This window comes from Numida meleagris, chromosome Z, assembly GCF_002078875.1.
Source record: "Numida meleagris isolate 19003 breed g44 Domestic line chromosome Z, NumMel1.0, whole genome shotgun sequence".
In the NCBI taxonomy this organism is placed as follows: Eukaryota; Metazoa; Chordata; class Aves; order Galliformes; family Numididae; genus Numida; species Numida meleagris.
The window spans coordinates 51,701,661-51,773,749 of record NC_034438.1 but is presented as its reverse complement, the minus strand read 5'-3'; the positions used below and the strand labels follow the sequence as shown (position 1 = coordinate 51,773,749).

At 42.7% G+C, this 72,089-nt stretch overlaps 1 long non-coding RNA gene and 1 pseudogene across 2 annotated transcripts; one reads left to right on the top strand and one right to left on the bottom strand.

Annotated features, from left to right (window-relative positions):
* On the bottom strand, positions 14,578 to 48,635 carry LOC110390228. 2 transcript variants are annotated; one of them, XR_002433644.1, is made up of 6 exons: positions 48,500 to 48,635; positions 45,943 to 46,096; positions 28,391 to 28,469; positions 27,416 to 27,519; positions 23,914 to 26,279; positions 14,578 to 20,338 (listed from the first exon to the last, which is right to left on the bottom strand). It is a non-coding gene; the product is annotated as an uncharacterized LOC110390228 (long non-coding RNA). The 2 variants fall into 2 exon arrangements; XR_002433643.1 differs by lacking the exons at positions 45,943 to 46,096; positions 48,500 to 48,635 and adding an exon at positions 28,689 to 29,237 and having other exon boundaries at positions 28,391 to 28,584.
* Positions 54,682 to 56,967, top strand: LOC110390270 (annotated as a pseudogene).

The window sequence follows — 72,089 nt, the reverse complement described above, 5'->3', positions numbered from 1 at the left end:
TTCACTGTTAACCACAGTCTTTAATTGCATGGAAGGAAATCAGGCCCAGCATACAAATCTCTCAAAGAGAGGATACCAGCAAGGCTGTGACAGTGTGCAGTAGAAATAAGCCTAGTACTTCCTCAGTTCTGACCCAGCCCACCTTTACCTTTGTAATGCCCTGTCAGGACAAGCCAGGCCTTTTGAGTAATGCTACTTTTTTGTTTAGTAACAGCCTCTGCCCATCTGGCAGAAGGCCTGCTCACCTTCATAAAAAAGATTTGAGACAGCTATTCATCCAAGACGGAAGAACTGAAATTTCCTCATTTTCTTGTGAACAAGGAAGGAAAACAGAGTTGAAGAAGGGGCATACCACTGTGTCATGGAAAACATTAGAGAAGAGGCAGGCTCTTTTATGATTGACTCCTCACTTCCCTCCTCCAGATGGTGGGATGTCTCCAGTGACGACTGGCAGGGACAAGGCTGTGGCGGTAGTCTGGCAACAAGGTGCTTCCCACCCAAGCAAAAAGCAGATTTACGCTGAAGCAGGCCAGCCTTGCCTCAATTATAAGTATGTGGCCCATGGTCAAAGAGAAGTGGACTTTCGAAGACCTCCGAGGAATAAGACATGTAACTGGCCAGCAACTTTCATCAGCTTCCAACTACTGGCTTCTTTGCCTGAGATTACTAAAACATGAGAAAGCTAGGGCATTCCTAAATCCTAAATTATGTATCTAATCAACTGTGTAGCTGAGTGACTGCCCCTGAGAGGAAAGCTGTGATTGTGTCCAAGTCAAACAGCAAGGATTAGAGCTCTTACCCCTAAGAGTGCAAAACTTTTTAAAAGAAGATTTGTGTGTATTATAAACACAGGAAAACTGATTCATTTTCTTTTTCTCATAGTCTTTAATAATATAAACAGATGTATATGTATCTATGTCTATATGGGCAAACGTCAAGCTTATTAAAAGCTCAGCCCCATAGAGAGATATTGCACAATTTAGGTGTATTAGTATAGTGGGATTCATACAGGATCACATTGCTCACTGCTGTCTCCACCTGCCATTGCAGTATTAAGTATTCGCATCCTTGACATTTTCTTGACAGAAGATCTTCTTTACTGGAAGTACTTGTTTCTCCACACCACAGGTCAAATTTTATCCTCAGAAAGCCCCTTTCAGAGAATTTAGGCTATAAATGAGAAAACAGATGCTACTGAGGTCAGAGCAGCCCGTACTTCACACGTCAAACCAGGACAGTTTAAAAGCATTCCAAACTTATTTCACAACACTGGCTAGCTGTTCAGAGGAGTCTAATGGCTGGCACAGTTCTCATAGAAGACAGTTCGTGGGAAAGGGTTATTCTAGAAATGCATGTTAAATAAATTCCCCTTGCAGACAACCTTAGAGGGAAATCAGCTCTAGGAACAGTTGTTAAATAATTTAATTGCTCATTTATAAAGCAGAAGGAAAAAAAAATCCTAAACTTTTACCCATTGGGTGGTTTGTGGTGTTAAAGTACATTATGGATTCCACATGAGTGCCATTAAGATGGAGTTAAAGGGCAGAATACATATTGGTAAATTAAATTGCACAGATGGTGCAATTCCCCAGGAATAAGCATCAGAAACACAGAGAAGTTAGTGTTGTGCTGAAAATGAAATCTTAATATATAAAAATGCACAGCCAGATCACTCAAAGAGTCTTAACTCTGCCTTATAGTGACACTATGAGGGAGAAAAGGGAAAGGGAAAAAAAACCCACTAAATTAAATGTGACTTTAATAGCACTTGCAGAATCTACAGCTTACCGCTTTTAATTTCCACTAGTTCACAGATCTGACTCTTTCTGTACTTTGGTGTAAAGCTTATGAGATCTTATAAGGTCTTACCCAAAGGATTAGCTACTCTCCCTGATGATGAGCCTCTACTCTTGGCTAATGGGCATTCAGCAGGGAGACATCTGTATTTCTAAATGTCATCATGCTACTTTTATGAGTCACGTGATTTGCACCAAGCACAGGGATTGACAGAAAACCAGCTGCTACTGTCCCTGAAGAGAGTAAAAATCCTGCTACCTGAGGCAAAGAAGCTGCTTGGGAATGTAAGCATACCATAAGGAAGGCACAGTCACAATCAGCTCTCTCTCAGGTTTCTAGCATAGGTTACTGTTTGAGATATTCCAGAATCATACAGTGGAAGGTCTGTGATCAAAGAGCAGCATCAGCTCTGCAGACTGTTAATGGCTAAGTTGTTCTTTTGAAAGACAGTGACTTGTGATACCTATCTGAATCAGTGGAGAAGAGACTTAGGTTTTTCCTGAATCATTCAAAACTACCAAAAGCAGCCAGCAGGAGAAGGCAGACAAAACAATAATTCTTGGTACTTGGAAGAAGAGGAAGGATATGTGCCTTGCTAAATATTGTCAGTACTTGGATATCTATGGATGTTGCATTCAGAAATTACACGTTTTGTTTCACATCTGCCTGCAAACCAGGCTTCCTCACATAGAATAATATCCTAGAATCATAGAATGGCCTGGGTTGATAAAAAAGGACCTTGAAGTTCATCTAGTTTCAATCCCTTCCTGAGTGCAGAGTCGCCAACCACTAGACCAGGCTGCCCAGAGCCACATCCAGCCTGGCCTTGAGTGCCTCCAGGGATGGGGCATCCACAACCTCCTTGGGCAACCTGTTCCAGTGCGTCACCACCCTCTGAGCGAAAAACTTCCTCCTAGTATCTAACCTAAGTCTTCCCTGTCTCAGTTTAAAACCATTTCCCCTTGTCCTATCCACACTCGTAAACAATTGTTCCCCCTCCTGTTTATATGCTCAAGTATTGGAAGGCCATGATGAGGTCTCCCCGGAGCATTCTCTTCTCCGAACTAAACAAGTCCAGTTCCCTTCATAGGGGAGGTGCTCCAGCCCTCTGATCATCTTGGTCACCCTCCTCTGAACTCATTCCAAGAGCTCTGCGTCTTTCTGGTACTGAGGGCCCCAGGCCTGGACACAGTACTCCAGATGGGGCCTCACAAGAGCTGAGCAGAGGGGGACAATCACCTCCCTCTCCCTGCTGGCCACTCCTTTTTTAATGCAGCCCAGAACATAGTTGGCCTTCCGGGCTGCCAGCACACACTGCTGGCTCATGTCCAGCTTCTCATCCACCAGGACCTCCAAGTCCTTCTCCGCAGTGCTGCTATCAAGGAGTTCTTCCCAAAGTCTGTGTAAATACCTGGGATTGCCCCGGCCCAAATGCAGCACCTTGTACCTGGCCTTGTTGAACCTCATTAGGTTCACATGAGCCCACTTGTCCAGCCTGTCCAGGTCCCTCTGGATGGCTTCCCTTCCCTCCAATGTGTTGACTGCACCGCTCAGCTTGGCGTCATCTGCAATCTTGCTGAGGGTCCACTCAATTCCATTGTCCATGTCATTGATAAAGATGTTGAAGAGCACCAGTCACAAGACTGAGCCTTGGGGACACCACTTGTGACCAGCCTCCATCCTAACGTAGAACCATTGATCACAACCCTTTGGCTGCGACCAGCCAACCAGTTCTTAATCCATTGAATAGTCCATTCTTCAAAACCACACCTCTCCAATTTGGAGAGAAGGATGTGGTGAGGGACCCTGTCAAAGGCTTTGCAGAAGTCCAGGTAGATATCATCTGTCACCCTCCCCTGTCCACCAATGCCATCACTCCATCCTAGAAGGCCACCAGATTAGTCAGACAAGATCTGCCCTTGGTGAAGCCGTGCTGGCTGTCTTGGACCACCTCTTTGTCTCATATGTGCCTTAACATGTCTTCTAGGAGGATCTGCCCCATGGTCTTCCCAGGCACAGAAGTGAGGCTCACCAACCTGTAGTTCCCCAGGTCATCCTTTCTCCCTTTCTTAAAAATGGGAGCAATGTTTCCCTTTCTTCAGTCACCGGGGACTTCACCGGACAGCCATGATTTTTCAAATATGGTGGAGAGCGGCTCAGCAAACATCCTTACTTATGAAGAACTTCTAGACATCTAATAGTATAAAAGAATTACAGTGGATTATCTTTTCCTGCAAGACAAATCATGTACAAAGAATAGTTGCAAAGACAGAAATCCACAACCACAAGTGGTCTACCACCAATCAGCCCTCCAAGTGTGATTTTGTATGATAAATGGCAGGTTGATTGGAGAGAAGAGAAAGATGCCTTCCAAGTTCATCACCTTCTAAGGCCCCACTGCCCTTTCAAGGATAAATATTAGCAGGGTGGCAGTGTTCCAAGATACTCTGAGTCTTTCCATAAATAATGATTTAACAAGTTTCATCTCCCTTAGGATGCAACCAGCTACCATCTCTCTAACAACAAGGCTTTCCAACATGGTGAGGCCCATCCTGTTTTTGTGAGATGAAACCAGCTGTTGGGAAATGAGTTATGAGAACAGAAATGCCAGCCAGTAGACCTTCAGAGCCACAGACACACTTTTATTGCCACCGTGAGTCTTAAGTCAATTTCTGCTTACCTGATTTACACGATAGCTAGTGTATTCAATTTTCAGTTGTCCCAAAGGTACTTCTTATCCATACCAGCCAAAAGAGCTGAACATTCAGGTTCATTTCCTTCCATTTGTGAACCATCCCTTGTTCCAGTGTCTTATCACTGAGATACTTTCAAAAGAAGGTAATAGGCTGTGCTTCTAGAAAATATAATCAGCTAAGTTTCCCACAGAGATACAAGACCAAGACACACTTCCTTGTAATTTCTTGCTAATGTGGGCATCTTCCAGTTCAGGAGGCTAGCTGTTCTGTGTGTCATAGTATCATAGGGGTTGGAAGGGACCTCAAGGATCATCAGACTACAACCCCCCTGCCACAGGCAGGTCCACCAACCTCCGTATCCTAGACCAGGCTGCCCAAGGCCCCATCCAACCAGGTCTTGAACATCCACAGCCTCTCTAGGCATCCTGTTCCAACACCTCACCCCCCCCCGTAAAGATCTTCCCCCTGCCATCCAATCTAAACCTTCCCTTCTTCAACTTAAAACCCTTCCCCCTTGTCCTATCATTATCTACCCGAGTAAAAAGTTGATTCTCCTCTTTTTTATAACCCCCCTTTAAATACTGGAAGGCTGCAGTGAGGTCTCCTCGCAACTTTCTCTTCTCCAGGCTGAACAAGCCCAGTTCCCTCAGCCTGTCTTTGTAGGGGAGGTGCTCCAGCCCTCTAATCATCTTTGTGGCCCTCCTCTGGACACTCTCCAACAGCTCCACATCTTTCCTATACTGGGGGACCCAGACTTGGATGCAGTACTGCAAATGGGGCCTCGTGAGGGCAGAGTAGAGAGGCACAATCACCTCTCTGTCCCTGCTGGCCACCCCTCTTCTGATGGAGCCCAGGACACCACTGACCTTCCAAGCTGCAAGAGTACACTGCTGGCTCGTGTCAAGTTTTTCATCCACCAGGTCCTTCTCCGCAGGGCTGCTCTCAAGGAGTTTCTTCTCCCAGTCTGTATACTGGGATTACTATGACCCAAATGCAAAACCTTGCACTTTGCTATGTTGACCCTCATTAAGTTCACCTGGCCCCAACTTTCAAGTCTGTTGAGGTCCCTCTGAATGGCACCCCTTCCTTCCATTGTGTCAACCACACCACTCAGCTTGGTGTCATCAGTGATTTTCCTGAGGGTGCACTCAATTCCATCACTGATGTCGTTGATAAAGATATTGAAGAGCACCGGACCTGAGACAGTCCCCTGGGGGTCACTGCTCATTACCAGCCTCCACTTGGACGTAGAACCATTGATCACCACCCTTTATCTGCGACCAGCCAACCAATTCCTTATCCACGGGGTTGTCTGCCATCAAATCTACATCTCTCCAATTTGGAGATAAGGATGTGGTGGGGGACCATGTCAAAGGCCTTGCACAAGTCCATGTGGATGACATCAGTCACCTTGCCTTTGTCCAACAATGTCTGATGTTGTCACTCCATCACAGAAGGTCACCAGATTGGTCAGGCAGGACCTTCCCTTGGTAAAGCCATGCTAGCTGTCTCAGATAACGTGTTCAACCCTCATGTGCCTTAACATGTCTTTAGGAGGGTTGGTTCCATGATCTTTCCACTCTTTGAAATAAACAACATAGCTGCAACCCATTCAAGCAATGTTCAAGTAATTCTGAATGCCAAGATCTGATTACTTGAATTCCTTCCTTCTAAATGCCTTAGAAATTGGCCTTGTTTCTAAACCTTAGTTCTCACCCACAGATGGAGTTAGTAGCAGTCATTTTTTTGATGACGAATAAATTCATTTGACTGAGGAAGTAAATGTGCTGGAACAGACCAGTTAAAACCCTTCCTATAATGAAATGCACAAAGCATGTGCAACAACTTTGACCCCCTAGTATTTAAGCGGCAGTCCCACAAGGAAATACAAGAAGCATCACTGATGAAAGGATGAGTGCACATTTTGTTTAACAGCACTACTCTCTTTATTCATTTTGGCAGAGAAAAGAACTAATGACAATGAAAGCTCAGTTTTAAGGGAGGAGAAAGGAAAAGAAAACTCCACTTTGCAGCTGCCAAGACTACGCATTTCTTTGAATACTAAATGTGAAGACTTTTCATGTGCATTCATTGACCTTATCAAACTGACTAGATGAAAGGGGGGGAATATGATGATTAGTTAGTGAATATTCTGAAGTCAGGGTGAGAGTGAATTGTGTGTGATCTTAAATAGATTTTTGACATTTTGAGTTTCTAATTTCATTTTCATTTAACACATCAGAAAGATGATTTGTCCGGCAAGCTGTGGTTTCAGTAATATCAATTAAACAGCCTCAGGGCATGTGTTATTAAGAGATGGCCGTAACCTTTGGAAGATGGGAATGGTTTTGTATGCTTCTTGCATCTCTTCTATGATATAATCATCTCTCTACAAGAAGATCTTCTGCTATTAGTGTTATTTATTAGTATTTTTGCAGAATTCAGCAGAAGGAGTTCATGTAGAGTAAGACACAGCCACAGGCACAAATCAATTTAAGCAACAATAAAATATTGATTTTATTATTAACACCTCAACAAAGTAAAATAAATTGTGCATTAGAGGTCACACAAAAAAAACCCTACATCTCTGCTTAAGAAAAGGAATTTGGCTATTACCAGTGCAGTCACCAAGATTGCTGATTTCTTCAGCAATCAGAATTTACACCTGAGCCATCACAGAAAGAGCTTCCTTCTTCTCCAGTGGTGGAAGGCTCCCACAAGACTTAGACCATTCTCAGTACAGTGGCCATTACTGGAAAAGGAAGAGGAGAACTGTCTTCAGTTCATGCTACATGTTTTGTGGGAAGAATGGAAGTCTTACCACAAGACAAGATTTCAGATATACACACCCTTCCTCAGGTCTGAAGCAGAAGGTTGGAAGCAGTACCACCATCTGATCTCCTCAGTGGGAAGCACATTTTTTTTTTTTTGCAAGTATCTTTGCTCCCGAAACTCATCTCAAAAAACCCCCCTCAGAAAGCAAGCCTACTATCAAAAATCCTGAAATTATCTGGCGACAGAAGTCTGCATGCTCCACAAGGTTCAGGCTTTTTATTCCTTTTCTGCTTTGGTTGAAACTCTCTGCGTTTGACAGACTTTTCCATAAGAACTGTCCTTTGACTTTCTTCTGTCTTAGCTTTAGTTCATAGCAAGGACCAAACTCATTTGAATTTCTTCCTTCATACCTGGTGCTAACCATACCATTTGTTGGTGCTGACTGTTGCATGGGTTGAGGTGATGATTTTTCTCCACTACTAGTTAGATGTCTTCATGTCTTCCATAACTGGCAAGTACTTCATTCTCTAGAAACGCTGTCCAATACATTGAGAGATCCAAAGACTGCACTGGAAACATGAGTGCTTCTTGGGGAAAAAAAGGAACTTGTCAATATCTGAAAAGACTGACTTCCCATCCATCTCAGGTGTCAATGTGGGACTCTAGCAACCCACTTCTATGTGTGGCCTGTTCCTTGGCAGAAGGTTGCATGTGATGACCTTCTTCCTGATCTTCTAAAGAAATTAATCCTTGCTACTTTTCTTGAAGAAGACTCTGAAGCCGTGCAACAAAAGAAAATAGACTGTGATAATACCACAAAACCAGGATGCTATATACACCCTGAGAGCAGGGCTTTTATTCAGTTTTAAGTCGCTTCAAGTATGCCTGGAAAACTACCTCAGAAACAGGCAACACCTACCTACAGAGTGCTACTCTAGATAGATAAACTCTCTATTAATGAGTAACTGACTTCTGAAGTCCAAGCGGAACTTCCATGTTTTTGCACAAATTAGTGCCATGACTCTCCTTCAAGTGTTTGCATTTCCCATAGCTACTAGTTTGCTTACTAGGGAGCATGAGTTGAACAGTGTGTGTGTTGTGCAATTGCTGTCCTTATGCAGACATTGAATTAAGATAGATCTCAACAAAACATGATGTGTCATGAAAACTCCAAATATGGGGAAGGGGAAGGCGGGGGGCTATAACACAAATGTTCATCTGAAATCCCAAGGTCAGACTGGTACTATCAACTTTTCTGGAGAAAAGAGACAAGATTTGTTAGCTAAGACCTAGAGTTAATTCCTATTTGCCTTTCTTCCCTGAGCCTCGCAAACCCACCAAAAAGGTAGTGCTTTCTCACATTCAGTCTTTTCTGCACAAAAATGAATTTGCAGCTGGTAATAGGAAAGCTGAAAATGCACAAATCCATTAGTCAAAGGCATTAAACAAAAATGTACCCATGTTATGTGAAGTCTGATTGCTGAGTATTGATAACAGATGTGTTAGGCCACTCAGCATTCCAAGACTTCAAGCTGCAAAGTTAATTCCTTGTCTCACCTAACTTAAAGAAGGTTTAGACTTCAAGGGTTTAGACTTGTTACATCTAAATCTCTGTGGATTCACAGTAATCTCCTCTGTCAGGGCGAATCCCACTTAGGACTGGAAAACTAATGTGAGAGAATAAATCTGTATTATCGTGAATGGTGTTGTTTGTTGCGGTTTTTTTTCCTTAATTTTCAAGAAAAGTTAGAAGAAAGGGTAATCATTCTGATTACCACATCTCTCAGATGAGAAAAAAACATTTTCCACAATCCACTGGGAGATAAGGACACAAGAAGGAATCAATATGAAACATTTCACCTAATTAATGTCTTTGTGTAGTATGTGGCTAGTCAGCACAAATATGCCTAATTTCCAAGATGTGAAAGGCCTAGCATGCATTGCAGAATACCGAATCATAAACACAAATATGATCTCAGGGTTCGTAAGCTTGTACTTATGTTCAGAGATACCACATCTAACACTAATGCTGAGTCAGAGAAAGTGAACAAGGACACAAATATGGTCTAACAACTGTGATCTAGTATGGTAACAATAGAAAGCTTTCTCATAATCCTAAAAGCTGTATAAACAGAAAAGAGGTTGCACAATTAAATTAATTTCACAGAGAAATAAAGATTCAACAAAAAATTCACCTCCCATCAGAAAATCAAAACCAGCACAAGATTCATTGTGTGTGAAAATATGCAAATACAAATCCTTTTCATGCCTCCCAGTTTCCTAGCTGGGTTTAAGTAGTCAATAAAATTCAGGTACCAGAGGCACAGATGGGTTTCTCCGGTATGGGAATCTTGGGGCAGGGTTCCTCTTGCTTGCCAAGAGGCTGTTCCTAAGGGTTGATGTGCTTCATCACAACCAAAACTAAGGGTGATGATTTAAAAGATTTCAAACATTTTTGATGCTATTTTTGCTCTCTTCCCTTCACTTTCAAGATTCCTCTTGATAGAAATGTTTTTAGAGTGTTAAAAGATTACTCTTGAGAGAGATAAGATGAAAGGAAATAGTTTTCAATGACAGAACTGAAAAGCCTGAAAAAAAGAGTAGCTGTGAAATCTAAGTACCAAACATAAAGGCCCAATGTAAGAGCTGCTAAGTCAGTGGGAATCCCACTAGCAGGAACCTATTTATACAAGGTTAACAGCATTGAGTTGGAATTAAAGTACTTGCTTTAAGGTACAATAAGAAAATGGAACATGCTTTTTATGGCATAATAATCCTTCATAGGACCAATAAAAAGAAAAGCACACATTTCCAAAATACAGTCATATTGGTTCATAAACAAAGTTCTTCTGGGTCATTGTTGTGACTGATTAGACTAGAGACACTAGACTGTTACAGACTGCCAACACGGTGAAGGTTTGATTTTTCCAAGAGAATGACCATTTTTGCTAAGCTCCAAACTCCTTTTTTCCTGACAGAAAAAGGTCAATATTCATTTTGGGCAGCTGAAAAACTGCTCCTTGTGCCACTGTATTTTAAGAAGTTTCAGGATGTACACTACCATACCTACAGCAACCTTGCTAAGCAGAACAACCATGATGGTAGACATTCCTCTGTACTTAATGTCAGACCCTTGTGGCAATGCTGACCTAATTTTTTTATCACAATTATTAAAAAAAGTCAAAGCAAATTCCTGGTATCTACCTAGAAATGAAAGGGTACCTAGAAATGAAATGAAAATACATTGCCTGTCATTACATCAACTCACTAGAGACAGAGTAAATTCCCATTACCTCGAGTAGTGCCTCCAAAATACTGCTTTGCTATGCCTGTTTGGCAGTTCTGATAGCAGCTGTTGCTGGTAGCTGGCTTGGTCTGGAGGCACAGCACATAACACAGAAAAAAATAAATAAACCTTTGTTTCTCAGAAAAAAAAATGAAAGAATGCATGTGTTGAGCTCTGCCCTTAAGACAGCTTTGGTTTCTATTTTGCTCTTTGAAGAGAACCACTTGTGAATGTCCTAAGGATAAAGGTGGTTTTCAAGGATCCCCAGTAGCATGAAAGGCTGCCGAACATGCAAAGATGGATTGCATTAGTTGCTCACCACACTCAGATAGCTTGGAGAGATAGCTTATTTCTAGAACCCATTACCTGAATTTATTCTGAATTATTCTGGAAGTTCAGATGACTGACCACAACCATGGCCACATTGTTAAATCCATGGAGACATTGCCTTTGATGGCATCTGACTACTTGATTTTTGATACCAGCAAGAGGCTGATAAAATGTGTCCAATGATTCACACACATCAGCACAGGTTCTTATTCCCTGTTGTCCCCTTAGAGATGGTTAGTTACGGTATGCCACCTCCATGCAATAGAAAGCAATGCATGTTGTTTTGAACTAAGCTGGCATGTCTGTGTGGTGCAGTGTAGAGATACTATCTGGAGTCTTGAAAGGAGCAACACACTGCCAACAGATCTGGAGCTGGTCAGACCACAGATCTACCGCATGTCATATTTTGGTTATCTCTGGAGAGACATACACCTAAGTCAGTCTTTGGACTTAAGCTAGAAAAAGAGCTGCTCCCTTAAAGGTACTATTAATATTCCACTTACTATTGTTGTTTGACTTAACTAAAAGGTCCCAAGTAATAATAGGCTGAGAATGAAGGCAAATGTGTTTTTAACATTGATGCACAAAAATGGCAAGAAATATCTGTTGGAAAGCACGCTGCAAACATCATTCACTTGTTTTTTAGTGATCAAGCCTGCCCTTAGTGCCTCAGACATAATAGCGGAAGACTTGTGGCTCAGCAGGATAGCACTGACTGACACATAATTTGGGTAGGGACAGGTTTTGTTAGTTACAGTTGTGCAGCTTCCCATTCAGTGTGGTCCAAACTAGATTTTCTGTATTGTTACTGACATTACTGCTAGATTCTGGGCCCTGTGCTCTGTTGCTGTCTGATATGACTGATAGGCCTTACACTGAGCTGTGATTCTGGTCACCAGAATGCCAGTACACCAGCTGTAGTTGTCTCTGAAAAAAATTATTTTCTAATCAGGTCAGCACAGTTACTTCCACATTCCTACAGTCTGCTTTCTCCTACAGCATGTCTGGGTGAGTTCATACAGTGTAACAGGAGCAAAATGCTACTAATCATTTAGACAGGGGCAGTAATTCATCAATAGACCTACATAAGAGTAACATTGTTTCCATTGCTGTTGCTCATCCTTCAGGATTCCTTCTGGCAAGCATTTGCCCGGTGGAAATACATACGGTTGAGTCAAGATCTTGAAAATAAGCTTTTGCAGGGGAAATGCTGACAGAATTGTAACTCATGTTGTGGTAGGAATCGCTGCAATATTATTTCAAATCAAATTGACTATCAAAACATTCAGTTATCACAGTTTCTTGTTGTCCCTATCCAAGTAGCTAGTACTCCTAGGCTGATTTTCAGTGCAGTCATCACATAAGGATTATGAACACTGCTCTCAGTAAATATCCATTTAGAAAAGCCCTGAGAACTTGCTGTCATGTGGTCAAACAAAAATAAATAAAATTCCATGAGTACTACAGTTTTTTTCCTTTGAAAATTACTTAGCATCCCTGTTTACCTGTATACTTTTCAGCATCACAGATATCAGCCTTCTCACATGCAGCAACTCACCTCTTCGTGCCTCCTCCAAACTGTGGTTTTCCTCTGAAAAACCTGTGCTTTTCCTCTGAAAGGCATGTAGTCAGCATATTGGTGAACAAGATTTTCATCATCATTTCACCTCTCCATGGCAGTGTTCCAATATCACAGAATGGTTTGGGTTGGAAGGGACCTCAAGGCCTGCCCAGCTGCAATCCCGTGCCATGGGGGGGTGGGGGGGGGGCTGCCACCCACTAGATCAGGCTGCTCAGGGCCCCATCCAACAGGGCCAGCAAAGCATAATCCTTGGTGTAGAATGCTGTTCCCATGTCCAGGCTTCTCTTCTGTAATCTGAAGGTATTCTTCATAATTTTAAATATATTAAATTCCTACCTGTAGTTTTGGACAAACTCCCTTTGCTAAATCCAGTTATCAAGGGAAGACTTAGGCTCTAAGACTATTCAGTTATTCCATTTGAACTGGGACATGCTTAACGGAGCTGAAGAATTGGGATCAGGAAGCAGGATATGATGATGCAAATAAGCATCAACCCTATTTTACATTTATAATGGTTGTCGGCTTCTGAAACATTTGCCTCTTTTTTTTTTTTTCCTAGCAATTTTAATTTAATAATTGTCGGTAATCAGAAAGCTTTGCCAATTACATAACACATACATTTGGAGTCATAATTTTATTTAGTTCAAATGCATCATACATCATTTTCTTAACATGAATTAGTTTTCTAGCTATGCCATTATGTCAAGTTATGTTTGAACAGAAATTGAAATTAATTAGGTCTGCAAAACAGCCTTTGAAAACTGCTTTTATTTATATTATCTGCCTTACATCTGCCGAATGTAAAAAGAGAAAAATGTTAATCAAAACATGTTTTGCACTCTGAAAAAGTTTTTTTAAACAAAAGAAACACAACCAATTAACAAATGGATTTAATTGCCCAGTTACAAACACCACACTTTCATGATCTCAAATTCAAGACTCCTAATGTGTTATCACAGAAAAAAAAAAAACACCGTATTTTCCTGCTCCTTCTCCCAGCTTCAGCTGGCTTCCTCTACTCCCACTGAAGCAGTCACTGAAATAATTTTGATGAAGGAAATTCTTGCTATAACAAACTACATGTCTGTCAGGCTGAGGTTGCCTTTCCACAGTAATATTTCTAGATCCTTCACAAAAGGAAGGAAGCCTTTCAAAAATCAGATTTTGTCCCTGAAAACACACAGCAGAAGTAAATGGCTAGCACAAATGGTAGTAATTGTAGATACTTCCAGAGTTTATTAAGAAATCAAATTTACTTTCAGCGAGCATGCTTTCCCAATTACCAATCAGTATTTTCCCTTAAATTTCTAATAAAAATCGCACAACTGGGGCCAAAAAGCTGTACCTGAGGAACACAGCAAAGACATCTTCTCTTCAGGCAGGCAGCAGTACCTGTCTTTCTCTCCATATGTAGAGGTTACTTGCCATTTGCATGTAGATAAGATAACCAACAGTGGCCATACAGCAATAGACCACATTTCCGGCAGCTTTATTCTTACATTTGTAGTTGTTTTTATCATGAGGTCACAATTCCTTTATGGCAAGCCTTGGAACTATCAGAATCTGCAGAGCTGCTAAAAAAAATTCCCGTCTTGGCTCACGTGTTCTCCTGTGGCCATTTTCCAGTGGAATCTCTTCTAATTCCACTAACACCAGCTGCATGTCTCTTTTGGGATCTCTGTGTTTAGCTGAAAGCACAGCTGCTCTCAGTTTGCAAATGACTTTGTAAGAACCATTAGCTAGCCAAGCAAGAGAGAAGAGAGCATCTGAACAGCCTTAGGGTTTCTTGACAGAGAAGGCCAAAAATAGAAACACTTCTAAATATTTACACTTCCAGACTTGTTAACATGACTACGTATTTCAAGAAAAAGGCACCTTCAGCTAGAGAACTCCTCTATATCCTGCTTTCCTTTAGCAATTCAGAGAGAAGCTCCAGACAGGTGCACCACCACACCGTTCTCACAGTCTCCGTCCTCAGAAACACAGGGGGAGAAAATGCAATGAAAAAAATCTTGTGGGTTGAAAAAAAGGACAGGGAGAATACTCACCAATTATAATCAGAAGCAAAATAGACTCAGCATGAGGAAATCAATGTAATTTATTGCTTATTACTAATGGACTAGTGCAGAGAGCACTGAAAACAAACTAAAACCACCTTTCCCCTTCCCACCCTTTCATACCTCCCCCCAAGCAGCACATGGGAATGTGCAAAGGGTGCTGCGCTCAGTCCATAGCGCTCCGTCTCTGCCACTCATCCCCAGTCCCTCTGCTCCAACACGGCACTGTAGCACGGGGCCCTGCTGGAACAATGCTGCTCACAGAGGCTGCCCTGCACTCCCACTGCCAAAACATTGCCACATAAACTCAGTACGAACACCAGCCATTGATATGAATCCTGTTTCTCCACAGACAAGAATGGAACTGTTGTCCACCTATGCAAGGTTTCCTAGGTTTGTTAATTTGCAAGATTGTATGTAGCAGCCCATCCAAAGCAGGATGTGCCATGATGCCTCACGGCTTTCGGCTCTGGTAGTAGCACTCAGAGCAAGTTCAAGTTCACTGGGCTCTTTAACCCTGTTTCGCACCTTTATGTATCCTCTTTCGGAAGGTTTCAGAAGGTACAACAGTTGGACTGGATGATCTTGTAGGTCTTTTCCAACCTAGCTAATTCTATGATTCTATGAGACGGTAGTCAGCCTCCTGAGAAAAAAAAACCTTTCTTCTATGTGCTTCTTTCTCCTCAACCTCAAAATGCTCAAGAAGAACAAAAGATATAAACTGTAGAGAAGTCAGAAGGTGTTATTCCTGCCCACTCTATATGTAGGTCATGCTAAGGCCCTTGCCTAATCAGCAATGCTCCCTCAAGCCCTCTTCTTCCATTGAACAGCCAATGCAGAACTTTCAGCTCACACTTCATCATCATGTTGGGTGATGCCCCCAGGCATAAAAAATTGTTCTGCACACAAAGCCAGACTCAAATGCAGGTATTCAAATGTAAAAGATTGTATAGCAGAATAACCCATGGGCATGTTGCAACGTGGTCAGTTTGTAGTCAAGGCTTCCTAACACTTAGGTTACAACTGTATCCTAAATCCAGTATCTGTACTTGATGTTGTAGAGACCTTCAAGACAAGAAAACTCGCAGGCAGCATCTGAAGAGACAGGAAGTCAGAGTGTATCCTGGCAACAGAAATTGGTGTCCCAAGTCAAGTCTGTTCTTTGGTTTCTGCTCAACAGCGCAGTGTACAGGCATATGAATACACACGCTTGTGTAGTTAAAGATAACAGGCTTAGATGACAGTAAAGCTGAAAATGAAGATAGTTGACAGGTAGATAGACAGACAAATAGATAGGGATAGATATAAAGATAGATACAAAGTTACAAATGTCAGCACATAAATTGCTGCCCCTTTGTCAAAGACGTCACCTGAAAATCTGAACCTCCATGAAGGTTCTCTTTTGCTGCTGTTCTTTTATATTATGACATCTAGAAATGTTAGGGGTTGTTGTTTTTTTTTTTTTTCCTCATATTTGGGGTATGAAGATTCCTGTTTTAGCTGAAGTTTTCACCCTTATGAATATGATACTGTTGGTATTTACAAGGTCTCTCCATACCAAAGAATTGCACTGAGCTTTCCTTTGCAGTTCTCTTGGGTTCCAGGTGTGCAGGGTTTTCTCTTCTCACAGCAGGCTGGAAGAGAAAGAGTACCACATCATCCTTAGGGAGTCAAAACAACTCTCCCAAATGGAGAATGGATGTAGTTCAGCATATGCTTCAGAAAATTATTTTTCTCCTAACAGAAACACTTAAGGATTGATACATTAAAACAAAAGGGAACTGAAATTATTTCTGTGCAACTCTGAATTCTCCTAGACTGTAAACACCTCCCCCAAACCCTTCTCCCCTCCAACTCCCAGTAATAAAAGAAGCATCAGCATACTGAACTAGAAAATAATAAAGGTTTGTTCTGATGTGAGTCTGAGGTTTTGCGTAGCAGTAACATTCACCATAAATGGAAAATTCCAGTTCCAAGCTATTAGTGGCAAAATTGCAGCACATTCAAACAATCAGAAAAAGCTGGTCATAGCAAGTGTGTTGAATTTCTTGTGAATTTCTGAAACAAGCTCCAGCTCCCTGTGGTACGGTAAGTACTTGGCATACCAGAGATTGACCTTACAGTTAAAGAGATAGAATGAAGAATCTTAAAGCCATTTCTTAACTGCAAGCAAACCCTTCAATACAGAGATGATAAATAAATGAGAGCTTTTTCAGATAAAACAAGCACTTGTCAGAAGAAATTGATTTTAGTGAAGTTCCTTTTTTTTACAGATTTCAGAAAGGCAAAGTGATGTTTCCTTCTTTGATTTTGGTCATAGAAGTGTCAGATTTTGACTTTCGAATCCTAAAGAACAATTTTCAATGCATTTAGGAGGAATGAACTCCTAGCAGTTTGCATTTAGCTTGTCATCCAGCTCTGATAGGGGGTTTCTTTGCACTTTGTACTCATCACTAGCTTACAGTTATGTCAAGTAACCATTTACAAGGTCTTTCAGTTCTGTGAAAAATTCAACATTAATGAATGCTTTTAAAAAGTTTGAAGGGACTATTTCTTTACTTTTTAACTTTAGAAATATGGTGAGCTTTTCTGTGTTGATGAGTCTATCCTGACACTATGTCACAAATCTCTTCTGGAGGCATTAAAGATGATCACTAGGCTGAAAGCGCTCCACATCTGATATATTATGTGCTGTTTATGATCTTTGATTTTTCTTTTCTTTAGTTGTAATGCGTTTGAGCTGTTAAACCCAAAGATGTATACATTACCCAGACTTTTCCTATCACAGTGAGAAAAAAAAGAACACAGAATAATAATTCAGAAGACATTATATTTTACTATCAAAATACAGCTGTCTCCTCCTCCCCCTCCAAAAGAAAAAAAAAGTTTTCTTTCAGTAGGAGGGCTGCAGGCAACAAGCAAATATTCCAGCTTGATTCAGACAGTAAAAATCATAGAACCATGGAATTGCTTGGATGGGAAGGGACCTTAAAGCCCACCCAGCCCCAATCCCCCCTGCTGTGGGCAGGGCTGCCCCGCGCCAGCTCAGGCTGCACAGGGCCCCATCCAACCTGGCCTTGAGTGCCTTCAGGGATGGGCACCCACAGCTTCTCTGGAAGCCTGTTTGTATGTTCTGGTCTGAGACACTGCTATTTACTGCATATGTTTAAGTACGGAAACTCCTCTTCAAACACTCCTTTGACCATCCCCTGACACAGCTCCATGCCATTGCTTTGGGTCCTGTCACTGTCACCAGAGAGCAGAACTCAGCACTACCCCTCCACCTCCCTCATGACTGTAAAGTGAGGGATATTTTTTTCCTCTATGATAGGACATATCAAAGTTTAGCAAGGAGACATACATGATCAAATTTTTGGTTGAATCTGATTGCAACTCTATACATTTTATCTGGGAATTGGCAGATAATGTATTTATGTTGACTGAAAATGGAGTCACAAATACACAAAAAAAATTTTTTTTTTCAACAACCTTGAAACTTATTTAAATTCCTTTATCAAAACCAAAAGCACAGCTGCATATTTTTCACAGTTCACAGGACTCTGTTTAGCCAGTGTACTAAAATGCATACAACTATTTGCCATAACTTGAGACAGCACTGCACTGAGCCCTCCCTGTTCCCGGGTTTCTGGGCAAATGGTGGCAATTGCACACTGATGTTTGGTTGTTGTGAACGAGGACAAGCCACTATCATGATGGTGCAGGGCAGGGAACAGCAGCAGGGTGGGCTGGGCCAGGCTGTATGTGGCCTGTGAGCAGTGGGCTGGACATGTCCGCATTAGATATTAATAAGCATTGATAAAATCTCCACTCAGTCTTCTCTTCTCCAGGCTAAACAGCCCCAAGTCTCCCAGCCTTTCCTCATACAGGAGATGCTCCAGGCCACTCATCCTTTTCGTGGCCCTCCACTGGACTCTCTCCAGATGTTCCTTGTCTTTCTTGAACTGGGGAGCCTTGTCAGGCATGATTTCTCCTCAGTGAATCCATGTTTACTACTCCTGATAACATCCTTTTCTTCCACTTGCTTGGAGATGATATCTATAATGAACTGCTCGATCACCTTCCCAGGGATGGAGGTGAGGTTGACTAGCCTGGATTTTCCTGGCTCCTACTTGCTCTTTTGAAGACTGGAGTGACACTGGCTTTCCTCCAGTACTCAGGCACCTGTCCATGTTGCATAGACATTCTTCCATTTGAGTTTTTCCACAAGCTCCTTGCCTATTCTTGCAGTCTTCCTACCACCTTTTCAGGATTTCTTACTCTCAAGGATGCGCTGATCTTGAGCTTCATTCTCTTGCCCCCCTTACCTCCCAATGCTCTAATCAATGGGATACCTCCAAGCTAGTCCTCAAAAAGGTCAAAGCTGGCTGTCCTGAAGTCCGGGGTTGCAATCCTATTTATTGCCTTGCTTTATGCATGCAAGATCCTGAACTTCACTAGCTCATGATCACTACATCCCAGGCTGCTCCCAACCTTCGCATAACCAACCAGCCCTTCCTTGTTAGTAAGAACAAGGTCCAGCAACACACCTCTCCTCATTGGCCCCTCCACCATCTGCCACAAAAAGTTATCTTCATCTCATTGCAGAAACCTCCTGGACTGCATGTCCTTGGCAGTGTTGCTTTTCCAGCAACAATCAGAGTGCTTGAAGACCCCCATTAGAATCAGCACCTGTGATTGTGAGACTACTTTCAGCTGTTATCAGAAGGCCTCATCAACTTCCTCCTCCTGATCAAGGGGTTTGTAGTAAAAATCCACAAAGGTGTCACCTATATTAGCCATGTCTCCATCATGACAATGAAATCATGGCCTTGTAACCTCACACAGATCTCTATCTGCTCCTGTTTATGCACTGTTATACAGACACTTTAGAGAAGAAAAGGGATCAGAGGGTACAGGTATCCCTAGAGGGATTCAAGAGGATCCCCTGTAGCTATACACAGCCTTGAGGCAGCTTAGCCTTCTGGCTCCTGCCATGGGATGCAGCTAAGGAACATTTGGCATTGTTCTGGTTGGCCTGGCTCATTCCCTGCACAATTATAATGGCATGAGCATTGCAATTTTCAACCTCAACCCCCAAGTCCTTCAGCTGAATGTCTCCCTCACTAGGTTTCCCAGCCTGCTGCCAATGATTGCCCTGCCTTATCTAGACAGGTAGATCCCATCCCTTCGTAACAGGTTATAATCTTCATAGACAGTCCCAGTGTCATAAAAATCAAAACCCTCACATCAGCACTAGCCATGTAGACAGGAATTCACACACATTATATGTCTATTTCTGGCTCTTCTCTTCCCTTCAACTGGCAAAATTGAGAAGATAACTTGGGCACCAGTTGTTTTTAATTGTTCTCCAGGGGCTTCATAGTCTTTTTTTATTCTGCCCATGTTCTGGTTTCTTCTGTCATTCATGCCCCAAGAAAGAGCAATAGTGGGCAGCTGTCCATGCTGTATACAAGGTGCAGTACTCGTGGCAGTATCCTGGGTCTTGGCCCCCAGGAGGCAACAAACCTCTAGAGGCTCCCTATCAGCCCAGTAGAGGGGAGCCTCAGTGCCTTTTAACAGGGAGTCACCCATAAAAGCACACAGAGTTTCTTTCTTTCTTTTTTTTTTTTTTTTTTTAATCAGGCTGCTGACATGGTTTCTTCTTGCAGATCTTGCTCCTGGGTGTCATGGGTGTCTATTGCTGTAAGGGCTTCATATCTGTTTTTCGTAGTGAAGCTGAAGGATAGGTGCTGAAGCAGAGCTCTGCTTTTGCTGGTCAGTGCGGACTATGTTACTTCCTCCTCGTTGTCTGCTGCTGAAATAGGAAATAAGAGTTGTAATAGACATTTGCACCACATGAGTACAGACACTAAAGAAAGCATATAAAGAAGATACAGATCATAACGATCTTTTAACTGCTTAAGTACCTCACCTTTAGCATATTCCTGTTATCTTGCTACTACAATTAGACAGCACTCTATCCCTCCTGCAGGAGCAGGAGTGGTGGGAAATCACAAAGCTCTATGTCTTCACTTTGTACCAGGCTATGATATCTCTTCTTATTTTCATTTCCTTGCCCTTTTGACTTCATGGTGCTGGTGGTTGGTGTGGAATGTCACATGGTGATCCACACAATTCTTTTTCCTTTGTCATTCTTGTTAAAGTTCCTCAGTTAGTACACTCACCATATCCTTGCAATGATTTTTCTTCCCCAGCTGTGTCTGTGTGCTGGATTATCTTGTAACAAAATCTGAAGATGGAGTAGCAAAATATGATCCATAACAAATAGGACAAACAATCCTTTTATAACTCTCAAGCAGTTTGTATGCATTCTTAAAAGCATGTCACAAAGGAAACCATGGTGGGCTCAGGAAATGAAGTATTTCAAGATGTCATAACTTCCCATGCTTTGTATTTGCTAGTATTCTTGTGAAGACGGAGAGCTAGAAGCTGACCTTGGAGATGATCATAAAAATCGTGTTTGCAGGTGCAGACTGTTTCTCCATAAGTACAAGTTAAACTTCCTGGGATGTAGAGAGCTGCCAACCAAATCTTCATGAGGAATCTGAGGAAGTTACTCAAGTAGTCCTGCAAACTATTGAATATGGGTGTAGGCTCAAGGCTAAGAGAACTTGTTCCAGTAGGAAGAACATGAGCAGAACTGTGAAGTCAAAGCTTTCATTACAGCTTTGATAAGTCAGCCTACACAACTTTGTATGTTAAAGACTTGTTCTTCCTAAAATGAATGAATGAATGAATGAATGAATGAATGAATGAATGAATGAATGAATAATTAATTAATTAATTAATTAATTAATCTCACAGCTGATCTAAGAGTTAGAAACAATGTTGTGGTTTAACCTGGCAGGTGGTCACATGCTCAGTCCCTCCCTTACAGTTGGAATGGAGAAGAGAGTCAAAAGGACAAAAAATATAGAACTCATGGGTTGAGATAAAAACTATTTACTGAGATAGAGAAAAGAAAGAGGAAAAAATAACATTATATATATAATATATAATATAATATACTATGTATAATATATATATATTTGTCATAGTCAAAATTTTCAAAATAATGTCATAATTGCCAAAATATATATTTATATTTAAATATATATTTATATTATCTACATAATATGTATGTATATAATAAGTGATGCACAAGCAATTGCTCACCACCCACTAACCTACTACATCTGATCAAGAGGAGCCTGATGACAATGCCTTCCTGTGTCAGCTACAGCAAGTTTTACTCTCACAGGCTCTGATTCTGATGGAGGATTTCAACCACTCAGACATCTGCTGGCAAGACAACATGGAAAGATGTAAGCAGTCCAGGAGACTCCTGGAGTCCATTGACAATAACTTTCTGGTTCAAGTATTGGACAGACCAACCAGAGGTGAAGCGTTGCTAGACCTGGTGCTCACCAGTGTGGAGGAGACTGGTAAAGATACTAAGACTGAAGGCAGCCTGGGCTGCAGCGACCATGCCCTAGTTGAGTTTGTGATCTCAAGGAACATGGGCCTGGCAAAGAGTGGAGTCAGGACCCTGAACTTCAGGAGAGCAAACTTCAGGTTGTTTGAGGTGTTGCTGGACAAGATCTCCTAGGAAGAATTCCTGAGAGACAAAGGAGTGGAACACAGCTGGCTACTCTTTAAGGATGCCTTTCTAAGTGCGGAAGAGCTCTCCATCCCTCAGAATAAGAAAGCAAGCAGGGGAGGCAGGAAACCGACATGGCCTGGCAAGGACCTGCTGGCCAGACTGAGGGAAAAGAAAGGCAAGTACAGGCAGTGGAAGCAAGGGTGTGTCATCTGCAAAGAATACAGGGATGCTGTATGGACTTGCAGAGACGGGATTAGAAAAGCCAAGGCACAGATGGAACTGAACTTGGCAAGGGACATTAAAAACAACAAGAAGGGAGTCTACAGGTACATATAGAAGAAGAGACAGGCTAAAGAGAGCATGCCTCCCCTGCTTAATGAAGAAGAACTGGCTACAACAGATATGGAGAAGGCTGAGGTACTCAATGAGTTCTTTGCCTCAGTCTTCACTGACAGCCAGGATTCTCACATCCCAGAAACTCACAGCCCTGAACCTGAACCTCTAGGTGGGAACTGGGGGAGCAAACTACTCCCCACTGTAAGGGCAGAGCAAGTCTAAGACCAAACCATGAGACTGAATGTCTACAAGTCCATGGTACTGGACAACATGCATCCCAGTAGGGTGAGGGAGGTGACTGTCCCCTTGTACTCTGCCCTCGTGAGGCCCCATCTGGAGTACTGCATCCAAGTGTGGGACCCCAAAGAAAACATGGAGCTTTTGGAAAGGGTCCAGAGAAGGGCCACAAAGATGATCAAAGGGCTGGAGCACCTCCCCTGTGAAGATAGACTGAAGAAACTGGGCTTGTTCAGCCTGGAAAAGAGAAGGCTGTGGAGAGACTTCATTGCAGCCATCTAATATTTAAAGGGAGCTTATGAACATGAGAGAAATCAACTTTTTACAAGGCTAGACAGGGATAGGACAAGGGGGAATGGTTTCAAACTAAAGGAAGGAAGATTTATATTAGATTTAAGGGGAAGGTTTTTACTGAGAGAGCGGTGAGGTGCTGGAACAGGTTGCCCAGAGAGGTTGTGGATGCACCGTCCCTGGAGGTGTTCAAGACTAGGTTGGATGGGCCCTGGGCAACCTGGTCTAGTACTTGATCTAGCGGGTGGCAACCCTGCCTGTGACAGAGGGGTTGGAACTTGATGATCCTTGAGGTCCCTTTCAACATAAACCAGTCTATGATTCTATGACCTATGCCCAGCTAGTTTCCCAAGCAGCAGCAGGCTGCCCAGTGAAATCCTCCCTTTTCAAACTTTCCTTCCACATGATGTCATATGATATGGAATATCCCTTTGTCCAGTTTAGGTCACTTGTTTTGGTTCTGTCCCCTCCCAGCATCCTGTGCTCCCCAGCCCTCTTTCTGGCAGGGCAGTAGAAAAATCTGAGTCACTGAAATGTCCTTGGCTCTGTGCAGCACTGCTCAGCAACAACTGAAACATCGGTGTGTTATCTGCACTGGTTTTCTCCTAAAACCAAACATAGCATCATTCCAGACTCTGTGAAGAAAAAAACTCTGTCCCAGCTCAAACCAAGACAAATAGGCACAGTTTTCATGCCTTGGCTTTCATGTTCTGTCTCCAAAATTCACATGAGCCTTGACATTTGACAAATATTTAATCTACTAATGTGTGCACACCACAGTAAATAAATTAATGAGTAGGAAGGAGAAACTAAGCAGGAAGCCAAGGTTTGTGGCAAATACTCCTTCAAGGCTTCATCAAAAATCTGGGAAAGTCTGCAGAAAGACTACTAAGTGAAAAAGTAACTACAAAAGCAGCACTCACCATCATAACAAAATTAACATTATTCTTCATTTCATTATCCTAAACTGAATGGCCAACTCGTGTAATGGAGGATTCAAAGTAACACAGACTTCCATGGGAGCAGTCTAAGGTAGTGATGTCACTGCCATCAGAGCTGTCCAAAGTGGAATCTTGTCCAGTATAAAACAGGAACTAAAGTGAAACAGGAAATTAGATTTTCCAAAAATGCAATACAGTGCCCCTGGCATGAGACAGAATGAGATAACACCTGGAACATCTCAGTAAAGACATTCCATATTGACCACAAGCAACACAGGTTAACCACGTCTCCCAAATTAACTACAGGACAATGTCAAAAATCCTTCAGTCTGGGCATCACTTAGAGACATAATGACCCTTTTCTTGTGAATGCTAAACTCTCATGAGTCACAATTAGAAAGATGGTTTGGTAAACTTCAGTGAAATGCGCAAAGTTCAAAGTAGGAGGAGACTGTGTCACTGCCAAAAGCTATTGATCAAAGTCTGTGGCAAGTATCCTCCCTTAGCATTTTTATTTCTATAAAAGTTTTGATCTATCAAAATCTATTGAAAGGAAAATATTCCTCAATTTCAATGAAGTCAGTTAGTTCACAAATGACTCAAGAGTTTAGCGTCAAACATACTGCTCTCATGCTGCCCTGGGTATCAGCAAGTCACTAGGTGAACAAGGCAGAAAGTCCTGTGTAAGGGAGGGCAAATGTACTCCATTTGCTTTTGTTACAGCTGCTTCTACAAGTATAATTAGAACAAATTTGCATAATATGCACGTTCTGTCTTCTATGGGCAAAACAGAGTGCAGAGGCAGATGACTAACACCAGAAGCCACAAGGTATGGAAAGCTTACAGCTCATCTGTACAACATGACCAGTAGTCTGGGTTTTCTGGTGTAGATCTGAAGGTATTTACTCTCTTAAAGATCATATTCTTATCATCCAGTTCATGGAAGGATCTTAGCCAGGAAAGGAAAGGGTATGAAATCCCATGTAAAATCTAGAGTTTCCTCAATAAAATAGCAATTTCTATTTCATTAAGAAGGTTAATGACAGGTTAGCTGAAAAATAGCACGCCTTTCCTATGTTAGCAATAGTCCTGGCAACAGCACAGCTATGAGGATTATCAAAGTCAAAAAAGGGCTCTCGGGCAACACTGAAGTAGAGCAGAGTTCATCTGTTGTTTGTGCCTGTGGGCAGAAGCAGTGCAGATCTTTCTCTGAGCAAGCAGCTTGGGATCCCGGCTAGCATCTTGGCAGTCAAAGAGAAAATGGGAAGAACTGTGAAGGAAGTTAGAGATGACAGATTCAGTCAGTTGTCCAGCTTGGCAAGTAGTGACACAGCTCTGCCATACAGAAACTATTTTCTCACTTACTGACAACTTATCAGTAATGCGTGATTTCTTCTGTTTCATTTGCTTTCAGATTCCCAGCGCAGAGAGCCTTATTCTCTTAATTCAGTTCAAAGTTCGTTGTTGTTCTCTGGTCATTCTACACTGGAATTATCACTGCTAGTCCTGTCCATTAACTCTTGCAAAAAAAAAAAAAACCCCTTCCAGTTTTTCAGCACTTCATGTAGTTCTTTGTTAATGTACTGCTGGATCTAGCACATAGAGATATCTTTACATAGGTAGCTGAAAAGTGAAGAGGCTACATTTGCATTAGGCTACCTACAGTTCCATTTCAGTGAGGTCCTGGTGGCTTGCTTTCTGCTCCCACTTTCCTCTTTTGCATAGTTGGCTATACTTTCTCCTCATACTTCCATACCTTTCTGCCCCATTTGTGATCCCTAAACAGCTCTCCTGCTTTTTTTTTTTTTTTTTTTGTCTCCCTTAACATTCAGAACATATAGGCCTTAAATACCTCTGATTCACGATAATGCTTGCATGCTTGTGGATGCTGGTACTAACATTGTCTGAAGGCCCTTCCGAAAAGCCAGAAAGATATCTACATGTATCCAGCAGACTTTTCAACAGAGTTCATTCTCCTATTCACAAGTGAAACACTGGCTGAGAGCAACCTCAAGCTGTCTCCCTATTGTCCAAAGCTGTAGATAGGTGTTTACACTCATATAGGTTACATCCTACTCTCATTTTGCACCATTATAGCGATCTGCACAAGCATAAGTGAATTGGATAATTCAACCATAAAACACAAATCTCCACGTATTCCAGCCTTCTTTAGAAGTACTGAAGTATTAAAAGACCTTCAGATATTCCAAGTCTGTGGCTTTCACATTGGGAACCAAGCTTCTTTCAGTTTTGTTGGGCAATGTCTTCTCAGCTCTGGGTGCTCCTACACAGAATGTACACTCTTCCTTAACCCAGTTCAGTCACACACAGCTAGCAAATCGCCTCTCCTGTGAAGCACAAGGGTAGGAGAGCAGTCAGCAGAACACCCTCTCAAAAGCAAAGCTGTGGGTACAGCCTGTGAAGGACAAGCAAGGGGACAAAAGAAGAGGAAAACAAGTCTGTATTTTGGCAGGACATTTTCTGACCAAATAGATTTCAACCAAGAAATGTCATAAGTATTGGACGCAAAAATATAATGTGCAGACAGGTCATTTCACAGAAGGAAATAAACAGTCTTGAATGGACATATGGAAAAAAGCTTGTTGCATAAAGCAGCTCCACAGGACAGTACCAAGGCAATAATTCATGTTACCACTGGGTACTATGTAAGACAGCCCACAAAACTTGGAAAACTACTGCTATACCAACAAAAAAAACTTGACAATTTATATCCATAGGTAACAAACCTAACTTTAGTTCAATGCAATAAAATATAGTCTCTAAAAATAAAAATGTAAATGGATAACTCGCCTGTATAAGGCCAATGACAACAGCACAGACACTGAATAGGAAAATTCTGAAAGGGACCCCTGGAAGGAAGGCCATTAAGGAAAACTAGAAGACAATGCAACCAGAACAAACATGTTGTTCAGAAGCAATGTAGGAGTAACAACAGAGAAAAGGAAGTGTTCTTCATTGATACTGAAACTTAAAAACAGAAGTGACACTTCACTTTTCAATGCAGTTCCACTTAATGCAGTTTTTAGCCACAAACACGTGCAAGCATCCCAGCTGAAGGTGTCTGGAGAGACGGCTTTGCTCTCAGGTTGATTCTGTAAATCTTAACCTCACTGACGCTATACATTCTTAGTAACTGCAGACTGGTTTGCAGCTGAGCATCAAGTTTAACAACATTTCAGTAGACAAATGTCAGTAACTGAATAGTCTTGATATTAGGATACGTTCTTGAATCTTTTAATTCTCCTAATTCCATGGTTACCTGTTAAATACTCTTATTATTGCTATCACCATGGTCATCATTATAAGCATTACTACTATTATTATCAGAAAGTAAAACCTACCTGGGCAGGCATAAAAGGTGCTCTGATCTGAGCCTTTGGACTTCTGTTCTTCCCTGGTGTTGGAACAATTAAACATCAGATCAGAATTAGCACGAAAATTCTGAGAAAGAGCTTCCACATACCTGTATATTTTTCAGCCTCCTGATAATTCCACTAGCTGTGAAAGTTTGAGTAATGATGGAGAGGGTGACAAATCTCACTGTTTCCCTTGAATTCTTTCTTTGCACTGCAACCAAATTCAAACAGAGAAAATTTCCCCATTGTCAGCTGAATATCTTTTTAATATACAAAGCTTTCAGGAAACTGAGACAATCCTTTCTAACATCTCATCAAACCACATGGCGACAGAATATCAAATACAGAAAAGGAATATAGTACAGTGAAGGATCAGGGGCTACTACCAATTAGCTGTGAACACACAGCCTTCCTGGATCCAATTAAAACTTCCCTAATTTTGTGGTTATCATACAATGGATGTGTAGTTAAAGTACAATGCGATTGTTTCTTCTATTACACATCTTCAACATCTACTAAACGTAGCCTTAAAAAGCTTCCTGCACTGAGATATTTCGACTATTTAATCATAGTTTCACTTGCTGAAGCAGCCAGAAGTAAATCTGTGCTTCACTGGAGCATTTAATCACTTTGAGAGTCAGTTTATACATTGAGTTCTCTGGCAATGCATTCTGAACCTGAAAAATGAGTTAAAATAGTTCATTAGATACATAAAGCTTTCATTTAACAGAGACAAAGTTAGCAGATGTGAAAGGAAGGTTTTGATAGCTTAGCCATGACTTTACTACAGCTAACAAGGGAGTATTTTTTAATTAGGTGTTTTTTAATAGACATTGGAAACTAACTAGGTATTTCCATATTTTATTCAGTTAAATTTCTGTTGTGTTTTTGTAACAGTCTTTCCAGCCTCTGAAAAGTAATCAGTTCTGCATTAATAACTCTGATGTTCTGATGAACTAAAAAACACTTCTTAAAAATAAGTTTTGTCAGTTTGAAATTGACTTTATGGGAAGCAAACCAACCAAGTTCTATTTGGGAGGAAATATGTTTTTTATTTAAAAATGATTTTAATACATTGTTACCTTCTTTTTTTTCTGGGAGTGCTGGCAGTAAAAGTAGAAATCCAATTATCTGTTCATGCCAATTGACATCTTACTCAATCTGGAAGCAAAGGGAATGGTTTGGTCGGTTTTCCTCATCATGTTTTAAAGATCTCAGTAAGCACAGTGATCAGATCTGCCAGGGAGGGTGCTCCTCCCTTCCCATCTGCTGTTCTCTTGAAAAGGAGAAGGAGGAAAAGGAGGAAAGTAATATTATCAAGCAACTTTTCTCTTGGAGGATACCCAGTCATATTTCATCTGGTTATACTCTAAAACTCACACTTTTCCAAGACAAGCTGTCATCTTGAAAAAAATTCATCGTGTTCACCAGTTGAGGAGTGTGAACCAGCTCCAAGCAGAATCATAGCATCTTACATGTCTTCCTTGACAGGAGGTTCTCTCTGTAGCTTCAAGTACACTCCAACATTGGCAGCAAATCTTGAATGGCAGTTCTGCCGGATGTCTGCTCTGGAAACTGACAGATCCATGCTGGAGCCACCAGCTCTGAGATTTGGAGCACTGTACTGAGGACAGTGAAGCTCAGAACACTCTGCATCCCATGTCTGTGCTTAGGCCAGACTCAGAGTGCTCTGATCACCACCATGATCAGAATGTCCATTCAGAAGCATGGGAAGCAAAGCCCTTTCTTTGAGGCTGCATAGCTCAAGGATTAGCACCAGTTACCAGGCCCATCAAATCGTGACCAAGGCCAGACACAGGAACACCACCAGAAGCTGCCATAAAAGTGACACGATAGGAGTTAAATGGCACATGCTGGTCTCTGTGCTCAGAGCTCAGGACCTCCTGTGTAAGCCATTTGCCTGCAGTATGGTAGGCAGTACGTGCATAACAGAGTCATAGGAAACAGGAGAATACACCAAAAAAAAAAACCAAACAGAAAATACACCAAAACAAGGACTGAGCCTTCTGTGTTTTGGATTAACAGTAAACTTTAACTGCATGCATGTGAACTATGCAGTAAAGCCTGGAAGACAGACATCTCTTATATAAAGTTTGAAACTTCTTGGAAATACCAAAACTATCTTTTTAAGAATATAGGCAAAGTAGTTATAAATGTATGTGCAACATTGTCTTTTAAGACGCTGAGCACTTCTCTGAAGAATTTTTTTCAGTGATGTGGATGTCCTGTTGAAGTAATGTCTGGGCATAGTTAGTGATGGCTAGAGCAAATCATTTAGTATCTTTTTTCCCTGTATTAAATGAAGGGGAAGAGAGAAGAAGCTGTCAGAATAAAGAAAAAAAATCAGCAAAAAGTATTGATAAATCAGATGTAACATCCATTGACTGTTATGAACATGCTAGTCAGCCCAAGTGTGAGAAATAATTTTGTCTGTAGCTGGGGTGAAAGTAGTGATTCAAAATGGGTTAAGAGATCAGGAGTTTGCTTTCTTTAATGTGGTGCATCACTCACCAGCAGAAAAGGGAATTACCAAATTCACCCCCTCTTATTTTCTGATCCATCTGGTGGCCTTGGACACTCAAACGATACATCAGTGAAGGGCACAGCAAGTAATCTGGTTCAATTTTATGGGCACTTGAGACATTGTATAACTGAATGATCAATTTCTCATGCACAGCTGTGGATTAGCCACTTTACTGGACACAGGGTAGAAATCAGCTTGAGGAAGTCAGCCCATGTAGTGAATAAACAAGCTTTGTGTGCTTCATAGTGTATTATTTTCCAGCAGAGTATCCGAGCCAATTCTGGAGTTCCAGTCCTGGTTGGCTGAAAACTTACTCAACCTGAAAATCAGACAGCTCTGGACAACCTGTTGGTGCAAGGGTACTACTCTGAGTCCCACAGCGTATAGAGGACACTCCTCGGGGCCAAGAGGCAGGTCAAACCTTTCAGAAAATATCAAGTAATGCTGTATGTCCTTACAAGGACAGATGCATAGGTACCACTGGGACTCTTAAGTATGCAGAAAAAAAGAATGCAATTCCCTCCAAGGGTTTGGAGTCTGCATTAAGAAGCCTGCTCTCTATGGCTTATGGGAAGAACTAAACAGCAATGTATTGCCAGGGGCATATGTTGACAGCAGCATCCATGTCAGTTACTAGTTTCCAGCTTCACATTGTAGTGGTCACCTGCCACACAGTGAAAAGAATACTTCACATCTCTGTCTCTTGCTTTTCTTCCTCCACCAACCTCTCTCCCCTGGTTTCTTCATTCCATCTCCTCTTTGTCTCTTTTTTATGCCTTGTTCCAACTCTTGCTCAAATTCCACACTGTTCCCCAGCCATCTTTTAGCCTCAACCCTTCAGCATTTGCCAAGAAAGAGGCTTAAGTTTTTGTTTGATACTAGACCCAAATCCTCAAAGCTGCTCTACATTTTGTTCCATCCAAAATTACAGCAAGAAAAATGTAACAGTGAATGATTTTCTTGAAACACTAAATGCTCCCTCAGCCTGTTCCACTAAAAGGTAAGATGTGTCCCATCTTCTTCCGTTATTCTCTCCTTTTGTTGAACTCCATCTTGCCAAAGATCTCATTAAGCTGCAAACTGTTTTGATTTGACAGAAGGGCAGAAAACTTATTATACCTATTCTGTTCTTCTTTATCTAATTAGAGTACCCACACACTTCTTTCTGCTGCTCTTCCTTGTATCTGGAAGTTTGTGATTTGAAAACCTTTACAGTGAACAAAGAGGAAATTTTGTCTTCTCTACCTTAAGGTCATGAAGATGCCATTTGAACAAGATTTTCCTCATTCATTTACAGAGATATTTCCAAGCTTTAATGTAGCTTTTAAATGCCTGAATATCATAGCAATTTGGACAATTTTTACTGGAGTTTGCTGGAAATAAATATATCAATCAATAAAAAATTTGTCTTTATTTACTTCACGTTGCAAAGTGTAGCGGGTGTATGTGACAAAGTGTTTGCAGCAGGGGCCTGAAGGACTCCTCTGTGAGGCAAGGCTGGGGCTGCCCCATGGCAGACACAGCCATTCCCAGCGTGCTCCAACAGCCCTGCCTCAGGGCACAGCATGAAGGAGTGATCCTGAGCCTATATAAGAGGGGAACTGTGTTTCTCCTATGTGTGTGAACATTTGTTTCTTTTTTTTTTTCCTTTTATTTTCCTATTGTCCAAAGCAGTAATTTTATACATATATATATATACATATATATGTCCCATACCAAGCAAAGGAAGTATTGCTCTAGCAAACTTTTCTAGGAATTTGCTCCTCTTTCCTTGGATGATTAGAGGGCAACCAGCTTAGCAGAGTTGGGATATCTCATCTTACTGCAATATGAGTAGATTTTACTCTGTTTTAAACTAAATGACACAAGAAACAAGCCATCAGTACAATTTATTCCTGCTTCCTAGAGTACTGAAATAAGATCAGAATACATGCTATAAGGGTACAAGTCATTTCTTAGTCTTCACCCTGCAGGCAAAAGGGAAGTCAAATTCCATCTAATGATTAGTTGACCCTCTGTTTACACAAAGAGAAAACAAAGCTAGACATTGAGGAAAATTAGAAAAGTTTCCAGACAACAGAGTTTGCCATGACATTCTAGCAGTATGATAGTGACTCTTGAACAGTATCTCCATTGTATAGTTGAGAACACTTGAGGAAATGGAGCTGGAACGAGACCTGCCCCAGAAAGTAGGTAGGGCAGGGATGAGAAATCAGATGTCCTATCTGAGCTTTTAACTATGGAAAATCTCCCCAGTAAATATACCCTGCCAAGCATGTGTTAAACCTATAGGGGATCAGAATGTTGCTAATGGGCTTTGAAAAGGAAGCAGTAGCCCTGGAGTGATGCAGTGAAGAGAGGAAAAAAAGGAAGACCTGGAGATAAGAGCAAATTTAAGCTTCAGAGAAAGTTGGAAACCCTAGCTTTAAGCATCACTGCTATAGCCCTTACTCAGCTGGAAGAAGCCACAGAAATTCTGGATGGAGAAATATCACAGGTCCTTACACACGGGAGTCTAGATTCCTTACCCTACAGGGACAACATTTTATTTCCCTGTCATCCTTTACACATACAGTTGCTAAAGGCATCAGCACAAATGTCTGATGTCTGCTCTCTTTTCTAGTCTTGACAGTACCTCCCAGGTAACAAGACGACCTGCACATTCTAGAGGATGTTTAAGTGAGACAGCCATCACCTTTCCACTTCACTGGAGGGCCCAGGATGGGCAATATTTGAGCAGGCACATTCAAAGGATAGAGGGGAAAACTGTTTCAATCCTTTCTGTAAGACCTAGACATAATCTCCGCATCTCTATTCTCACAGGATGAAGTTACTCTTTGCAAACACAGACAGCTGGAGGTAATATGGTATTGGAGCTTTTTCATATGAGGAGAGCAGCTGCACAGAGCTAGTGCAGAGATCTATGCACCTGGTGTCAGATTTGCTGCATGAGCTGCACAAAGATTTTGATAAAAGAGAGAATCATGGGGGACTCACTTAAGTTTGTCTTCGATTTCTTGGATCACATTATCGCAGTGGGTTCCTATTCCTCTACTAATATAAGTGGGATTAAGCTATTGCTAAGAAGCAGAGCTGCATGTTGAAATACAAGCCAGCAGAAAAAAGATCAAAATCAGTTTTCACGTGAGATATTGTACCAACTCCTGCTGGTTTTTATTGTGCACATCACTGAAACCTCTCATAATTCTGAGGAAAGATCAAATGTTGATGTGCTTCATGAACTCCACATCTTCAGTGTTATCACATTGGACTCCTATCTGTTGCCTAAGAGATGGAATAACCCCAGCAGCAGGCAGTAAGTGTCCTTTCTCAAGGTGTCTCCGTTCAGTTTTTACGGACTTCCTGGGAGCTTCAATCTATAAGCTAGCCCTCCAGGTAGACTAAGGTCTTTGGTATCCACTTGATTTATGACCTGGGCAGCAATGATCCATCAAGTCAACACTGAACATGCATAGCAAATTTGTAAAGTTGGAGTCAAGTGCCCATCACAGAAACTTTAATCAACCCTGAAAGTTCCATGTGTCATACTTCAACCAGATAGTGATATGTTTCAGCTAGAAAAAGAGTGTTTTGGAAGTTAGATTACGCAGTCAAGTGTATGAGCAGCAGTTTTTGCCGTCTGCTACCAAGACCTAAGGGACAGACAGTAACCTACCCTGCAAGGAGGAGGATAACATTATGACCACATAAATGAAACATGCCAATTGTCACGGTTTTGAATAGTGCTTATGCAACATAGATGGTTTCAAATAGTACTTAAAATAGATGGTAACTCTCATAGAGCAAATTCTCACGGGACTGCAGTGAGCTGAAATGACCATGAAGAAATGAATTCTTTAGTAAAAAATAGGTAGTGAGTGAAAATGAAACGTATAACTGTGCTTAAAGAACACGCTCAGTGAATAACCTGTACACACAAACATAAAATCTCACCAAGACAAGTAATTATGTTCCTCCTCCTTTTCTTAGCAGGACTTCAATATATGCACCAGCTGTCCTAAGCTATTCAGTCTCTTTGTTTTGCAGTTACTGGATCCAGCATCTCTGCAACCTACCAGGCTTAATGCTGTATTATCCTCTGGCCGTAGCAGGTGATAGTTGAGTAGCTGGCTACCATTTTGTCTAATGGACCGTTTAATCTAATTTGAAAAGTATGTTTGCACTTAGTTTGTTCATCTTGAAGAGAGAAGGAACTGTCTGGTAAAGGTGATCTCAGAGACTGCTTTCTCTCTGACAGCATGGTAGAGGGAGGTCAAATTTTCATGGACTGGCTGGTCTTCTGAGTGGAATGCTACCCTGAAGCGTTCAGATTTCCTTTAGTGCTGAATTAGACTCTTACAGTACACTGCAATCCTCGAGGGAGAGAACAAGCCTTCACAAAAGATCTCTAGCTCTTGATGTATTCTGCCATTAGAAGCTATACAATACCACTGTTCTGCAGCGTAGGGCACTGGGGAAATCACTCGATCAAGATGAGGTTTGCTGGAGCTGCCCGTAATGAAAAGCACTGATCAGGAAACATCAGGGAGAAAAGAGCTGCCTTTCATGACTGAAAGAGAAAGATAGGTGTATTTTGTCAGAGTTTGAGAAGAGGGATATCTATGTGATCTGATTTCTCTCTCTCCCACAAGGCATAGCTGATGATAGAACCAAGTTACTGTCTGCTTGCTGAGAGAACATGCAGGATATTGAGCAAAGCTTCACTGTCTGGCCACATTCCACCTGTCCATGGGAGTGGCTTCGAAAGGCTTCTCAGCAGCTTGAGCTTAAACATCCAGTCTAGGACAAGCCAGCATATTTGTGCTGTCTGCCTTTGCTCTTCTGCACAAAGGCTAGGAGTCAGGATGAATTTGTGAGGTTCCCCAGAAAGACCCATTCTCACAAGTGAACTTAATTCTATCACATATCTTAGAGCAGGCTGAACCTAACTGTGAGCTCTTTGCTGGAAAAATTTATTTGCTACTTAAAATTGCCCTGCTAATCTTTGGCAAGTAAGAGAGAAGCTCTTCATTATGACTCTGACATCACTCACAGCATGAATACACTCACAAATTCCTACCACAGCATACGACAGCATTTTGGATTTATGATAATATCCTCATCTTTGAAGACATAGTTACCTGTGTGGCTGTAGGCTTGCATGTGTAAGAAGCCATCACTAGTACTGGTGAAATATCTGTTTACTTCTATATTTTAAAAATGCTCCCATTGCTGTTTTGATTTTTTGTTTGTTACATTATATTTTCAGATAAAAGTTCCCTCAGGCAAAGGAAACTACTACTACATCTCATAAAAGTCTGATTTGCCCAGCTCCAGGCCCCTTAGCAACATGATGCTTCTCACAGTTTGTAAAATCCTTATTAAATTTCCTAGCAAAACTTACAGCTGCATGTCACAAAAGTACTAGTTCATCTAGCAAATATGTTTGGAACTCAATGTTACTGTGTATTAAGTTCTAAATTCACTGAAGGCAGAATATATATATATACTTAAAGTAACATAGAAAGCATTTTTTTTTTAACTCAGGACTTAAAGGCAGCACAGATCTTAAGTAATAGTGTCACATTATCAGCAGATTGACATGGAGAGAGCTCTGCTGATTTCAGTTGTTCTGTGCTAACTTACAAATGTTATCCACCTTCCCAAATGCATAGCTATGGAAATGACATCACAGCCGGTCCTCTCTAATACTGAGCAGACTTCTTCATGCCTCGGTAAATGTAATCTAAAAAGGGCTCTCATGAAAACTGAATCCCACTCTACTCCTAGTGGCAGACTGAACATGGGTATGGCTTAGCATCCAAATAATTCAAGCTTTTTACATTTGCAGTGTATTAGAGGATGTGAATCAGAATAATTTCCTTATGTTTGCATCTAGTCATCTGAAATACAACAGTAGAGACTTTGCTGTCTGACATTATGAGACTCCAGGTGTCACTGCTTGGAGCTCTTCCCACGTCAAGCATTGTTTCTGATCAGTGCAACATTTGCTGTGTTTTACACCAAACTTAATGTGCTCAGCAACATGCTCCTGTACAGATATATCAGCAATTAGTTGCCACTAGCCTGGCAGCAGTTAACAAAGCTGCTCCATGACAGACACACTGAAAAATTACCATATGCTTCCTGATAGAGGGATTTCTTTTTCTGTTGACTTAAGCAGACATGAAACAATGTGAGCAGCTGGATACCCAAGGTGATGAGGTAACAGAATTTTCCAAGTCTTAAATAAAGAAAGATAACATAAGTAAGTCCTTGGCATTTAAAATGTATGGCAGAACATTTTCGTTCCACTCTTGCAACTTTTTGGAACACCAAAACGTACAAATATTTTTTTCTAAATTCGACTGTCCTCCTACCAAAAAAATATAGAGATTTTAATGCTATTTCTTTGATTTTAATGATTTATCCAGTGTCTGCAGATGATGCACTTCTTGACAAATTACTTGCCATTTACTGCAGACCCTTCCTTCCTTTGCATCTCTCCTGCGCTCCACAGTCTGTGGTGGGGACAGTAAATCAGTACCATGAACATCATATTGTATGCGTCTGGAACAACACCAGGGAAACAGAGAACACACATACACAAACAGTTTTAAAGAGAGGAAATCAAGGGATGTTAAAAACAATAAGACATTCTACAGGTACATTGGCCAGAAGAGACAGGCCAAAGCAAGTGTACCTCCTTTGGTAAATGCAAAATGAGAGCTGGCTTCAACAGACGTGGAGAAGACTTGAGGTACTGAATGAGTTCTTTGCCTCAGTCTTCACTGGCAGCCAGGATTCTAATATTTTTCATGTCCTGAACCCAGCATCCCTAAGCCTCTAGGTGGGGACTGGGGGAGTAAATCCCCCCCACACACACACTGTAAGGGCAGACCAAGTCCAAGACCGCCTCTTGAGACTGAATGTGTACAAGTCTATGGGGCTGGATGACATGCACCCCAGGGTTCTGAAGGAGCTGGCTGAGGTGGTTGCTGAGCCACTCACCATCGTATTTGAAAAGTTGTGGCTGTCAGGTAAGGTCCTGAGTGACTGGACATCACTCCCATTTAAAAGAAAGGGAGAAAGGAGGACCTGGGGAACTACAGGCCAGTGAGTCTCACCTCTGTGCCTGGGAACATCATGGAGCAGATCCTCCTGAATGACATGATAGATCACATGAGGAATGAGCGTGTGATCTGAGACAGCCAGCATGGCTTCACCAGGGGAAGGACATGCCTAACAATCTGATGTTCTTCTACGATGGAGTGATGGCACTGGTGGACAAAGGCAAGGCAACTGATGTCATTTACCTGGATTTGTGCAAGGCCTTTGACATGGTCCCCCACCACATCCTTATCTCCAAATTGGAGAGATGTAGTTTTGATGGCAGACAACCCCGTGGATAAGGAATTGGTTGGCTGGTCGCAGATAAAGGGTGGTGATCAATGGTTCTACGTCCAAGTGGAGGCTGGTAATGAGCAGTGACCCCCAGGGGACTGTCTCAGGTCCGGTGCTCTTCAATATCTTTATCAACGACATCAGTGATGGAATTGAGTGCACCCTCAGGAAAATCACTGATGACACCAAGCTGAGTGGTGTGGTTGACACAATGGAAGGAAGGGGTGCCATTCAGAGGGACCTCAACAGACTTGAAAGTTGGGGCCAGGTGAACTTAATGAGGGTCAACATAGCAAAGTGCAAGGTTTTGCATTTGGGTCATAGTAATCCCAGTATACAGACTGGGAGAAGAAACTCCTTGAGAGCAGCCCTGCGGAGAAGGACCTGGTGGATGAAAAACTTGACACGAGCCAGCAGTGTACTCTTGCAGCTTGGAAGGTCAGTGGTGTCCTGGGCTCCATCAGAAGAGGGGTGGCCAGCAGGGACAGAGAGGTGATTGTGCCTCTCTACTCTGCCCTCACGAGGCCCCATTTGCAGTACTGCATCCAAGTCTGGGTCCCCCAGTATAGGAAAGATGTGGAGCTGTTGGAGAGTGTCCAGAGGAGGGCCACAAAGATGATTAGAGGGCTGGAGCACCTCCCCTACAAAGACAGGCTGAGGGAACTGGGCTTGTTCAGCCTGGAGAAGAGAAAGTTGCGAGGAGACCTCACTGCAGCCTTCCAGTATTTAAAGGGGGGTTATAAAAAAGAGGAGAATCAACTTTTTACTTGGGTAGATAATGATAGGACAAGGGGGAAGGGTTTTAAGTTGAAGAAGGGAAGGTTTAGATTGGATGGCAGGGGGAAGATCTTTACAGAGGGGGGGGTGAGGTGCTGGAACAGGCTGGCCAGGGAGGTTTTGGATGCCCTGTCCCTGGAGGTGTTCAAGGCCAGATTGGATGGGGCCCTGGGCAGCCTGGTCTAGTATTACATATGGAGGCTGGCAGCCTTGCCTGCGGCAGAGGGGTTGGAATTTGAAGAGCCTTGAGGTCCCTTCCTACCCAAGCCATTCTGTGATTCTATGATTCTATGATAATTTGAATGCAACTGGGATCAGTCCCATCCATCATACTGGTGTCACCCCTTGCTTGTCAAACTAGCCTCTATCTGAAATCATAACAATCTACAAGTGGCTTACTAGAGAAGTCACACAATAGCTCTTGCTGACCACGTGAAATCTATGTCTATATATGTTAGTAATTGTTAAATCCACATCCTCACAACTGCTTAGTCTCTACACTCTTGTTCGCACAAGATTTTTATATTTGATCTTTGTTTTGTTTTATTTCAAGTCATCCTACAAGCAGAAGGACGTGTGACAGACCTTTATCCCCAGCTTTCTTGCCCTTATCCCCACAGAAAATCCCTTCTTTTCCGTAAGTCTTCTACAACAACATCATCCTACCACTGCTAAAATTCAATAGAAAGCACCTGCTGATTTTCAGGAAGAATAGTTTTATTAGCCATTCCACAGTGAGTCCCATATAGAGACAGATTTTCATTGCCAGTACGGTTACATAAACAGTCCTGTCACTTAAAAATTGAAGCACATGGATGCATCTGAAAGGAGAACATAATGTCTGGGAAGGAATTACATGTCCTGAATTTCTCCCAGGTAATGCAAGCAAGCAGGTGTTTTAATATCAGTACATTTCTGTGTAACAGATGGACTGTTGAAGAACTGTGACCATTCAAATAAGTGACCATAATTAGCTGCAAAGGGAAAGGCAAGTATGAAGTAGGTCTAGGTCATAGGAAAGCTATCCAGGACACAGCCAAGGAAAACAGGGACTGGATTATGTTCCTCTTTCAACTCAAATTACATGGACAAATCCCAGCACAGGAGTCCAGTCCTTTCAAGTGGGAGACAAGAGCGTCATAAGTGACCCTCCCCAGCCCTACCACTTTCATTCAGCTGATGATCAGCATCAGAGGAGTAGGTTCTGCCAGGAACATCAACCTCTTCGAGCCAAGACAACAGAGCTTTTCAGTACCAGCTTCAAGTAAAAGTCAGCCCAACACAGCTCTCACCAGACCTGAGACACAGCAAGGTATCTGAAGAGCAGTAGTTTCTCCTGTATTTCTTTGAAAGCTCTTTTTATTTTACACAATTCCTATGACACTTTCCTTCCTCTTTCCTGAGATCCATTGGTCAAAGAGACGGGAAGAGGACCGGAGAGAGGAGAGAAAGAAGATAGGGTATTATGGACATCCCCATTCCCAAATCATATGGATGGAAATTTTAACAGCTTTTACCCCTTATATCCATGGTATAGATAGCAATTTCCAAATTTCTTAGTCCCTTATTCATTCCTATCTCATGGTTAGGCTGACATTTGTCATCCAAGCATTGAATTTTGACTATTTCACCCTCAACTCACATAGTATCCTTCAAGATCCTATCACTGGCAAAAATAAATCAGTGTGTGTTACAGTAAGCTTTGGACAATGAGGAGGGAAGCAAGACACCTGATTTGCAATGAGAGCCTCAGATTCATCTACTGCTGTGGCCCTTTTGTATCTCTGTTGTCAGCCCTATCACAGATTTTCTCCCACCTCAGATCTTAATTACATATTTTCTAAAGATTAAAGGTTATTCTCTGCAACAGCATTTAATGTCCTAACAGTTTTCTATGTGAGTGTTGTGATGCAGTTCATCCTTTCCTCCTTTCCTTTTTGTTTTCCATGGTGCCATCAGCCCTCCATGTAGATGAGGCAGTAAGTTCTTCCTTATCATAATGATGTAATGTTCACAGAAGGGAGACACCAAAGGATTTGGTGGAAACATCACAAAGCAAGGCATTTTCACCTCAATTTTAGCAGCAGAACCTGTGCATCCAAACAGCAGCTCAAGCCACAGACCTCTATATAGTCACTGCTAAGTGACTGTTTGCCCTCAACGAGTGAAAACAAGAAGCTAAATGAAGATGAAAGCTAACACCATGGTTTAGATGAAGACAGGGCAGAAAAGCACACAACAATCCAGGACAGGACTGAGCTGTTGGTGAAAAGATTCTGAAACAAGAAGTGTTTGGAGCATCTGCATACTACCATTTACCCTTTTTAACTGTCTTAGCCTACACCTATCTCAAAGATTGCAACAGGCATTTCGCACCAACAAAACCCAAGAAAATATACTCAGGCTAAGCTCCTTAACTGGCTAATTCCACTGCTTAACTGCAGAGACTTTCCATATTCTCCAGGATTGTGACTGTGGAGTACCACTTGAGTGACAAGAATACAAGTTCCGGGATAGGATGATCTAAAAAGGGAGAGGGCAAAGGCCTCTTTTTACATAGACTTTCTCATATGCACATATTCCAATATTGTGTGGGAAAGCTACTGAATTTGTCAAGTACTTGTGTATTAAGACCTGGTGTTAGGTTTATGGGAATAGTCTCAGCTTGTCCAGATCTGATTTACAAATTAAAATCAGGTGAAAGTTGTGAACACAACGCAACTGGGGAACAAGTATTTGAACAGCAGTGACAGGAGTTCAATACTTTGCAGGATCAAAATACCACAGGCACCTTCACCTCCATTGGCTCCAGTGACCAGTGACTTAATCACTGCTTCTAATGAGATCTGAATCTGCCAATTATTTGTTTTGGAAGAGTACCTGTCCCTCTTGCTTTGGTGACAGTAGCTTTTTTTATTTTTTTTCCCCACTAATTCCATAGTGCACTAATTACTCTAAGCTGGAGCACTGCACTCTGCCCTCCAATTTTTTTGTCCGTCTTCAGTTGTTCCATTGCCAGGTTGCGGCTTACTGTGCTTCTCGCCTCCAACAACAGTGAGATTGACATTTTCACCTCTGAGCTCCTTGCTGCCTCTTCCTGCTGGCTCAGTCCTTGTGCTCACAGAGCACCAACTGACTTCTCTTTGCTACACCCCAGTCCTCCTCCTGCAACAAGCTCATTGGCTTTTTACCACCTTATCTTCGTTCTCTCAAGCAGAATGCATATGCTTTCTAAACAAAGGAGAAGCCTGTCTTTACCACTACTCCTCCTTGCGAGCAAATCCTCCTCTCAGCTCTATCATTACCTTCCAGAGTGTGATGAGCAGGGATATCCAGGAAATGCAGTGGCTCAACACAGCTGGTGTCTCACTAGATAACTTAAATTTAGGAAGGAGATTACAACTGTTTACTCCTCTTTCATTATCTCAGGCCCACACACCCTTATCACTTTTAAGATCACAGCCTGATCAATAGCTCACATGCAACACACAGTTCTTGTTGTTCAATGCATTCCCGGACTGCACTTCAAAATTTCTTCATTTCTTACTGCACTGAGTTCTGTTACATTGTAGCAATCACTTAGGAAACACTCCATGGCATGACACAACCTTGGGGACAATTCCACAGTAGCACTGTAGTAACTCAGGAGCTTTACATGCTTCAGGGAGGCATTGCACTGCCATGTGGAAAGAACATTTTTCCAAAAGCAGAATCTGTATAAAAATAATAATATGAAGAAATGCAGAAGATCTCTAGAACAGTAAATGAACTGGGATTAACATTATGTTGGGGCTGACCACCAAAGCTAGCAACAACATATCCAGGCAGTTCGCACAACTGGAAACACTGATCAATCTTTTGATCTTCTTCCTTCCTGTTACTAATTTCTCCACCCCAGCTGACCAAGTAAGCAGTGGGAGCTCCCTGTTCTGGGCCTAGATGATTCCTAATCTAAAGACTCATTTTTATGACATTGCTGATCTGGTCAATGTTGTGGATGGAAACTATACACTTCACTTGTAAGAGAGAAACAGCAATGTATTTTTTGAAATAATACAGAGATTTAACAAAGCTTAGTCATACAGAATCACAGAATGGTTTGGGTTGGAAGGGACCTTAAAGATCACCCAGTTCCAATCCCCTGCCATGGGCAGGGCTGTCCCCCACTGGCTCAGGCTGCCCAGGGCCCCATCCAACCTGGCCTTGAGCGCCTCCAGGGATGGAGCACCACAGCTTCTCTGGACAGCCTGTGCCAGGGCCTCACCACGCTCTCCATAAAAAATTTCCCCCTGACAGTCTTTCCTCAGTCCTTCCTCCTTCAGTATAAAACCATTCCCCCTTTGTCCTATCACTATCTACCCATGCAAAAGCTTCATTTCTCTCCTGTTTATTATCTTGCTTTCCATATTGGAAGGCCTCAGTGAGGTCTCCCTGCAGCCTTCAGTACAGAGTACAGAATTTCCTCCTAACACCTAACTTCCTCTCTTTTAGTTTAGTCATTCCCCCTTGTCTCATCACAATCAGACTGTGTAAAAAATCAGTCTCCATCTTGTTTATAAGCTCTTTTTATATATTGGAAGGCCACGGTGAGGTCTCCTCAGAGTGTTCTCTTCTCCAGAGTGAAGAAGCCCAAATCCCTCAACCTTTCTTCATAGGAGAGGTGCTCCAGACCTCTGATTTTCTTTGTGGCTCTCCTCTGGACCCACTACAAAATCTCCGTATCTTTCTCGTGCTAGGGGCCCCAGGCCTGGATGGTGCCTCATGAGAGCAGAATAGAGGAGTGATATTTCCCTTTTTTCAGTTAGCAGGGAATTCGTCAGACAGCTACGCCTTTTCAGATATGAAGGAGAGTGTCTTGGCAACCACATCAACCAGTTTCCTCAGGACCCTGGATGTTGTGCAGTCCCATAGACTTGTAAACATTCAGCCTCATGCGATGGTCCTGGACTTTCTCTGCTCTTACAAAGCATGGGAGTCTTCCACACAAATCCCCTTCAAGAAGCCAAAGTCTGCTTTCCTAAAATTTAGGATTGTAATCTTGCTTTCTGCCTTGCTTCCTCCTCTCAGTAACCAGGATGTCACTCTCTTCTGGTCATTGTAAATAAGTCTGCCTTCAACTCCATCTCTCAAATAAACTCCTCCTTGCTTGTAAGTATCTCATTCAACAAAGCACCTCTTCTCATTGGCTCTTCTATCACTCATGTCAGGAAATTTTCATTGATGCTGTGCAGCATCCTCCTGGACAGCCTATGCCTTGCTGTGGAGGGCAGATATTAGTGTGTTTAAAATGTCCTGAGGACCAAGACCTGCAAATGTAAAGCTTCATTTAGCTGTCTGTAGAAGATTTCATCCATTTATTCATCCTGTTCAGGCAACCTGTAAAGTACACCTGCTACAGTGTTATTCATATTGGTCTGCTCTTTAATTCATATGCTCTCATTTGGTTCATTGTGTGCTGAGGCCAATTGTATGAGCTACAACATGATCAAGTGCTAGGTCCTGTGCTTTGGCCACAACAACCCCAGGCAATGCTACAGGTTTGGGACAGGGTGGCCAGAAAGCTGCAAGGAGAAAAATGTATCTGAAGGTGTGGGTTGACAGCCGGCTGCACATGAGCCAGCAGTGTGCCCAGGCGGCCAGGAAGGCCAGTGGCATCCTGGTTGTATCAGAAATAGTGCTGCCAGCAGGAGCAGGGAAGCGATCATCCCTCTGCACTCAGCCCTGGTGAGGCCACAACTCGAGTACTGTGTTCAGTTTTGGGCCCCTCACTACAAGAAAGGCACTGAGGCCCTGGAGCATGTCCAGAGGAGGGCAACAAAGGTGTGAGGGGTCTGGAACACAAGTCTTATCGGAAGTTGCTAAGGGAACTGGGATTGTTCAGTCTGGAGAAGAGTAGGCTCAAGGGAGACCTTATCACTCTCTACAACTCCTGAAGGGAGGTTGTGCTGAGGTGGGTGTCAGCCTCTTCTCCCAGCTAACAGTGATAGGATGAAAGGGAATGGCCTCAAGTTGCATCAGAGAAAGTTCAGGTTGGATGACAGGAAACATAACTTCTCTGAAAGAGTGGTGAGGCACTAGCATAGGATGCCCATGGAGGTGGGGGAGTTACCACCCCAGAGGTTTTCAAGAACTGTGTGGATGTGGCACTGAGGGACAGGGAATGGGCTGATGGTTGGACTGGATGATCTTAGAGGTCTTTTCATGCCTTAATGATTCTAGCGATAGGACAAGGGGGAATGGTTTTAAACTGAGACAAGGGAGGTTTAGGTTAGATATTAGGAGGAAGTTTTTCACACAGAGGGTGGTGATGCACTGGAACAAGTTGCACAGGGAGGTTGTGGATGCCCCATCCCTGGAGGCATTCAAGGCCAGGCTGGATGTGGCTCTGGGAAGCCTGGTCTAGTGGTTGGCGACCCTGCACTCAGCAGGGGGGTTGAGACTAGATGATCTTTGAGGTCCTTTTCAACCCAAGCCATTCTATGATTCTATGATTCTATGATTCTATGATTCTATGATTCTGTGATTCTATGATTCTATGATTCTACAATCATCTACCCCTAGGCAGAACTCCATGTATTCCCACTCCTCTCTAAAAAGTTAATCCCTAATAGACGCAAATTCCACTCCTGATGTTAAACTCTAGTAAAGATCAGAAACCTTCTGGTCACTTCTGTCTACCATACATCCTTCAGCAGAACTGTGGCTTTGCAGTACTGCCCCAGACACAGATGCCTGTCCTGTATTTGTCCTGGAAAGGTGCTGCCTTCATTTCTAGAAGCCTGAATTCACAATAGTAACTAGTACTTACAAAGTCATACAGTGATAATTCTTAATTACCTTCTGGATTGATTCCTTGACGTCCTCATGACAAAAAAACAACAGTAAACACCAGTAAATAGTGACCTCCATATGATATCTTCTCTGCTCTGGGTGACTCTGTGGATGTTCAATGAGGGTACACCACCAAGAGCCTTTTGTAAATGAGAATGAGGGCACATGCTGCGGGGCACAGTATAAACAGGCAGGGAAGTACAGAGTGTGCTGAACTACTCAGGAATGAGGCAAGTGAACTGAAGAAAATAAACTCAGTATGAGACGCAGCCACCTTGTACACCTGGACACTGTTGGCCCACACTATGCCCTGAATCCCAACTAAAAAGCAACTTGTTTCACTCTGGATCAGAGGTCAGGATCAAAGGTATACATAATGTGGATAATACAGAGTGATGATTTCCAAGACAAATGAAACCCCCATATGTTTCAGAGAGAGAATCATCTCCACAAAGTGGACACAGCCAGTGTTGTTCATTGTCTGAGTTGGGATGTGAAACAATTATCCTGATTCTCTTTTCTTTCTGATTTTCTACCAGGTTTGACAACTGCTATTGAGTTGAAGGGCATCCAGTCATTTTTAGGCTATGAACAGAAGCTAAAAATGTCCCTGTGTTTCCTGAGTCTGAGACTGGTGTGATACAGGTTGTCCTAGAAATTCAGTGGCTATAAAAAGTCACCCTAGTTAGTCTTTCCCATTGAGCCTTGCTACCTAATCATTGAGCAGAACATTAAAATATTGAGAACAAGCAGGGAAGAAAAATTTCCCCACCCTACAGTTACTTATCCTGAAGGAAAAATAAAACTAGTAGAAACACATAGCAATATAAATAATCGTTGCCATGTTGTACCAAACAAGATCTATCCATGTCTACAAATGTCTGAAAAAAGAAGGGACCTGATTAAGTCACAGCTTCTATTTGTACAGAAACAATGATTTGACAAGCCATAGTGTCTCTCTTCAAGACCACGGTCAGTCACCTAAATGGACAAGGTCAGAGAGACCCACACTGCCCAGTGTCACTTGATTTGCACCAGGCAGCTGTGATTTGACCACTGGAATTCAGAAATTCTTACCCCAGATCACAGATGGTATCACACCATGCAAATATCAGCAGGAAAACTGCATCCTGCTCTTGTTGCAGTGTTTCTCTGCAGCAACTTCATGTGCTGAAAAGCACTTTTCTGCTTCTTGAAATTTGTTTTCCTCCACTTCAAAGGGAAGATGGATCTGAACAACAGAAAACAACAGAACAAGGATGTATGTATGTTTGTGTAACAGTGAACTATAACTGCTAACAAGGTGACTTTGAGTTGATTCCGCAGCAATCAGCCCTGCTCTTCACAGTACAAGGGCGCAGGATGAGGCCACAAGATTTAATATGCTTTTTATATCAGACTTGTTAAAACAGTGAGTCTGGAGTCTTAGAATCATAGAATATCTCAAAGTGGAAAGGACACATAAGGATCACTGAGTCCAAAGCCCAGCTTCACACAGGACCACCCAAGATTCCAAGACTACCAACAGCCTGGCACACATAATTGCTTCTCTCAGAGATCCTAATCTGCTAGAGCACACACATAACCTTCTAAGAAGAAGCTAGTGTTACTGTCAAGGGAGAATACTTGTCACCTTTTATGCTGTTTTCCAGCAACTGAAGGGCAGATAAGAATGCTGGAGATCAACAGGAGCTTGGATCTCCTGATAAACCTTGCTTTGTGGAAGGAAGGTTTCCAAGCTCCAGGTGCCCCAAGATTTCTCCCAGATAACACCAGAAAGCATGATATCAGCAACCCCACTTCTGAAGTTGCCCAGTGACTGACAAAGGGATTGTTTTGCTTCAAGAATTCCTGGAAGAGATATTCTACATGGCAATGCAGATGAAGCCTAACAGAACTATGGAAGCAGCACAGAGAGATAGACAACACCAGTCCCCAAGCTGGAGAATTCCTGTTCTTCATCCAGTTGTGATGTCTTTTGCCATATACACCATGCCCTGATAAGATAGAATCATAGAATCATAGAATCATAGAATCATAGAATTAGCTAGGTTGGAAAAGACCTACAAGATCACCTAGTCCAACCATCCACCTACCACCAATAACCCCACTAAACCATGTCTCTCAATGCTATATCTAAACGTTTCTTGAACACCTCCAGAGACGGTGACTCAACCACCTCCCTGGGCAGCCCATTCCAGTGCCTGACCACTCTTTCAGAAAAGTAGTGTTTCCTAATGTCCATCACTGACATGATGCATTTCCATAATAGCATCTGTAATCATCAAGCAATGCTTACACTGCTGATGAGCCATAAGTAACTCATGGGGTTTAAAACCCCCTTCCTGCATAGCTCCTATGCTCCTTCACCATGGTCCTGTTCTTGCACTGTAAGCCTCAGTGAAATCACACCTCTGTACCTGAGCAGCCATTCTGCTTTACAAAACTGCTGATGATCTGGGTACAGCTGGGTAAAATATAAAGAGGGGATTCACTGCAAAATATCCTCTTCAGGATTCAAAACTTTTCAGAGAATTTTTGTGAAGTGCAGGTTGAAATTTCATTATGATTTGGGCTGAAATTATCACTCCACTACTTTGCTCGTTTTCTAAAGAAAAGATAGGAAGTTCCACATTAATGCAAGGAAGAACTTTACTGTGAGGGTGAGAGAGCAGTGGAACAGGCTGCCAGAGAGGCTGTGCAATCTCCTTCTCTGGAGATATTCAAAACCTGCCTGGACGCTTTCCTGTGTGACCTGCTGAAGGGAACCTGTTTTAGCAGGGGGCTGGACTCAGTGATCTCCAGAGGTCCCTTCCAACACCTATGGTTCCGTGATTCCATGAATCACAATTCAATCTACAGTAAAAAAAATACTGGGCAACTTGTGCACACAGACATTCAGTCCCCTACAAAAGGCTGTGCCCAGGGTGCAGGCATTGTGTGCAGCAGCTGAGTAGCATCTGAACATGTCAGAGGCCCACCATGTCTGCCCAATTCCCTGAGTCTGTGGTGTCAGTGTAGCCAGGACGAGAGGAGCAGGGACCTAGACAGTGGCATGTGTTTTTATGATTTAACAGCAATCTTACAACTGAAGCTGCTAACAACCTACTCTATTCATCCCACTTAATTAAATTTGAAGTTTGTGTCACTGATAGCATGGTTTTGTTCTTGTGGTAACCTCATGCCCAAATTTCCAGTGACAGACAATCCATTCTCTTCTTTACAGAGGAGGAACACAGGACAGCCCTACAGTGCTTTGATTCAGTGTCCAGTCTCTTGCAGAACGCAGAGGCTTTGAAGAGAAATGCAATTGCCACCTCTTCAGACTGTCATAAAAGGAAAATTTGTCTCTCCCTTCAGAAAAAAACTCATTCTTCTGACCTGTTGGAAATATCCAAATAATTTATCAGCAATTTATCTCTGATAAAAGCAGATTTAATTCGCATTTGCAATGGCGGGCGTCCTGTAAACAGGAGCGCACATACGGACACAGTACGACAGCCTTTGTACCTTGTTTCCCCCTTTGCCTACCCCTTCCCCTTTTTCCCCATTGGCTGGGTACTCCAGGTTCACAATCTTACCAAAGCTTTACATTTGTTAATTACATTCTGACACTTGTTAATTCGTGTGTTACCTTGTGCCAGTCAGTCGGCATCCTGCTGTTTCCAAGATGTCTGGGTACTCTTCTTATCGTGTTGATATGGTGATTTTCTCCAAAGCTTCTTCCATTCTGTCCAAAGGACGCTTCCTTTGTTAAACAAAGAGCACTGAGGGGGGGATGCCAGGCCTTCCTGATGCCTCTTTAGGCACTTCCTTGGGCATGTCATGATTTGTTCTCTGGTTTGATCAGTCTCGTGCAGGATATTCTTGCAATGTGTATGACAAGGTATAACATATATTTTTGTGCTGGCTATATATAAATTGTTGCTAGCTAGTTTTTAATAAAGGACCCAAATGGCAGCAGAGGCCATGAAATCAAGAAAATTCTTATCTTGTTCTAATGCAGAAACAACATTCGATTCCCACATGTCCTCATTCGGAAAGTCGCATTGGTGACATTTTTAATAGCAGATAATTAAATGGAATGCTTTCACTGAAAAACTTTTTGCAACCTGAACTTCTTTTTCCCAACGGCAAATTTTGTCAGAAATATTTTTTTAAGTTTTCACAGCAAAATGATTGTCAATTTCACCCAGGCAACTCTGGGGGTTCTCATTACCCAGAGAAATGTATACTCCCATACTGTCTTTTCCAAAGCTACCGAAACTGTAGCTTTCCCAAAACTACTGAAGATTATTTTCTCTGGTAATGAGTGGTGCACAATAATTGTGTATGTCTAGTTATGATTTTTATTCAATGTGATATGATTCACTGCAGTGCTCCACTCTATTAGTAGGTCTCCCTGACACTGTTTCCAAAGGTGATATTTGATATATGATGGGATGTACTTCAACTGACTAATCACTTGAATGGGAGGTACATAGCAGTCACAGCTCTCTACAGTAATATTGAGAGGACACAGATTTCTCTAGCAAGCAATTCACCCCCTCTCTCTTGTGAAATAATGTGAGGATCTCACCCACCTATCTGCTCTCTGTAACCCTGAGGTCTGAATACCTCAACTTCCAAGTATTTTAGAATGCAAGCTTCACTCCATAGCTTTTCTCCTGGTGTCTTGTGGTAGGTTATGCTTCTGCAAGGGTTTGATATACCGGGAAAAAATACTTTGAGCACTGCTCAGTCAGAATGCATATCATTATTGCTAAGAGATTGCAGAAAGTGCACCAAGTTCGGACTGATGGAGAAGGTGCAGGGCATGCTATTTGCAGCCATTAGATCCATTTGAGTGCAATTTCTCCTGCTGCTAGTCATTACTACAGATTCATAAGGGCTGATGTCAGGTGAAACGGTTCATTATTGCACTGAAATTCATGCAGTATCTCTTGATTTCCACTCCCTGCCCAACTCCCAACCCCCAACCCAATTTCTTTTCCCTTTTATTTGGATTTTAAGGATGAAACTTCCACAGTAACAAGAGAATTAAAACTGAAAGGCTCCAGCTCCTGCATTGAGAAGACTGGGTTTTATTATGCTACACTTTTAAAACTGGCTGTCAGATTCTACCTTGGCCTGGAGAAAGTGAACGACTGTTCACTGAAGACTGTGAATTCTTAAATGATAAAGGGATATGTTAAAGGGGAAGCAGAAGGGCATAGGATCTATGAAGGAATAAGGCAGGGAAAAGAGGTCTTTGGCTGGAAGTCACTGTGGATAATGTCCAAAGCAGTACCAAGAAAGGTCTATGATTGTCAGGGGCTGCTCAGCTGCCCACCATGATGGTTTTAACCCATCTGATGGCTCCTGCTGAAAGCAGAAAAAGAGTGTGGACCTGCAATAAATAAATAAATAAATAAATAAATAAATAAATAAATAAACCAACACAGTGCTGACTCTTAGGCTTCTGGCTACAAGCCTTGTATTCGTTTCCCAGGGATATCCAGATCTGGATATCTTCTATTCTAGGCTTGCATCTGTCTCCCCAAGACCTACTATATATTAAGAGGATAACCATCTCTCATCTAGAAATGAGAAAATACATATCCATCAGTTTTTCTCAGTTTTCTCATTTTATCATGGAGGCAAAAGAGAACAAGTGTTGTGCATATAATGGACAACTTTTGTGTTAGCTGGCCATAGCATGCATTTCTAGCTGACCAGCAAGCCAATATCTCAGTTTCTTCTGAAATCTGAAATTGGTGTCAATTTTGACTAGTCAATTTTCTAGTCAAAACTTGACTAGTATTGCTTGTCTTTGAGATTTCTATCACTTTTTCAAACTCAGCTGAAACTAAATTGTAGATCTAGTTTTGAGGAGGAGTAAAACAGACTATGCAATTCAAAATATGTCTTCCTTAAAGAGCAAAACATAAAGGATTGGGAAAGTCCTATGAAAAGCACTTCCTTTTTTTTTAATACTGGTCATAGTAAGCATGCAAACTATATTGAAATGTCTTCAATATTTTCTACAGAGAGTTAATTAAACATTGTATTTCTGCAATAGCCATTTATAGACTGTAGTGCTCACTGAGTGACAAAGCAAAAGCAAGCCACTTGAAAATTGGCCTCATACACTTTGACTCCTGCCCAGTAGATACAAGCATTGATAAGATCCTCCCTCAGCCTTCTCCAGAATGAGCAGTTGCAAATGTCTCAGCCTTTCCTCAGAAGGGAGATGCTACAGACCCTAATCGTCTTTGTGGCTCCTCTGGACTCATGGCGCAGGCAGCCGGAGCCCCGTGGAGCGCTGAGGAACCTGGTTATTGCTTCTGTCTGTCCCAGAGACATTGAGTGACAGTGGCCTCTCTCTCTTTTGCAGTGTGCAACATTCACCACTGTGGTGCTGAGAGGGAAAAGCTCCTCATCTTCACTCCCCAGCAGGCCACAGCAGCAGAACAGGCATGGACATGTCCCATTCACCATGATGTGCAAAAGGATGTTCCCTACACAGTACCATGCCATCATAAGTTCTGTATTAGCTGCATCCTGTGAGGGGTGAAGCAGAATGAGAACTGCCTGCTCTGTAGGTCAGTCATGGGGCTGCCACGTGCATAGTGCTGTTTTCTCCACCTCTGCCAATCTACCACTATACTTTTCATATAGCAAAAAATATGGGGAAATCATCATAATTCACAGGCCACTGCCAGGGTGAAATCCATGCTCTCCACCATTTGAAGTGAAATTGCTGCCAGGGTGAGATGATACTCAGTCCAGCAGGGGTGTTTTGTGTTCTTTTTTCCCTCTCAATGGTTCTTTTATGGTGAGCATTCAGTGAGCCTGTTTCAACCATCTTGGAAACCCTAGGTGGCCTTTAACATGCTGTCACATTTCCAAGTCATGCTGCTGCATGCTGATAAATAACAGTGTGGCACACTGTTGAGGAGGCTTGCTCACAGCAACAGCCTTCTCTTTACCTTCACTGACTGCCTGGATCCTCTAGAGGATAGTAAAAACATTGCAATATGTAGATATTTCCCCTTGAAATCTCAAGGAGAGTACAACTCTGTGTATGACTGAGTGAGCCAGGACAAGGTATGGTAAGAATTGTAGCCCTCACACCTGGGAGACCACTGTCAGTGGAGGCATAGCTGACAGGAGGTCTGAGATGGAGAAATACCAGCTGTTTGACTGAAATGCTGTAAAAGAAGTGCAAAAACATACCACTTGGCCAGGCACAGAAGAATTAAAGAAAGTATAACTTCTCCAAGATAAGTAAGGGGCCTCCACTGTTTTTGTAGGCCTTGGTTTTGTGTGTTGTGCTCTTTATACAGGCACAGAGCAAATTACTTCCAGGCTTCTCTGGAAAAAGAGACACCTCCTCTGAATTCCCTTCCTCTTTTCTCTGTATATGTTCATTTGTGTTTACCAATACCACACCAGCTCAACTAGCAGACAAAGTGCAGGAACTTATAGAAACAGATCTCATGTTCTCTACACCTTCTCATCTGTGAAAGGAAGAGATAGCTGTGTTACATATGCAAAGAAAAGTCTTGTAGTGTGGGGGGAGATGTAACAACAAGGAGCTCAACAGACTGGTAGATCTTATCACTATGAGGCCTTGGGAGTCTGGAGACAGGGCTAAAGTGTAAACAGAATGCTCCTTTAATATGCGCAGCTAATCTTGTCACATCTGGGACAGTTAAGGAATCCTTTGTTTGTTATCTATGTTGTTGTGAAGAACTTAAGGACAATTAACCGTGAGTGGATTTACTGCTTATGAGTGGAGGATATATAAGATGTATGTAAAACACAATAAGAGAACTTACTATTCTGATGCCACACTGACTGAGAATTCTCTAACGGGACAAGCACCGACAATTGGTGCCCGAACAGGGACCCTAAAGAACAGGGACACAGAAGACAGACCATGACTGAAGCCAAGTACCAGACCAGCATCCAGGAGAAGCTGCCACTCATCACTGGCTCCTCTGCAGCAGGAATGGTGATTCTCATTGCTGCTGTAGTCATCATTATTGTGTGCAACAGAAGAAGGGGCTCAGAGAAGCCTTACAGAGAACATGCTGAAAGAAGCGTGAGGGGCTCAGAGAAGCCTTGCGGAGAACACACTAGAAGAAGCATGAGAGGCTCGGAGAAGCCTTGCAGAGAACACACTGAAAGAAGCATGAGGGGCTCGGAGAAGCCTTGCAGAGAATACGCTGAAAGAAGCATGAGAGGCTCAGAGAAGCTTTGCGGAGAACACGCTGAAAGAAGCATGAAGGGCTCAAAAAAAGAAGCCGTATTGAGAGGGGGCTGAAAGAAGCCTCATCGTCCCCAGCTGCTCCGACTGCTTCTCGCTGGACGAAGGTAAGCGCTCGCGCACCATGGGGAACAAAATGACCTCGGAACAGGAAAATGTCTTTGCTACTTTTCAATTTATCCTTAAACAACGGGGGAAGGCAGTGTCCTCTGCTGACCTGCAACAGATGCTCATATGGGCCGCTAAAAATGATCCCTCATTTACAAATCAGACAATTTATGATCTGAAAACTTGGGATGGGATCGGGGTGAAAGTGTGGGACACATCCACTAAAGGTGATAAGGTGGCGTCTGGGTTACTTGAAACCTGGAGAAAAATTTTTGAAGCTTTAAAAAGTCATGCAGGTTCATCGTTGGCTACCCCCGGTCCATTTGAGGATGAAGGAGCCACAGATCCCTCATCTGGCTCACCCACTGTGCCATCAGCTCCTCCATTGTCACCACCACAGAGGGTCCTTGCCGCCTCCCCTCCTGAGGGTCCCGACAATCCTTTTGATCCTGGGCCAATAGACCCTGAAGAAGAGCGGGATCTGTTTCCCCCCGATCCACACGATATGTGGGCGCTTATTCGGAGGGAGGCTAGGAAAGCTGGAGACGCGGACATGTTGGGGGCTTTTCCTGTCATTGTGGCCCTGGACCAAGAGCCACGGTGGGAGGCTTTGTCATATAATGTCCTGCGACATTTACGGCGTACTGTCACTGACCACAGCATAAGTGCCCCGTATACTATCAATTTGATTCAATCCATATGCGATAGCTCTGTTCTCATGCCGCATGATTTCAAAATGATGCATCGCCTTATTATGACTGACATGCAGTATACTGTGTGGGAATTTAAGTGGAGGGGACTGGCACAGACTCAGGGAACTGAGAACCTGATGCTGCTGCGGAGAAACCCGCTTCAGGCTATAGATGTGAGTGCTTTGATGGGTGAGGGAGATTAAGCATTTGGCAATGCATGCTCTCGGGACTGTGCCAGAGGCTGGAAACCTGAAAGCAGAATCACCTCTGTTCGACCAGGACTAAAAATTGCTGAAGATGAGATTCAAAAGACACCTCCTTGCTTATACTTGGGCTGGAAGATCTCACAACAGAATATTCAGCCACAGACTCTGCTTATGTTGCAGGCATCATGATGCGACTCGAACATTCTTATCTAAAAGAGACAACTAATGCACAATTGTTTCCACTCCTTTTACATTTAAAGTTGTTACGAGCCCATGGTACCTTAAAGGCCATGCTTCAAAAACAAAAAAGGGGGAGTGTGGGTATGACTCCTCAGGAAAGAATAGCTAAAGCGTGCTATGTTCTTAATTTTTTAAATTGCTGGACAACAGAGGGCCCCGCAATTTACAGGCACTTTGGTGATAATATTCTAACTTCTGTCAAGGAAAGAGCACAGGTTATGGTAAAAAATCTGAGCACCAACCAATGGGAGGGGCCCTACACATTGATAACTTGGGGTCGAGGCTATGCTTGTGTCTCAGCAGGAACAGATCCGAGATGGGTGCCAGCACGATGGGTCCGGCCATCCGTCTCATCATCTGCTGTAACATGATCACCGCACTCTCATCAGCGGTTCGGACCCTATCTGCAGCAGAGCAACCCTGAACCACAAGAATTGGAATTGCTGGGATCAGTTAAAATTGACTATTTTCTGTACTTTAACTATAGTGGGAAGAATCAATAATTAATTCAGTGTGTTAATTCTAGTTTAGCTGCTTATTGGAAAAATGGGGTTAGTTTGTTTCATTGCTTTTCTCTGTGTTTTAGTTTGTGTTCCATGCTTTTCTCAGTGTGTATACAAGATGCTGTGAACTGCGACTTTTTTTATTAACAAAGAAGGGGGAGATGTGGGGGGAGATGTAACAACAAGGAGCTCAACAGACTGGTAGATCTTATCACTATGAAGCCTTGGGAGTCTGGAGACAGGGCTAAAGTGTAAACAGAATGTTCCTTTAGTATGCACAGCTAATGTGGTCACATCTGGGACAGTTAAGGAACCCTTTGTTTGTTATCTATGTTGTTGTGAAGAACTTAAGGACAATTAACTGTGAGTGGATTTACTGTTTACGAGTGGAGGATATATAAGGTGTATGTAAAACACAATAAAAGAACTTACTATTCTGATGCCACACTGACTGAGAATTCTCTAACGGGACAAGCTCCGACATTGTAGTTGACATAATGTCGAATAAATTATTAAAGCAAGGAGCATAGATGATATTGGAAGCATGCATCAGATAGCATACCAGTTGGCATTCATAAGCTACATTCCAAAGAGATGAAAATTCATATTCAACAAAATAATACTACTGTTAAATATTATATCCTTCCCATACCATTACATCTGATTGCTTACAGGTGTCATTTCAGCCTAAGATGACTACATTCCAAACACTTCCTGCAGTCATCTCATTTCTAGAAAATCTGTTCCACTCCCATAAAGCTGGATGCATGTGGAAAGATTTTTTTCCTGAAAGACTGCTGCTTCTCAGTTCCAGGTTCACATGCTCTGGCATGTGTCCCACTTTCCCATGTAGCTTCGTGCAAAGGACAGAAACAAGCTTGACAAGGCAGTGAATCATGTCATAGAACCACAGAATCACAGAATGGCTTGGTTTGGAAGGGACCTCAAAGCCCACCCAGTTCCAATCCCCTACTGTGGGCAAGGCTGCCCCCCACTGGCTCAGGCTGCACAAGGCCCCATCCAACCTGGCCTTGAGCACCTCCAGGGATGGGGCACCACAGCTTCTCTGGACAGCCTGTGCCAGGGCCTCACCACGCTCTCCATAAAAAATTTCCCCCTGACAGTCTTTCCTCAGCCCTTCCTCCTTCAGTATAAAACCATTCCCCCTTTGTCCTATCACTATCTACCCATGCAAAACTTTATTTCCCTCCTGTTTATTATCTTGCTTTCCATATTGGAAGGCCTCAGTGAGGTCTCGCTGCAGCCTTCCCTTCTGTATTGCGTTCTAATTTAGACTGTGGGCATCTGGCCTGTCTTCATAGGAGAGGTGCTCCTGCCCTCTGATCAGCTCTGTGGCCTTCTCTGGACTCTCTCCAAAAGCTCCACGTCTTTCCTGAGCTGGGGGCACCAGACCTGTGCTCAGTACTCTAGATGCAGAACTCATGAGGGCAGAGTAGTGGGCAACAATCCCCTCCCTTGCCCTACTGGCCACCCCACTTTGATGCAGCCTGCTGCTGCAGCACCTGGTGGGTGAGCTGCAGCAGACCCATGCCTGGGACTCTGCCACCCTCAGCAACATCCCCAGCCCTCCCAAGAATGAGGAGTAGAAGATGGTGGAGAGGGCCATGAATCACTGCACCTTCATGAGGGGATTTGTCCTTGGAGGAGTGTTTGATGTCTTCACAGCTGGCAACAACACCAATGTTGAGTCCGTATCACACCCCAGTTGCAAAAGACGTGGGACTTGAAAGATAAGAGGAAGCAAGGCACAAACCTATGCAAAGAACTTTGCCATTGTAGGCACCACATTCTTCTGCACAGAGTGCCTGGTAGAATCATATGAGGGAAAGTCAGACTGGAAGAATAGCATTATTAGAGGCTGCATCACAGGTGATGCAATTGGCTTCAGAGCTGGTTTGAAGGAAGGTGTTATTGGCTGTAGTGGTTTTGCTGCTTTCTCCACAGCAACTGATTTTTTTGAAGAAGAAAAGTCTCCAGAGACATCTGATAGTAGTCTTTCATTATCTAAAGGGAGCTATAAGAAGGAAGAGCACAGACTCATTAGCAGAGTCTGTTGTAAGACGACAAGGAGAAATTGATTCAAGCTAAAAGAGGGGAGATTTAGATTGGATATAAGGAAGAAGGGTGGTGAGGCACTGGAACAGTTTGTCCAGAGAGGTGGTGGATGCCCCATCTCTGGAGGCATTCAAGGTCAGGCTGGAGGGGCTCTGAGCATCCAATCCAGCTGCAGGTGTCCCTATTCATTGCATGGGATTTGGACTGAATGGTCTTTAAGCGTCCCTTCCAACTTAAACTGTTCTATGATTCTATGATGATAAGCATGAGCACATTTAATCTTCAATCTTTGGATATGATAAGAAACAAATGTGACATGGGTTCAGAGGAACTACCAAAGTCATAGTTACACTGAATGAAAATTGGGTACTGGCAAGCCCTGTATTCAGAGAGAGATGTCACCTCAGTTCTGTGTTGCTGACAGCTGTTTTTCAGGATTCCTAGAAGAAAGATAAAGAATGGGTTTTGCTGGAGAAGTCTCTTCTACTGTTAGAAGCATGTGTGAGACCTCTACACCATCACAGTCCTACTGAGGAGGTGCATTCTCTGAAGAACATGTTACTGGGACCAGAGAAAAGTAAGTGGGATGATTAGCTGGCATATGTGGCTACTGGCTAACAACAACTAGCAGAAATGGTTAACAAAAGCAGTAGCTACACTGTTCAGTATGACCACCAGGTGAAGTCTGGCCAGCAGCCTGACTGGCAAGAACTGGTTGAGTTCTACCATTTAACATCTTTCTAGACCAACATCATGTGAGTGGGGTACTGCTGAAGAAGCCTGTATGGGAGCAGTGTCTTTGACTCAGTTTAAGCCATGAACTCAAGAACTTTGCCAGGGGCACTGTAATTCAGTTTGTTGAACTGGCTACAGTCTCTGGCTATAACACAAACTTTTAGGGCGACCCTGAAAAGTCACTCAGTATCTGTATGCCTCATGGTGCACATGTTGATTTCCTGAGCTTGGATTGCAAAATCTTTGCTATCACATTTCTAGGGCTCTTTGCTGGGACAGTAATAATGTAATTTCAGCCTGGCCAAGACCTCTGAGCTTGAATGAAGTAGCTTGCACTACAAGGTACATTTAAACTGCACTCACACTACACTGTATCTTAGAGCACTGATTTACTGATTGTCCAGAGCATAAACACCATTGCTTCCTTTCATGGCATACACCTATTTGGACTGCCTATCCCTCCATTTTAAACATTACATACTGGAGTTCTGCCATCTTGTCTGTGTGAACCTGGTATGATTCCAAAAAGCAACTGAAAAGCACATTTTGTGTGCTGAACAAAGGAAAACATAGCTCCTGTTTTCAGCAAAAACTGTCGTATTTCACTATTTGCTTAAGTGTAAGCCTGCAAGAGAACACCAGTTGTCAATATAGCCTGGAATTAATTAAGCTATTAGTTTAAAAATAACAAAAGGAGAAATAAAACCCTGCTGGTTTACTTTTCATGCATATTTGTTTTTGGCCTTTTGTGTTGTTATATGATCTCCCTGTCTTTATCTTGACTCATGAGATTTTTCATTTTTATTTCTCCCCCTGTTCTGCTGAGGAAGGCAAGTGAGAAACCAGCTGAGTGGGCATCTAGCAGCCAGCCGAGGTAAACCTAACACACCTTCAAAATAATTTATTTGTGAAACCATCAACATTTATTTGCTTGATTTTCCAATCTATCCATAATTGGCTAAGCATCATTCACAGCCAGTCAATTCCATTATTAGAAATTATTTAATGATGCAGTATCAGTGCAAAATAGTCATGCTTCTGCTGAGTTCCTTCTAAGAAGATTATATGCTCTTGGATATGCATGCTAACTGTGGAAAAGCTAAGTAGCTAAGCTGAACTTAAAAAATAACAGAATTCCTCACATTTTACAAGATTTTATTAGTTTGCTAGTCCTCCAGTGATTTAAATGTGCCTATATCTATCAATGAGACATTCCTACTGCAGACATGCTAATGAACACACTAACAGAGTTCAAAACCGGATTGCAATCAATGGAATTCTCATCTTTGCAGTTTCTGTACAGAAGCTGATGCACCCAGGATTCTTTCAAGTTCTTCTAGCGTAGGTCATGAAGAAAGAACGTGCTTATTTGCAGTCATGCCATAATGTTGGTAGCTATAAGAGGGGATGTTTATGGTTCATTTCTGTCCCTTTGGTCCAAACATAGAGATAATATTTCATAAGTAGCTTTTAATACTGAGTTAGCTTCCAAAATACCAAATCCCAGCAGTTAAGAGAACTATTCCATGCATAATTAACTCCACGCTTTGTTGTACATTGTACAGGTCACAAAATATATAGATCTGGCTATAAAGCAAAGCTCTCAGTAAATATCTTCTGTTTAGATCCTGTACTAGGCACTGTTGTTCAGGGATTATCCATCCTTCTCCAAGACAATCTCAAAACCAGAAAAAGACAAAATCTTGGAGGCATGATTAGGTGTCAGCATTTAGCCAGGTCAAGTTCCAGCTTGACAAATTGTTCACATTATGAGTACAGACACAGTTAGGCTGAGAAGAAATCTCAGGGGAAGACAATTCATAGGAAATGGTTGTATGTTAAAGCAAGATACTTGCCTTCACAAAAAGAACAGTGGAACCACTTGCTATATCTGCAGGAACACTTGTAAATGGCTGAGAGAACTGGGAAGCTGATATTATCATAGAATCATAGAATGGCCTGGGTTGAAAAAAACCTCAAAGATCATTGAGTTTCAACCCCTCTGCTGTGGGCAGGGTCGCCAACCACTAGACCAGGCTGCCCAGAGCCACATCCAGCCTGGCCTTGAATGCCTCCAGGGACGGGGCATCCACAACCTCCTTGGGCAACCTGTTCCAGTGCCTCGCCACTCTCTGAGTGACAAATTTCCTCCAGATATCTATCCGAAATCTCCTGTGTCTTAGTTTAAAACCATTCCCCCTTGTCCTATCACTATCATATTAGACATGAGAGCTTTTACAGTCCCTAAGATTCATGTCAGACTGTGGTCTTGTTTGCAATAAGCAGACCTGTTGGGAAAACTCCCCAAGTTTCCCACAGGGTTACCCTCCTTGGCGTGGGAAGCTCGATACTCAATGTGAGTTCATACGGCTTCGACTTTATTGTAGCAACAAGCCCTTATATAGCATACTTGTTTACAGGATCCAGGTTCCATGCAACCAAGCGTGTCAGAGAACAATACCGTTACCCAGGCTAATTTCGTGTACAGTACATATTGTTGAGTACAGAACTCTACTAGAAACACCACATTCCATGCAAGTATAACTTGCCTCTTTTGTCTAAGATTACATAGTAAATCATTAGTAAATCATTAGCTACGTGCTCCCGAGCACACTGCGCCCCAACACAGACCTGATTATCCAACAGATTGGTCCTAGTATGGACACAGGAAGGGGAATATGCTGTGCACCTTAAGCATATTATTGTCTTTATAACCACCTGCCCACTGGGAACTGTACTACTCTGGCTACTGTACAAAACAAAACAAAAAACCCTTCTGTCTCTATGCTGCCTCACATATATTGATTCTGACACCCATCTGAGGTATGTGTAAGCCAAATGAGTATATCTGGAGATGGAAAAAAACTGCTGGACTGTGCAAGTCATGCAGAATTGGTATGCTTGATTATCCAAATCATACAGCTGTTATCATATTGTAGTTACGTACTAAATGCACACAGCTTTTGGTTCTCTCAATTCAGAAATAGTCTTTTTTAAAAAAGGTAAAGTCCCACTTAAGAATCAAATAGAGGTTGTCTGAGGAAAATATCTGTTTTTACCCGTAATTACATATGACTTCTCCTTACAGGAAAAATAGGAAAACGTTTCATTGTGTCATCAGTTCACAGCATTCTTTATCACTTTTAAGATGAATTTCTAAAGAGCAATGAGAAAGAGATAAAGGGGAGCAGACAGGTTTAGAGAGACTGCCCTTGTTTTTTGAGAAGTAGATATTATAAGTGAGCAAAAACTATTATAGCTGCTCTTTGCCAAAGATGAGAATTTTTTTAATCTTGCCCAAAAGTCTGAGCTTAATTCTCCAGCCATTTTTATCTTCATTTGTTGTTTCTCTATTCTCCAGACACTCCTGAAAGGGTTCGAGAATATGAAAACTCTATCATAGCTTAGAAAAAAAAAAGACAGACACTAGACAGACAGGTGGGCCTAAGCTGCAAAAGCATGACCCAGAGCTAAGTTCCAGTTGTGCTTATCTCTGGTTGTTTTGAGGAAGAACTTCTCAGTGAAAAACTCCTCCTTGCTGATTAGCCTACCATCTCTTCTCTAAGTCTACCCAGGTGACAAAGTGAGTCAGTTTTTTAGTTTCTTCATTTGTTTAGGCATCTGATTCAAATCCACATCATTTTCCTTTTAGTGTCTCCATAAACTTATGCCCTTTTCTAAGGTTTCTGCATTGTATCCCTCATAAAATACCAGATTGTCAAACTGACCTTTCCAGCTCCATAATAAGCCCGCAGGCAGGTACAGAATTAAACATAACTAATAACACCATGATATAGTCTGCAGAAGAGTTAAATAGGACAAAGCTGTTGCCAGAAGTTTAGCATGAGAAACAGAATCATGGAATCATAGAATTACCAAGGTGGGAAAAGACCTCTAAGATCATCCAGTCCAACCATCCACCTATCACCAATATTTTCCACTAAACCGTGCCCCTCAATACAACATCTAAACATTTCTTGAACACCTCCAGGTACAAGTGACTCCACCACCTCCCTGGGCAGCCCGTCCCCAGCACCTGACCACTCTCTCAGACAAGTATTTCCTAATGTCCAAACTGAATCTCCTCTGGTGCAACTTGAGGCCATTCCCTCTTGTGCTATTGCTAGTTACATGGGAAAAGAGGCCAAACCCCATCTCACTACAACTTCCCTTCAGGTAGTTGTAGAGAGTGATAAGGTCTCCCTTGAGCCTACTCTTCTCCAGACTGAACAATCCCAGTTCCCTTAACAACTTCCCATAAGACTTGTGCTCCAGACCCCTCACAGCCTTGTTGCCCTCCTCTGGACATGCTCCAGGGCCTCAGTGCCTTTCTTGTAGTGAGGGGCCCAAAAATGAACACAGTACTCGAGTTGTGGCCTCACCAGGGCTGAGTGCAGAGGGATGATCACTTCCCTGCTCCTGCGGGCAACACTATTTCTGATACAACCAGGATGCCACTGGCCTTCCTGGCCGCCTGGGCACACTGCTGGCTCATGCTCAGCCGAGCGTCAACCCATACCCCCAGGTCCATTTCCTCTACACAGTCTTCCAGCCACTCTGGCCCAAGCCTGTAGCGTTGCCTGGGGTTGCTGTGGCCAAAGTGCAGGACCTAGCACTTGGTCTTGTTGAACCTCATCCCACTGGCTTCAGCCCAGTGATCCAGCCTGTCCAGATCCCTCTGCAGGGCCTTCCTAACCCCAGGCAGATCAATACTTCCTCCCAACTTGGTGTTATAAATGCAGCCAGAGAAGGGAAAGAAGAAAGTGTATTGTTCAGAAAAGAAGGTCTCAGTCTGCAGTATTAATGCCCCTATAATCAAAAGTGAGAGACCAGCTGAGGTCCAACCTCAGAGAGTTAAAATTGCTTTTTGAGTGCCTATATTGTCATGTCAAAAAGTAAATCCTGAGTAGCAAAACCAGTGACTAGTCCAGCATCCTGTACAGATGTGTGCTGTCCTTACTTCATACCAAAATGTGGACAGAATCATAGAATCATACAATGGCATGAGTTGAAGGAGATCTCAAAGCCCACCCACTTCCAACCCCCTGCCTTGGGCAGGGCTGTCCCTCACCAGCTCAGGCTGTCCAGGGCCCCATCCAACCTGGCCTCGAGCGCCTCCAGGGATGGGGTACCCACAGCTTCTCAGAGCAGCCAGTGCCAGGGCCTCACCGTCCTCTGCATGAAGAATGTCCTCCTAACACCTAACTTAAATATCTCCTGTTTTAGCTAAAAACCATTCCACTTGGCCTGTCGCTATCAGACTATAAAGTCACTATCCATCTATTTTTATAAGATTCCTTTAGGTACTGATTACAGTGAGGTCTCCCCTGAGCCTTCTCTTCTCCAGGCTGAACAAGTGCAGCTCCCTCATCCTTTCTTTGTAGGAGAGGTGCTCCAGCCCTCTGACCATCTTCATGTCACTCCTCTGGACCCACTCCATCAGCGCTGCATCTTTGCTGTGCTGGGGGCCCCAGGCCTTGATGCAGTACTCCAGGTTGCCTCAAGAGGGCAGAGCAGAGGGAAAAAATCACCTCCCTCTCCCTCCCGGGCATTATCCTTTGATGCCCAGGATATGGCCTGCATTAGAGCTTACAAAACCAGCAATCACCTTTTCTCTAGCATATTCTAGGAGGATGAAGGCAGTATCTGATTAAATGTGTTTCAGGGACATGTTTTAAGGAAACTTTTTCAAAATCACAATGAGAATATTGAAAAGAACTGGAAAATGGGAGGTTCCAAGAAAACATTTGTGGAGATCCAAATGATTCTTCCAGGGCTTAGAGAAGTAGATAAGGTGTTTCTGAGCCAGATGAGTTCTATATTAGCCTTGAATAAAAAAAATTATCCCAGTCATAATTTAAGATTACTATAGCAACATAATCACATTTGCCAAGTATGCGACATTACAAAATTGCATCAGACTTTGCAAAAAATCTGTTTTATCCCCATTTTTTTAAAAAATAGATTAAAATCTGTATTATGCAAGTGGCGACAGTTGTTCAGGATCAAGATCTGATTTTGTTCTGTGGTTAAGGAAAAGCCATGAGAGTCATACGCTAACCAAAACCTTAGCAGACATCTCCTGGAATATGGAACCACTATTTTTTCTAAGACATCCAGGAAATTTTACACGGCAAAAACAGATTGCACAGTATCATCATCATGATCACAAAAGGAAGAATGCAAGGAGACTGTTGAGTCAATTGTACAAAGAGAGGGAAGACCAAGAAGTAAGGTGTGGTAAGGCAAATCCTTCCCCACAGGCTTTCAGCCATTTGTGTTTAAGGACGAGATGTACATTTTACACAAGATCAGAAATGAGACCTTTGTTCTGACTTCTGCACAGTTCCTTTGGATAAAGATCTAAGGAGCTGGACAGAGCAGCAGCCTCACAGCATGAAACACTATCCAGTACTCCAGCTACAATAGAAGCTTCTTAACTAGTTTCTTCCCCATGCTTTAAGCACAGATGAGATTCTCGAAGTAGGATTGCACGTAGTTAATCCATGCATCTGCTTCTTTTGACAGCAGCAAAACTCCATGGGCCTCAGTGGAAAAATTCGAGAAAGATCCCATGCAAAGAAGGCAGTACTGACTGTATGTTAATTGCAACATCCTTACTGAGGTTGGCACACCAGCTCTGTTGCCCAGAAGTTTTATTGCCTCTATATAACAGCTTGTGGTGCAGCTTTGCAAGCATTGATATCCACTGAACACATCTACCTGGGATGGTGCCAAACCCAAAGATAATCTTCAACAAGTACCAGATCTGGGAAAATCCTGCAGACTCATCTATGCCTTCAGTCGTATTTCAGGGTGCACAGGCATATATTGATATTTACAGGGGTTGCAGGGAACTGTGGATCATGGGTATTCAAGTGGAAAGGAGGGCTCACCTCCCTTCCATTTTCTTGTTGTCCTTTCTTCTAAGGAAAGTTCATTCCTTGCCATCCACAGAGCAGAAGGAGAAGACTACACTTTCCATCAGGCTTTTTATGTTACAAAAGTGATACGGTGTGCATGGCAGTATGAGGCAGCTCTCAGACAAGCTTTCTCACCCTGTGGAATGAAAAGGGGCTGGGATGGACACCTACCAGTCCTGGCAGCTGGGTGACACATAGATAAATGCTCTGCAGCAAGGGAGCAAGTGACTCTAGACCAAAATGTTTTTTTTTTTTTTTTTTCTGTTCCACAGTCACTCTCTGAAAGAAAGGAGCAAATAATGTGCTCTCCAACTCTGTTTCCAGCTCTGTCTCACTCTGACCACGGAGGCAAAGACTGTAACCCACTGGAGAGGAACGACTGCAGGCAAGCTGTTCTGAGCAGTCCTGAAACATGAGTCTAAATAGCATGCATTCAGCAACACTGCTGAGAGAGGGAGAAAGAGTAAGTGCCCCCACCCTCTGCTGGTGGCTTGATGCAATCAGCAACAGACACACATATTTAACAGGGTATGGGGAGATCTCAGTCTGGCTGAGATTTTTTTAGCTCGGAGGAGCTGGTGTCATATGCACATGCCCCTTCTCTACATGACTAATACAGCAGGTGGTAATCTGTGGCTGTCAACAACATTTGCAGTTGCAGCAGCCTTTAGCTGCTCCATCATTGCCTCCCTTTTCATCTGCACATAGTTAACAATCCACCTTCTTGAAGGAACCTGGAAGAAATTGCCCTGCAGTGAGCATAAACATGATCTTCTGGTCTAGCCATAACTGATGGTCATGGTTGGCTTGGTTGAACTTGAAGACTTTTGATTAAACACTGAAATTAAATCCTCAACAAATCAAGGCACTTCACTTTCTCCACAACCTTCTTTTCTTTTTTTTTTCTATGTATACAATCTAGACTTTTTCTCTTTTAATTCTAGCACTAAAAATAATGCAGTTTGCTGTGTTCCTGCTACACAGATGCACAGTGTTGCAGAGTGCTTATGTGCACTTCTGTGGTCATAGAATCATAGAATGGCCTGGGTTGAAAAGGGCCATAACGATCATCTAGTTTCAACCTCTCTGCTATGTGCATTAATTCTGTATCCACCATTACCTTGATCTCATCTGTGCTGATAGTTCTCTTTCATTTGTATGGGACTCAAAACTTAGGGAGTTCCTTGGGATCGGAAGTATTTCTTCTATTCTGTTACTGTTCTCATTTGTGTCCTTGTAGCAGTTAATGGGCAGAGAAGAAACAGGGAAAAAATATAAAGGTTCCCTACAAAGACTTCACAAGACTGATGATTATATGAACAATTTCCTTTGCTATGTGACAGTGTGATCTTTCCATAGACTGACACCTTCTCACCACAGACCTCTAGGAGTCTTCCACCACGAGCATTTTCTCAGCTTCACTTTGCAACAGCTGATCTGGAGTGCTCAGCTGCAGGGAGAGAGCGAGCAGCATTTTCTTTGAAAAACTTCCACCCATTCCATCAGAAGCCAGCTGCTAGTCTTTCAGCTTGCTATGCTGGAAGCAGGATCCTGGAGAGCCACAGGGACCAGGCGCTCTCCATCATGATTGGCATTCATCTGTTCTGTCATCCTGATGGAAGATTTCAACCACTCAGACATCTGCTGGCAAGACAACATGGAAGCAATCCAGGAGACTCCTGGAGTCCATTGACAATAACTTTCTGGTTCAAGTATTGGACAGACCAACCAGAGGTGAAGCGTTGCTGGACCTGGTACTCACCAGTGTGGAGGAGATTGTTAAAGATACTAAGACTGAAGGCAGCCTGGGCTGCAGTGACCATGCCCTAGTTGAGTTTGTGATCTCAAGGAACGTGGGCCTGGCAAAAAGTGGAGTCAGGACCCTGAACTTCAGGAGAGCAAACTTCAGGTTGTTTAAGGTATGGTTGGACAAGATCTCCTAGGAAGAATTCCTGACAAAGGAGTGGAACACAGCTGGCTACTCCTTAAGGATGCCTTTCTGAGTGCGGAAGAGCTCTCCATCCCTCACAATAAGAAAGCAAGCAGGGGGGGCAGGAAACTGACATGGCTTGGCAAGGACCTGCCAGCCAGACTGAGGGAAAAGAAAGGCAAATACAAGACTTCTGCAAGGCCTTTGATATGGTCCCCCACCACAACCTTATCTCCAAATTGGAGAGATACGGATTTGAAGGATGGACTATTCAGTGGATAAGGAATTGATTGGAAGGTCACAGTCAGAGAGCTGTGGTCAATGGCTCTGTGTCCAGGTGGAGACTGGTAAAGAGCAGTGTCCCCCAGAGGTTCGTCTTGGAACCAGTTCTCTTTAACATCTTTATCAATGACATAGATTACGGGATTGAGTGCATCCTCAGCAAGTTTGCTGATGACACCAAGCTGAGTGGTGTGGTTGATATAGCAGAAGGAAGGGATGCCATCCAGAGGGATCTTGATAAACTCTAAAGGTAAGCCCTTGTGAAACTAATGAAGTTCAACAAAGCAAAGTGCAAGGTTTTGCACTTGAGTTGGAGTGATCTCAGATACGTATACAGACTGGGAGATGAACTCCCTGAAAGTAGCATTGCTGAGAAGGACTTAGGAGTCCTGGTAGAGTGAGCTTGCAGCCCAGAAAGCCAATGGTATGCTGAAGAGGGGTGGCCAGCTGGTCTAGGGAGGTGGTTGGCCCCTCTGCTCTGCCCTTGTGAGGTCCCAGCTGGAGCACTGAATGCAAGTCTGGGGCCCCGAACACAGGAGACATGTGGAGCTTTTGGAGAGGGTCTAGAGGAGGGCCATGAAGATGATCAAAGGACTGGAGCACCTCCCCTACGAAGATAGACTGAAGAAACTGGGCTTGTTCAGCCTGGAAAAGAGAAGGCTGCGGAGAGACCTCATTGCGGCATTCCAATATTTAAAAAGTGTTTATAAACCTGAAGGAAATCAACTCTTTACAAGGGTAGACAGGGATAGGACAAGGGGGAATGGTTTTAAACTAAAGGAAGGAAGATTTAGATTAGGTGTCGGGAAGTTTTTTACTGAGAGAGTGGTGAGGTGCTGGAATATGTTGCCCATAGAGGTTGTGGATGCACCGTCCCTGGAGGTGTTCAAGACCGGGTTGGATGGGGCCCTGGGCAACCTGGTCTAGTACTTGATCTAGCAGGTGGCAAACCTCACTGTGACAGGGGTGTTGGAACTTGATGATCCTTGAGGTCTCTTTCAACATAAGCCATTCTATGATTCTATGATTCTATGAGCAGCATATAATTAACATAATCCATACAACCTCACACATTTATAATTATTTTCTGTCGGGATATGAGAAGGGCAAGTCCAGGTTAGCTGGGTACCAACCTCTAATTCTTTCATCTTCTATCATAGTATAAAAGCAGTGCTGTTCTACACCAAACTACTCCAAGAGCTGTAGAAAGAGCCTTTTTATCTGAATTTGAGCAGGATTAGTGGGTGGAAAAGTATTTGTCAAAACAGTAACTGTTATGTCCTTTGACATAGCAAGGGCCTGGGCAGACTTTGTCTCTCTAGCTGAACTAGTAGAACTAAATTATTTTTATGCAGTTTGAACACACCTTCAGCAACATACACCATATTCCAGCTGCCTGTGGTGACGCATATGAGCAAGCAGAGTCTCTTTCTGCTTGTATTACATTTTCCAGTTCTCAGTTCTATCCCTGAAGACAAATGTTGAGGGAAAATATGTCACTGCTGCATGTTCTCATACTACACACAAATACAGGAAGATACAAGTACTTAAAAAACTACTGTAGGGAATGATCCAACTGATACCTAATGTCCTAGTCAGATACTGTTCTCTTTCTTTTGACAGAGATGCAGCTAATCCATACAGGCAGTGGCAGAAGCAGAGCCACTGGCTCTGATTCTCTAAAACAAAACCACTGAAGCTCAGAAAAGAGAAAAGCATGACAAACCTAGGCACTGCCTGCACTGCACCACCTAAGAAGTTCAGCCCAGCACAAGCTGGAATCAGCATGTTGTTTAGATTCCCTAGAGAAGGACTCATTATTGTCTGTGGGGCTACAGAAGAGCACTGAAGGAAGTAGGCTGATTATCACAGAATAATAGAATCATAAAATCACTAAGGTTAGAAAGGACTCCAAGATCATCCAGTGTGGGAATACAAGTCCAGTCCAACCATCCACCTATCACCAATATTTGCCACTAAACCGTGCCCCTCAATACAACATCTAAACATCTAAACATTTCTTGAACCTCCAGGTACAAGTGACTCCACCACCTCCCTGGGCAGCCCGTCCCCAGCACCTGACCACTCTCTCAGACAAGTATTTCCTAATGTCCAAACTGAATCTCCTCTGGTGCAACTTGAGGCCATTCCCTCTTGTGCTATTGCTAGTTACATGGGAAAAGAGGCCAAACCCCATCTCACTACAACTTCCCTTCAGGTAGTTGTAGAGAGTGATAAGGTCTCCCTTGAGCCTACTCTTCTCCAGACTGAACAATCCCAGTTCCCTTAACAACTTCCCATAAGACTTGTGCTCCAGACCCCTCACAGCCTTGTTGCCCTCCTCTGGACATGCTCCAGGGCCTCAGTGCCTTTCTTGTAGTGAGGGGCCCAAAAATGAACACAGTACTCGAGTTGTGGCCTCACCAGGGCTGAGTGCAGAGGGATGATCACTTCCCTGCTCCTGCGGGCAACACTATTTCTGATACAACCAGGATGCCACTGGCCTTCCTGGCCGCCTGGGCACACTGCTGGCTCATGCTCAGCCGAGCGTCAACCCATACCCCCAGGTCCATTTCCTCTACACAGTCTTCCAGCCACTCTGGCCCAAGCCTGTAGCATTGCCTGGGGTTGCTGTGGCCAAAGTGCAGGACCTGGACTTGGTCTTGTTGAAACTCATCCCACTGGCTTCAGCCTAGTGATCCAGCCTGTCCAGATCCCTCTGCAGGGCCTTCCTAACCCCAGGCAGATCAACACTTCCTGCCAACTTTTTGTCATCTACAACGATGATAATGAGCCAAAGAGCAAAAACTTTTTTTCTCAGATGTTTACTATTAAAATCTACATAAAGAACAACCATGTTTTGAACAAAATATGTGATCTTAGAGAGACATTTGTTTATACCTAGCAATTTTTCTCCTTAATACCTAGTGGGACCTTGAGGATTTTCAAAACAAAACAAAACAAAAAGCACTATAAATAAAAACATTTTTTGTTAAGCCTAAATACATGGCTAATGTAAGCTGCATTAAACAGCTCCTTAAACTGTATAGCACAGCTCTGCCACTTGAAGAGAGGCATGCTTAGCAGCATTCCTGTTTAGGTACCTCAGATCTTTTAATGGGATGTTCAATAGGGACCTCAGTTGCTATCAAAAGTACAAATCCATGGACATCAGCAGTCAAGCTGGCCCAAATAATCCTCTTGATAGTGCTTACCACATCTAGCTCCTCATTGTGTTAATATGCTGATGAGTATTTCTCTGCTGTCCTACCAAAGCAGAACATAAACACTTCAAGCACACTTGAACAAAATAGTTGAAAAGATTCTCAGGAGTGTCTTTCTTCTTGCCTAAACTTTTCCTCTGTTACTCATAGGCTTTACTCAAGTAGGCCAGATGGCTTTGCATTGTCTTCTTTTATGTTTGACTAATGTCAAAATTGTCACAGTGACGGCAGCTAATTTTGTGCACTTTGATACTCAGAAATGTCCATCATAAACATTTCACTTCACACCAGGAAATTCTGTCCAACATAATATTTCTTGTATACTTCTGCAGTAAAAAGATACATCAGTTACTGTGGAAACCCCCTTCTTTCTCTGCCTATATCTTAAAAGATTGATTTTGTATTCAGAAACATTCTGAAAGCTCACTCTAATGTTTAGATGCAATAGGGAATATGTTATGTCATGAAGGAGAATGTGAAAAATTCAGTACTCTTCTGCTTCTACTGATGCCCTTTTCTTTGTCCATGTACAAAAACAGCAAGAACAGAAACTGTGATATATCTGGGCAACAATTTTCAGGCACCCCAAGTAGCCCCCATAGCAAGAGCCCAGGGTCCTGGAAATGACAGAGAAACTGAGCCAACACTTCTAGTCAGGTAGTGAGATGTGCTACAACATTCCTTTGGTCATGTATGGAGGCAGGACTCTTCCTGTATGAAGAATGCAACACCAAGCCTTCCCACCAGTATCCAAGCGTTCATGAAATTCAGAGGGAAAAGTGGAGGACTTGGATGACTTCTGTCAGCACACTTGAACAAAATAAGGAAGAATATAATTCAAAAATACCTGTTTGTTTCACATTGATTCATGCACATTGAATTATAGCTGTATATGTTTTTAGTTCAAGGTATTACTTCTGAGTACCAAACACAAAACTATCAAAAGCCTCTAAATTTTATTAAGAACATTATTGTATGCCTGCCTGTCTGTCTCCTTTATGCTGCATCCTTCTTCCTCCACAGAGATAAAAGAAAATCAAACAAGAAAAGTGTGGAATTTTACAACAAAGAAGTGTTTTGACCAGGGAGCTTTTGTTTCATTTAATCTCATTGTTTACAAACAGCTGCCCTGGTAAGTTATTTTGTCAGCCACTTCCCAGATGCACCTCAGTGAAGAAGTGATGTGAGAAGAACAAAGCTAAATGGACTGCAAGTTCATGAACACAGGTGCAAAATGCACAACAAAATGCAGTGTGGGCAGGGAGGCAAGAGAAGGCATTTTCCTGGCTCCGGAATGGAGACAGTTCACTCCTAGCTCAAGAGAAGGAGGCTGTCAATGCTTTTGTGAATTCAGTGTCTCATCTTCAGCAATATCAGTCCCTCCTTCTGGCAGCATTCCAAAAGCTGTTATCCAGGTGCTGCCATGATTCCGAATGGTTACCTTACAGTGGGTCAGCTGTGATGCCATACAACCTTGTAAGGAATATCAGCAAGCCTCTCTCATCAGTGTAAGAATGAAAGGTCCTTTTAGCTATGCTTCTAGCAAGATCCCGTGTTATCTCCTCTGTACTTGTCCTCATGGCATTCACAACATCAGAGACTGTGCTCCCTCATTACTGATCTGGCACCACATTCCTGGGCCAGGAAAAAAAGATGGATTGTACCAAAGTCTCCTCCCCAGTTGCTATCACATCCTTTCAATTCTTCAAATGTTCTAGAGAAGCCAGTGATATGGGCATTACAAATGGATACCAGTAAGTTTCTATCTGGAAAATTTTGCTCAAATGGTCTCGCTCAATTATTTTATCACATAAAAGAGACAGAGGGAAGTCTTTGGCTTTTTTTTTATTTGAATAAAGGGAGAGTCTACTGGGGCATTTCCCCATAGAGTCTCTCAGATTTTTTTGGTTCACAGACCCCTTTTTTATCCTAAGTTTCCAGCTGCATTATCCCTCCTCTTTTCCCCATTGGCTGAGGTACTCAGAGTTAACAGTCTTTCTGGCCCACCTATTGTACACTTGTCATGCCCCCCACAATGGGTACCCCCTCAT